Genomic DNA, 57,502 nt, shown 5'->3' on the forward strand with positions numbered 1-57,502 from the left:
GACTTCTATGTGTCTTCGCCAATTACGCAAGAATAGGATAATATTGTGGGTTCATTTTAAGTACTATATAACCAAAGACAACCGAACTATAAAATATTATAAGTTCATTTGGTGACTAAATCCGATGAATATCTAGGCCCACATCTACTTGATTCGTGAGATAACGTGCTTAAACCACACACTCTTTTTGAGGGTATATGTGTGTGTTCCGTTCACAAGTAACTTATGTATAGGAGATGCCTTTTCATTGAATATGGTGGATATCTTGTATATCTGACTCCGTCTTCATTCATTATTAGATAGCTCCAAACTTCTATGTGTATTTATATACAACTTCAATATAAATAAAGTCTTCTCTCTTTTATAATGTGTTGGTCATCTCCTTCATTAACATTTGAAAATATAAGTTGATTACATGCTAATTATGTTTCATTTACCTTTAGTTTTTTTATAGACTCATTGTAATATTCCTCACCTAACCGAGGGTACTATTGATAAATCTTTTAAAAATACGGAAAGGGCATTGAATTATAATATGCCATATACATAAGTGAGGGGGAATATTTTGAAAACAGGGGATGGGGCTTGCATCCATTAACTACCCCATTATTGTTATTGTTCGGATTGATGTTCAACTCTTTCTCGGAACCAAGCATGTGCCTAATGTTATTGGAAGCTCTTTTGTGTTCTATTCTTTGGGCCAGAGACTTATCTTTCCTTTTTTGAAACACACATTGGCTACAATATGCAAGAAGCAAGAAGAGTAAAGAAGTTTCGATCGATCAATCAACGAAGTTTGGATCGCGGCCATTTCGGGGACAAGAGGTGTGATTTCCGACAATTTGTAATATGTTTCTTCACCTACTTAACTCTATCCACTCAAACCAATGCCCAGGTAAAACTAAGGTGTGGTTACTTGTTTCCCAAAAACTAGGACTTCTAAATGACATATTAGATCTTTAGGTCAAGTGAGAACAATTTCATCAAATCACTAATAATTAGACCCGGTATATCCCATATGCATACCATCTAAAACTATTGGGTTTTCAGTTGCAAACAACCCCAATATCCCCTAATTGTATGTATTAGCATAGATGTTCGCTTAACCGAAAACATAGTGAATTATATTAAGCTTCTTCGCTCGAATTGTGTGATCTATATGGTCTACAAAACAAAGTGTGAATATGATTAATTGTGGAATATGTGATCTATACGGTATACCAAAACATGGTGTGAATGTGATTAATTCTGGAATACATAATAAGCAGTGCACGGGATCGTTCTCGGGATCGTGCTCCAATATTCAGCTTCTCAACACCACCATACTCCAAGCATCATGTTCCGTGGACTATGGTAGTGAATTGGACTCGCAACTAAATCTCGACGACCACGTTAGCAACCAGGATGGGATGCTCAATTGTGTGTCCGGAGAGGGCTCCTTCTCGCTTACGTGCACCGATGTGTCACTCCTTGGTATGAGCCAATTGTCGGCACAATGCCGAGACATGGCGTCGTCCGTCCAATCCGCATCCTTAGACTTGAACTTATGTGTGCAGAATACCAATGGGCAACTCTCTTGGGCCTGCATTTGATCACAGGCCCAGAAATCTACATATCTTTAGGTGTGGTGCCATATCATGAAACTATGACCGTCAATAAATGTATGGTGACCTATATAACTACATATATGTATGTAATCATGCAATTTAGATATTGTTTGATAAGTGTATATAAATTGATTGTCTTCGCCAAATTCGTCCTAGAAGACATTAATCCTTCTCTTTTGTTTTTATTATCGTAATTAGCTTACCCAATTGGTAAGTTGTTATATTACAAGCCACTATATCTTGGGTTTGAAACCCAATTTTACTCACCTCTCTATTATATATTTCATACATATCTCTTTTAATTCACTAGATGCCATTGTGGAATGTAGGGGTTAAACCCATGACTTCTTGGTCTCCATTGGGCAACCTTGCTAGCTGGGAACTCTCTCTCTCTTTTCGAATTGTCGAATTGTTTGGAGGTGCATAAGTTTCGACAAATTTGTCGACATGATCACCCGAATTTAATAGTTTTCCCTCGACATGTATAGCCTCTAGAGAAGAGAAGATAATAGGAATTGCCAAATTACCAACTCCCATTTCACACCACTTTTCCTTGTCTCGCTCCACCTCCATTTCCCTCCTTACTTTCACAAAGCTACCACTAGATTACCAACACAATGCCTCGAGTTTAAGGCTTGCCCAACTTCCACCACACATCTTTATTACACCATCTATAACATTGAGAGTTGCTACTCAATTCCACACACACTAACTTAAAAAAGGTTCACTTTTTGGTGCCAAAGCTTGTAATTGAACTTTGTGGACAATAATAAAATCTATCTATGGCTTGCCAATGTAGAATGTAGAGGTTGACCACATGATCATCTAGTCTCGAAAACCTTACCCAACTAAGCTACAAATGTATGTGCACTCCTCTCTCTCTCTCTCTCTCTCTCTCCTCATTTTCTACTTTCAATATTTATTTAGGGTTTGTTAATTTCTTATTTCTTGAACATGCTAGGTAAGATGTATATTGTTTTGGCCTTGCCATAGGGCCATGAAAGACATTGATACTCTTCTCTTACTTGCCGAATTCCAAGTACACACTCCTCCATCTCTTACTTTACCAATCTCTCAAATACCATTTCTCTTACAATTTTTCAGGGTATCCGCGTATAAAAACATATGTACACAAAGGGAAATGTAGTGCGCAAATATTTTGGGATTGGAAAGATAGAAAAAATTCTATACAAAGTTTCCTCCCCTCTCTGCGTTCCTTTTTATGATTCTTAAAAGTTTGTCCTTATCAACTCTCACCAACCTGTCACATCTCTTTTAGGTGTTTCTTTTTTCTTATGATTCTTTTCAACCCTTCCATCTATCCTCTCTCTCCATTGAAAAGGTCTTTGTTGACTTTGGGTTACCTTTAGTGCACTTATCAACTAGGCTTTTATCTTTGAAAGGATAAGATTAGCTTACGGTGGAAAACATTTTATTCTCACCCTTTTCCATGTATCTCTTTTGGTTCTCCTTTTTAGGTGTGTCACCATAAGTAACCTGATAGAGCTCTGATTCTACTTGTGAGGCACATCTTGCCCATGCTTATCCACCCATGTGTTAATAATTTATGCTTCTCTCTCTATGTATGTAGGCCAACAAGAAAATATGCATACTAAACATCTTTTGCATCTCATAGATGTGTTTGGATATATACACGTCCGCATCTACGCTGAATTGTTACTATCATGGTTTTATTTGCTACACATCAATGCTTAGAACAAAATAAATAAATCAACATGAGATCATGGTTTGAGAGCAATGGACTGATTAAATTACATTTAGCCTAATCTCTTGGGAGCTCTATCTTGATTCTAGTTACACACTAGCAATGGAGAGTAATTGTATACAACTTTTTTCATATATATTTCTTTTCCCCGTATTGATTGGCACGAGCTATAACAAAGCATGGGCATCACAAATTGAATTCAACCACTTTCTCTATGATTGTCACAAGTTTCTAATGAATAATACATAATTGAAAGTGACTTCACCAAATATTTGTTTTATGGATGAGATGATCGACACATACATACAAGTAGGAACTTCATTAAAATGAAAGGGATTAAAACAAATAATAGACAAAATTGAAGACGAAGTTTTTTGAAGTTTCAGAGCACAAGCAACAAAGGCCCCACCGCTTCTTCCTTTTGGGATGGGGCCGAGGTTTGAAATGGAACACAACTCTAGTGAATCCATGTTAGGATTGATGGTACCGACAAAAGAAATCATGCCGCTTGTTTTCACAACCCTTGCCTCTGAATAAAGAAGGTCACAGCATTTACCATATCTAATTCTCACTTTGAGTTCAATTTATCGACCAGGATCTTGTTCATTAAAGTCGGATTAATTTTCCCTCCTGATGCCTTCATGAGCTGCAAAAAGAAAAAAAAAAAGCAGCAGACATGAGAGTACAGAATTTGTCTGCCCATATCCATAAAGAGAATGCCACATTAATTATTTTGAACAAATGGAAAACCATACCTGACCACCAAAAAAGCCTTGAAGCTTTGTTTTGCCTCCCCTGTACTGTTCAACCTGCTTTGGATTCTCAGCCAAAATCTTGTCCACCATAGCCTCAATTGTCGCTGGATCAGAGATCTAGCCAAAATATATTATGATTTAATTAACTCTTCCATGCATAGTAATCCAAAACAATATCATCATAACCTCTCTAATCTAACATTCTAATATCCTAACCATGAATATCTTGTTAACCTATTTACTCTATCTTAACTCTCCCCTCGATTAATCTCTTCTTTATTCATTTATCCTACCTTAACCCCTTCATTAATCTCTTCTTATTCTAACTATCCTATCCCAGCCCCTTCATTAATCTCTTCTTAATACAATTAATTAATTATTAATTGTCTTCTACATATTATTTGCAAAGTTCAATATCAATATTACCATACTCTTTGAAAAAGCAATATTGAAAGCGTACTCTGAAAATTTTCGTGTATACTAACTTGGAATTATGAACTATCCTATCCCAGCCCCTTCATTAATCTCTTCTTAATACAATTAATTAATTATTAATTGTCTTCTACATATTATTTGCAAAGTTCAATATCAATATTACCATACTCTTTGAAAAAGCAATATTGAAAGCGTACTCTGAAAATTTTCGTGTATACTAACTTGGAATTATGTGCTCTTGCACATATGTAAGAGTTCATGATGACATTAGAATCCTCACATAGTAACTCATGGTTTCACGTGGACTATGGATCCCAGTACTGGGTTTTTATGGCAACCATGAGTTTTCACTCTTGTGGGGGAATAAATGGCAGATAGTATTGCCATATGCTTAATTATTGTAAGGGTTTTGTTCTCAGATTACCATCATGAAAGAAGAAGAAGAAGCATATCTTAACGTCTTTTAAATGATCAAAATGTTCCATGAACCCAAATAACATATCTTAAAATATTGTCACATCTTTAAGAACAAACCAAAATAGATATAACTAAATTAGTAAACCTACTAATGTACCAGATATTCTCATTAGCTAAAGCATTTAACATCCTGAGTCTAGAGAGAGACAGATTTGTATTGTGCTTTTTATGTCTAATTGATACAACACCCATTAGGACAAAAGAGGGGGGAGGGGATCCACAAACCTGAAGAAGTCCTTTTGCTTCAATTATTGCTTTTGCATTTCCCCCATTCTCAAGCAAATCAATCAGTACCTAGAAGCAAGAGTGCCAGAAAGTTATTTATTTCCACAATGCATAAACGAAATGAAAGGAACAGAATCAGCGTGTCTCCGAGGGCTGTTTTATACCTCTTTGCCTATTTTCCCACTGATTGTTCCATCTTTAATCAGTGAAATCAATTCAGCTAAGGATTTAGGTTGCAGTTTCACATCATTTATGGATAATTTTGAGCTCTTTAGATGGGCTGCAATATCACCCATTATCCAGTTTGCTGTCAACTTTACATCAGCTCCAGTACTCAATACCTCATCAAAAAATCTTGATATCTGAAAGAGATAAAATGAAATTTGTGATTGATGTGATCTCTCTGACAGATAACCCAAATGATAGAACTAGCAATTTGCAGCAACAAGTTCAGTGAGGTACATCATAGTCATTAGCCAAAACAAGCACATCCTGCATGCTCAAACCCATTGCTTCATATCGACGTCTCTTTTTATCTGGAAGTTCTGGTAGCTCAGCACGAACTCGATTTATAAATTCAGTGTCAAGGACTACCTCAGGTAAATCTGGTTCAGGAAAATAGCGATAATCAGCCAGTCCTTCCTTGAGCCTCATTGTACTGGTGCGCTGGCACATCGAAAAGTATCACTCATTCAAATATGTCCAGGTAAACTCAATGAAAAGAGTGGAATTTCCTGACTTCCTACTTGAGATCCTTCCTCCCAAAGACGTGTCTCTTGGACAATCTTCCCGGCTTGCCCCTCTAAATGTAATGAGACTTGCCGTGAAATCTCATATTCTATAGCACGTTGCATTGCAGAAAAAGAGTTCATATTTTTTATTTCCACCTGCCGAAAGACATTTGCAAACACCACAATTAGCAGGAAAAACTGACTGAAGATGTGGAAAAACTATGAAATACCTCAGCATTTTTCTTTATTTTCCCAAATGACCTTAGTCAGCCCTTTCTTGATTAATTATATGTGCACCCTATTTGAACAATTATATGGTCAATCAATCCCCTTTCTTTTAAAAAACAATACTTAAGATGTAATCTCGTTTGGTCTTATGAGCCATTTTGGCCTCTTAAAAGATGTTAATATATCTTTCTTTCTTAATTACATGTGCTATTTAAGCGATTATAAGGTGTCAACTCATTCCCTTTCTATTCAATTCTATGTGGTAATTCAGCACTTACATGCATAATCATCCCCTTTTTCTTTTCAGGGATTGACCAGTGCCATTTCAGGAAATTATGAAAAACCATGGGTATTTGGGGAAATATAGAAAACCTCTAGTATTGACGGGTTTTCCCTTTAAAAGGCTGTTCCATAGCAATTACCTTCAGAATTCATACCATTTGATTACTGTCACTAATCAAGAAACATGCATTACAAATTAGTTTACAGAAACTGACCTTGGTGCCAAACTTTTGTTCTCCCCTCTTTCTGACAGAGATATTTACATCACAGCGCATGGAACCTTCCTGCATATTGCCATTACTAATACCAAGATAACGAACAATTCTTTGAAGCTCTGCAGCATACTCAGCTGCTTCTAAGCCAGTACGCATGTCTGGTTCAGAGACCACCTCAAGCAGTGGAACTCCTGCTCTGTTCAAATCTACCTAGAAAATATCAATTAAAACTTTAACTTATAACTTATACCATAACTCTCTCTCTCTCTCTCTCTCTCTCTCTCTCTCTCTCTGCAAGATAACATGGATCAGCCCCAAATTTTCACTCGGTACAAAGATGGCCCACTACAAGACACTTCTTACACATATCAGAGGATGGATTCATCATCAGGCCATCTTATATGGACATACATCTATCCTATGCACTGCGCAGTGTGATAGGGCAGCTGCGAACCTCATCACATCAACTAGAGATTGAGGTAGGCAAATATACACGAATACCTCTAGAAGAAAGAATTTGCAAATTGTGTCATCAAGGAGTGGAATCCAAAGAACACTATGTTTGTCACTGTAGTGTCTTTTATGAAATCAGGGGGAGATACCCAATCGCTGGTGGAAGGGATGATAATACCTTTGGCGAGCATGTCGGTGACGGCGGCATCAATGTGAGCATGGTTGAGGGGGGGAACGTCGGCAAGTAGCCATGCAGATTGGAGTGGCGTCAACGGAATGAATGGCATGTTGTATCGAGAATGATACAATGGGTGCATGCATGGGTTACAGGGCTAACAGTTGGCAGATGGAGGTCAAATGCTCTCGGGGACTTAGGGCCACCTGTACCTAGTTGAGATGGGGAACTGTGGGGCTACCGTGTAGGCAGGGGATCGAGGGAGCTTGTGGGAGTAATTGTTGGGCGTCAAAATCAAGCGTAGTGCAACGCTGGATGAACCAATCGCATCCTAATGTGAGGGGGAAGAGCTGGTGTGGCAAGACATGAAAGTGGTGTGAGGTCATACTGCCTAAGGTGATGGTGCAATGGGCCTGAGTGCAAAAGTGGTAGAGTTGTTGGTGATCGCCAAAGAGCACCTAGATGGAGGGAGTGGTGGATGTTGGGAGACCTAATTGGTGAACGAAGGTGGCGCTTATGTAAGAGATATTGTTGCTAGAGTCTAACAAGATGGTGTGGGTGGATTGATTGATGGTGGTGAGAGCAGTGCATACCTGCGAAGTGCAGTTGGTCAGTTTCCCGAGAGCTCGGCCAACGATACGGTGTCGGCCACTGTGACCTGGGCGTTTTGCTTTTGAGACTGATTTTGTAATTTCCTGCAATGATGTCATACTTGTCTATAATTGTTGCAGAAGAAGTACTTTAGGCACCCCTATGCATTGTGATTGGGAAGGTTGTGATCAGCCTACAATTGCACGTTTTGAACATCAATTTCCACGGGGGATGCTCCTTGGGGTTAGGATCGCCAATCACTCGTTGGTGGAGGGGGCTAGCGTGGTAGGAAATTGAAGAGCGTGCAAGCTTCAATGCATTGGGTAATTAGGATGGCCTCATTGAACATCTTCGGACCTTGGTCTCGAGCGTAGCGGGTGATTCATGCCGTACACGGGGCCACAAGAAGAAAAGCTTGACGTGCTCAGGCATAGTAGGATCAGTACGAACTAAGATTTGTTTTAATCAGACAGCAAATTGACCCACTCGTTCTTGCACTTGCTGCTACAACGTCTCAAGTTATTGCAACACTGTCTACATTGAATTCTGATGGGCGAAGTTTTGCACAAGGAGATCCCTGAGGATCCCCAGCTCTCTTGACCAAATCAGGTGGCGACAATGTTCTCCAAGTGGGTGCGAACTTCCTTGGCTTCGTGTGCATCTAACCATTGGTAGTAACTGGAGATCATTTCGGAGTGGTCCAACCAAGCTAATACATTTCGAAGTGGCTTCATGTGCGTCTAACCATTGCTAGTAACTGGAGACCATTCTAAGTTGGCGGAGAGGAAGGAGAGCATAGCTTGATTTGTGTAGCTGATTTGAATCATGGCATTGGAGAGGACTTGCAGGAGCTACTCCATTTGGAAGTGTGGTGGGCACTTGTGAGGTTGTGGGAACTTGGGTTGCATAAGGGTATCGCCTTCCAAGGCCATGTGAGGGAGTTGAAAAGCCATGAATGAGGCTGCGAGCTAGTGTAACCCGCTTCGCCACCAATATGTGAAATGCACATAGAGGATCCAAACTCGAATGTCTTGCCACTTCTTTCCAGGTTAATTTATAGTGTATAACCCATTTGGGTGGGTTTGGCTACCAACTAATGCATGGAAGGCCTTTGCTTGCTAAATAGGTGGCACAAAGGTACACCATAGCATGAAGGCCTGCACTTGCTAAAAAGGTGGCACAAAGGTATACCACAAAGTGGCAAGACAAACTAGCTTTGATCCTCTCTATGTGTCCATTTCACATACTGGTGGAGAAGTGGGGCACAATCTCAATTGCTAGCCCTGGCTCGTTCATGGCCTCCCAACTCCCTCACATTGCGTCGGATGGCAATACCCTTATGCAGCCCAAGCTCCCGCAACCTCACAAGTGGCCACCACCCTTCCAAATGAAGCAACTCCTTCAAGTCTCCCTGCACTTGCTAAAAAGGTGGCACAAAGGTATACCACAAAGTGGCAAGACAAACTAGTTTTGATCCTCTCTATGTCCATTTCACATACTGGTGGAGAAACGGGGTACAATCTCAATTGCTAGCCCTGCCTCATTCATGGCCTCCCAACTCCCTCACATAACGTCGGATGGCAATACCCCTATGCAGCCCGAGCTCCCGCAACCTCACAAGTGCCCACCACCCTTCCAAATGAAGCAACTCCTCCAAGTCTCCCCCAACGCCATGATTCAAATCAGCCACATGAATCAAGCTATGCTCTCCTTCCTCTCCACCAACTCTGAATGGTCTCATGATCGGCATGATTCCAAGGTTCGCCCAAAATCCTTCTCCGGCTGGCCCTCCAATTACTACCAATGGTTAGATGTGCGCAAAGCCAAGGAAGTTCACACCCTCCTAGAGAATGTCGCTACCATCTCATTTGTGCAGCAAGCAAGCGAGGTGCAACAGAGTTGGGCGATCCTCAAGGAACTCCTCATGCAAAATTTCGCCCATCAAAATTCAGCACAGACGATGTTGCAACAGCTCGAGATGTTGCAAAAGCAAGTGCATGAACAAGTGAGGCAATTTGCTATCTGATTAAAACAACTCCTAGTTCGCACCGATCATACTATGCCCGAGCACGTCAAGGTTTTTTCCTTTTTCTTTGTGGCCCCGTCTACGTCATGACATCACCCGTCATGCCCGGGACCAAGGTTCCAAGATGTTCAATGAGGCCATCCTTATCGACCAACGCATCGAAGCTTTTATGCTATCCGGCTCCCAAACACGCTAGCCTCCTCCACCAACCAATGACCATCAATCCCAACACCAGTGAGCAGCCCCAATGGAAATTGATGTCCAAAACATGTAGTTGTAGGATCACTACAACCTTCCCAATCGCAATGCAAAGGGGTGCCCAAAGTGCTTCTTCTGCAACAATTACTGACACGTATGACATCACTGCAAGAAATTACAAAATCAATCTCAAAAGCAAAACGCCCAGGTCACAGTGGCCGACGCTGCATCGTTGGCCAAACTCCCTGGACACTAAACAACGGCACTTCACAGGTATGCACCACTCTTGTCACCATCAATCATTCCAACTACACCATCTTGTTAGACTCTAGCAGTAGTATCTCTTCCATAAGTGTGGCCTTTGTTCACTAGTTAGGCCTCCCAACATACATCGCTCCCTCCATTTAGGTCCTATTTGGTGATCACCAACAGCTTTACCACTCTTGCACTCAGGCTCGTTGCACCATCACCGTAGGTAATATGACCTTCTCACACCACTTTTATGTCTTGCCACTTATGAAACTACATAACTCTGATTATGGACAGTGATAGATATTGAAATGTAGTTGGCATTTTAAATTGCCACTTGTAGGGAAAGGTCTTCATTTGGAGAGTTCTAATAGGGGGTTTGCCTTTGAGATTAGCTCTAAAGCAACGTGGAGTAGAAACAAGCAATTGCTTCTTTCACATTGTTCAAGTGGAAGATAATACTCATTGTTCCATACAATGTTCAAATTTGGAGTGGCAATTCTCAAATTTGGCAAGTTTTGTCATAATGGTTTTTGACGCCAAGACAATGGGTGTTTTTCACAATTCACATTGGTTGATCCGAAATAAGAGATGGAAATCATTTTTCTATTTTTGTGATATTGGGGATTGTGTGATCATTCGGATACACGCAATGCTTTTGTTTTTTAATGATAAGCATGGAGACAAAGCATATCTACGAAAGTTGAAGAGAGTACTAAACATGGAATTTTCCTTTATTGGATCAAGTAGATATTCTTTCTTTGGTGAAGAATTCCTCTTGCCTATTGACAATTCAACATGTTCCACCACCCATGTAATGGTGACCATACTCCATTCTGATATCCATTACTAGTAGTGTTTTTCACACATTTATTAATATGATTGTGTTTTCACTAGAAAGAAAGAAAGAAAGATATATTAACGTCTTTTAAGAGGCCAAAATGGCCTATAAGACCAAATAAGAGATTACATCTTAAGTGTTGTCTCGTCTTTGAGAACAAATAAGAGATTACATCTTAGAGAGAGAGAGAGAGAAAGGCAAAGAAAGATATATAACTATTTTTTAAGAGGCCAAAATGGCCTTTAAACCAAACAAGCGATATCAAATAACACCAATCAAGAGAGAGAGTGTGGTTTTGATGTAGTATTTTTTCACATACAATAATACAATTGTACCTTTCCATTAAAAAATGAAGAGTGAACGTGTGAATGAGGAGAAAGACAAAAGGTTAGCAAAGAAATCGTTCAGTTCATATCAAATTCTTGATAGTGGCGGATGCATGTAAGACAAGTGCATAAAGTAAACCACATTGTAAAATGAGAATCCTTGGTCTATAAATAGGTGCCAATGTCAGCCAACCAAGGAAAAACTAGCCTCAATAAAGTTTAAGCTTTAAACTAGATGCAGTAAATACAATGAGCTCGGTAAAGTTTGGGATTCAGCCAAGAGATATTTGGCAAATATTAGGTTCTAGCTTCTATAAACACAAAATTATTATAAGTCAAAACATTGCCTCAGCACAAAACTCGTACAAAGTTTTCTCTGAGCAATTATTCTTCCTTTTGAATGTCACTTCAACTTTGCACCTAAAACCTCACAAAACAACCTTCATGAATTGCTGATCCTTATAATCTATGTTGAGCCTCCTCATGACATATTATGATTTATTGCATATATCTGATTCTAAATATAGCTGCTTGAAGTCAATTTAATTGGCATTGTTACCTTATGAAAAGGGAAAATAATGACAGATGGTGTGCAACGATCTTTACATAACACCACATATTAACCAGCCACATACTTTCATATATGATCCCAAATGTTGAGTTATAATCCTTTATAACGCGTCGGCCGATAATTTATTCACAAACATATGGCCATTATAACATGAGGATTTGTACCTACCTGAGAATAAGGTGAACCTGAAAGACGGTCTCCTCCAGCATGAATAAGTTTTCCAGCATCTTCTTCCATATGGACTCTTGTGATACCAAAAGTGCGACGACCACCACCAAATTCAACAGGTAAATCAACATCTACCACGCCATTTGTTGCGATGGGAATATCAAACTGTGAGATTTGATAGCCCTTTGGAAGATCAGCATAGAAGTATTGTTTCCTATCAAACTTGGACTTTAATGTTATATCTGCACCCAATGCCAATCCAAGCTTCACAGCATATTCTACCACTTTGGCATTGAGCATAGGCAAACAACCTGGAAGACCCATGCAAATAGGACAAATGTTGGTATTCGGCTCAGCTCCATATTGCGATACACAAGAGCAAAATGCTTTTGTAGCAGTTGAGAGTTGTACATGAGTCTCGATACCAATAACGGCTTCAAATTGTTGTAGCTGAGCATCACTAGGTATGATGCTGGAGCTAGTTTCACTTGCAGTAACTCGTGAAATAAACTTAGATTGTCTTCTTCCTGGATGATTAATTTGGACATGGTTGTATTAGAATACAGGTTTGCTTAGGATTCAAAAATCCAGACAATGAAGTAGCACAAAAGTTTTGATTACACATCATATCACAGAATTTAACCTTGAATTACCACTGATACAGCTTCAAAATCCTATGAATAAAATGGACAAAAAACAATATTGTCATGGAAACACGTTCAAAAGCTTCTTGAACAAATGGAAAAGGAACAACTGAAACAACTTTAAAATTCTTTGACTAAAATAGAAATTTAATGTTACCATGAAAATAACTGCAACCGCATTACCATTGAATCAACTTAACATTCTTTGACTAAAATAGAAATTTAATGTTACCATGAAAATAACTGCAAAATCCTTGGAATGAAATGGATGGGAATAACATTATCACTAAAACAAATTCAAAACCCTTCGAATTAAATAGAAAATTGGCATTTAAACACAAGAACAACCCAAAAACATTGGAGCCAAATGGAAAACAACAGTATTATCCCCAAAAGAAGTTAAAATACTTTTAGATAAAATGAGAAAGAAGCAATGCTACCACTGAAACAATAAAATAAACAATGGCTATTAAAGGAACCCCAAATGCCTTGAATTAAATGGATAAGAAGTGCTATTACCACTAAAACATGTGGTATTCTCTCCTAAGAAAAATCAGACACTTTTGAATTGTCCACAGATAACAATGACCAATTAAAGAAAATCCAAATACCTATAGATGGATACAAAGTGGCATTACCACTGAAACAAGTGATATTCTCTCTTAAGAAAAATCTGACAACTTTGACAATTCTGGCCACAGATAACAATGGCCACTAAATGAACTCTAAATACCTTGAATTTAATGGATAAGGAGAGGTATTACAATTGGAAAAGTGATATTCTCTCTTAAGAAAAATCTGACAACTTTGACAATTCTGGCCACAGATAACAATGGCCACTAAATGAACTCCAAATACCTTGAATTTAATGGATAAGGAGAGGTATTACAATTGGAAAAGTGATATTCTCTCTTAAGAAAAATCTGACAGTTTTGACAATTCGGCCCAAAGAAACAATGGCCACTAAATGAACTCCAAATCCCTTGAATTTAATGGAAAGAAGGGGTATTACCACTGAAACAAGTGCAAAGAATGGTGCATTATTTGAGCTGAACTTGAATCAAATGGAAAGAACAGTATTACCACTGAAACACATCCAAAATCCTATGTCTCACATGGAAAAGAAACAGTCACTACCACAGAAGCGACCAAAACAATTTGAATCAGCCAGAAAAATAACAGTATTACTACAAAAAATTCCAATTCCTTCGAATTAAATAGAAAAGAAACAACAGCAGCATTGAATGAAATCCAGATAAAATTGAAGAAAAGTCTTTTAGAGAAACAACTCCAAACCCTTTGAATCAAATGGAAAATAAACAGCATTCCCACTAAAATTGCTTTCAAATTTATTGGAATTGAATGGAAAAGAAACATCATTTCCAGTGAATTCTTCAAAACCCAATGAAAGGATTCAAATTTGCCACTAAAACAACTCAAACACTTAAAAAAATCGAATGGATAAGAAGAAGAAGAAATAGTATTACCACGGGATACAAGACAGAAACTGCGAGAATTGGCTGGGGATGAGGCACAAGATGTAAGGTATATCAGAGATGATTTCTTCTTATTCTGTTGTTTTTGTTGTTGTAGTTGCTGCTGCTGCTGCTGATGATGATGATGATGATGATGATGATGATGATGATGATGATTAATTCCTGGAGCACAGATGGTGTTGGTGAAGAAGAAGAAGAGAGGATAGCAAGAAGGGAGAAAAGAGGTGGAGGGGAACTTGAGGGCTCTTGCAGAAGAAGAAGAGAGGGAGCAGATCATCATAGTCCCTGTGTGGAGCTCAGCGATGGCGGGGCAAAGGATTGAGAGCACAGTCTACAGAGGCCAAATATGGCTGAAGAAAAAAAAAAAAGGAAGAAAGGAGCAGGGGATGAGAGGGGGGACATAAATGCAATTTAAGAGAACCTCAAGCATACTAATACTAATACTTATACTAATACTAATACTAATACTAATACTAATACTAATACTAATACTAATTCTAATACTAATATTTTACATACTAATACTTATACTAATACTAATACTAATACTAATACTAATACTGATACTACTACTAAAATACTAAAATATTAGCATTAGCATTACTATTAGTATTAGTATTAGAACTACTATTAGAATTAGTATTAGTATTTTAGTATCATTGATGCTTGAACTGGTTAAATGTAGATTTCTGCCTGGATTTTGTCCCTCAAGGTCAATGCTCACTCACACATGTTGACATGATCATAGATCGACGTTATCTACTTTGCATTATATATTTGGTATTTGCTTAGATCAGTCGGCTCAACTCTACCACCAACCCGATTCGATGGAATTCTTGAATGTTCTTCATATATAGTCACCCACTTAAGTAACATTGTTTGATCACCGCCACTTCTATATGTTCCTTTAGACCCACACATGCATTTGATATGTTTAACAATCGTTCACAAGTCCGTTCGATATGGATGGGTGAAATTTGATCTATCACTTATTAGGACGATTTGTGTTCACCAACTCATTGATCAAGATTCAAAATTTACTACCATCCCACATCTCAACAACAACCAAATTTACAGTTGTAACTTTTTATTATATTCGCATTTTTCCTTGTATCCATGGTAGCCTACCATAGTAGAATAGTATTACGAGCAAAATAACGTATTGAAAAGATAAAAACGAAGACAGTGTTCGATGTGTATATATATGCATGTATGAGGAAGGCAAATGACTACCCAATAAGAAGGGCTAACATACTTGCATTTACTCAACTTCAAGATTAGGATTCCTAGACCATGTTATATGGGTACTTCTAGGTAGTTTACCAATCTTGGTGCATGGAATGTTACATTTATAAATCTATAAAAGAAAACATATTGGATTGCAATGTAGAGGATTTCCAAAAAGAAAGACTTGGTTCAACATTTTACTTGATGTCATTGTTGTTGCATTAGTCAACACAAAAACAATTCGTTATCTTCACAGTAGATCATCGTATGGGATCAAATGGACATACACCCTTGTCTGCCTAAAGCGGATGAGAGGTGGATGCCTATCAATCTTGAGCGTATCTAACAAGAGATTAGTCCAAAAAGAAAGACCTAGTCCAACAGTTAACTTTGATATCATGGTTGTTGCATTAGTCAACACAAAAAAAAAATGTTATCTTCCCACTAGATCGTCGTATGGGATCAAATGGACATACGCCCTTTTTGTGACTAACACGAACAAGAGGTGGATGTCTATCACTCTTGAGCGTATTGAACAAGAGATCTCTCAAACTTTAACCCACACTCAATCACTAAAACTTAAAGTCAAGAAAGCAATGAGGATCATAAAAACTTCACCAACAACGTGTTTGGATTATTAGCAAACCATATTTACAAGAATAGAGATTAGGTGCTTAAGATAATGACTTACAACTAACCTTGAAAACAAGAAGGTTAAGCTCTATATATTTCTCATTGTCCACTACGTGGCCAACTTTTAGTTAAATGTTGCAAAATTGTAAATCTAAACACGTCATTTAGCAAGATACAAAAGTGACAACTTAATGTCGGCCATAATGTCATGTTTCCATGATAATTTTCCCCCATTATATAGTGGTGTGATAATATCTTAAGAGGCCATGATGAAGGGTTCACGTAGTCCCCTTAATATAGTCCAACACCTAAGACTCCTAGACCACCACGTGTTTCAATTATGGGTTTCTCCTAGTTCCTAGGAATATAATTTATTCCCAACTATCCTACCCTTAACCAATTAAAATTAGGTCAAAATTAGGTCCTTACAATTATGGCCATAACATACATTATGGAACTCAACATGAACACTATTGTGGGATGAATTATGTATGTTTATGTTCCAAATGAGATACTCACGAAGCTCAACCCCATGTTATAGGTTAGGGTTAATGACGATGATTATGATGATGAATGGTAATGGTAGAATAGGGTTATGATGGGGATATAATAAGCATTGTGGGGTTGATGGCTATGGCAATGACATTAAGAAGTATTGCGGGGTGGGGGGTGGTGCCTAGAATGGCTTCAATTTTAAACAGTTCAGTTCATTTCAAGTTTGAATATTTATTAACGGCTAATTGGTTTTATGCCATGACTTAAAGGGCTTAATGGTTGAAACGTTGAAGTGTGAGAATTAAGTACTTATTAATAATAAAAATGTAACGTTGAAAAATTGATTGTACAACTGTGGAGCTGCCAATAATTTGGTCTACACCAAAATAGAAACTGAACTGAAAAACCATGGTTTAACAGTTTGTAAATATCTAGAACCATTTGGTTTGAGCTTGGACATTCCTATAACAGTTCGGTTTAAATGTTGTAGTTCAGTTCGGTTCAATTTAAGTTTGAATTTTTTTAAACAATTTGAGTGAATACAACTACTACATGGTGCAACATTACATCTTTCTGACGAAGATAGTGAATATTGTTCCAAGCCAAAAAGCTTCGTTAAAGTAGCTCATGTTCCTCTTTGGATAAAAGTGATGGATGAAAACATGCAAGTCCTCCACGGCACAAAGACATGGAACCTCATTCTGCTCCACCACATAGGGATGCTATTGGTTGTGAATGTATCTACAAAGCAGAGTGCAACTTTGAACTCTCTTTCTAACAATTGGCAACAGTTCAGTTGGAACCCAACTGAACCACGAAACCGTGGCTTAACGACTTAAATGGTTCAATTCTGGTTCAAGTTTTTTTAATAGTTCCATTTGGTTTGGGGGGAAACAGTTCGGTTCGGTTTGGGTGTAAATTGTTTGAAACTGCGGTTTAAACGGTATGATGGTTTTAGGGTTGCCAATTGATTATTTTTTCAAATATTTATTTGAACTTTTTTATATAAGCCCAATTCTCACATTTTAGGAAAAATCATTACATTTTGAAATTTGAATAATGAAAATAATAATAATTTTGGGTTGGGTTCTACACTAGGGAAGAAGAAAACGATCCATCACACGCTTTTTTCGGAGGTTGATGGCAAATGTGGTTACAACAAAGCAATAAAGTAGAGGTATCGTTATCATGGCATAGCATGTTTAGAGGAGGAATGTGTCAAAAATTCCAGTTTATAGTAGGCTAAAGGGTATGATCGAAGAGGAAACAAATTATATGTATTGAAACCAATAAGCAAAGGAAACTCGGGCAGTTAAACTTATTCACTTGAAACGATAAGGATAAGGGTTTGAGCCTTGTTAGGACTTTAGGACAAAATATGTGACCTATGATGAGCGAGTGATCTTAAAGAAGTAGAGATGGACATGATGATAAACATTACCCTGACATGATACCTCCTTAAGATGAGGATAGGTGCATATAAAAAGAAAAAACAATAGTGCAAGTTAAAAGCAGCACCATAATGTGACGAACCTAAATCATGGGGGTCTTGAAGCGAACCCAAAACACAATGGGGAGAAGAGAGAATAACCAAAGGAGAGATTTCATTAATATAACTTAAGCATGATTAAAAAGAAGATTAGTTAGAAGCTCCTTCGAGCTACTATAATGAAAGAGAGAGGAAGGAGAGAGTTTCTAAATCTGGGAATAATAAAAAATGAGGAGAGACTCCTCCATATATAGTCCAAGGGTGGTTCTTAGGCTCCCTTGGCATTAGGCCAAGAGGTGGCTTTTGGACTCCCCTACGATTGGTCGTTACTACTTTTGTAATAGGGTCTAGGACTGGGTATTTCCCAAGTCCCAACCCAAAAGTGGAACCCCTTCTTTGGGATTGGTATTGGTATTGGCACTGGCACTGCGATTGAGGTTGGATCCCTTCTTGGGTCCCAACGATTTATCCTCTTGCCAACCTCAATCACAATGTTGGCCGGTCAGGACAACCAAGGTGTGAAAGGGCCATATGAACGAATAAGGGGCGAAACAGAGACAAGTGGGACCGAACAAGGAGCCGAAACATAATATAATGCATGCATAATAACTAAAGGAAGTAGTATCAATTCACGTTCTAGACGTAACCGTCCATGTTCCATATAAAAAGGGACATGAAGCCTTGTAAAAAGTTTATCAGTTGTATTGACTCAGTCGCTTAATAGAATATCTGTTTGCTATACTCAGTGTATGTGGCGTAAGAGACTCTATCTTTTTAATGTGTACTGTGAGTACCAGTCAATTGTAGCTGGCTTGGATCGTGTATTCATCAGACATTACAACTTGATCGGGTATTGTTCTATGTGAGCTTATCTTGTTACTTTTGTGTGACCAGTCGATGTTTTCCATCCTCCGACCACAATACCTTGAGTCGAGTACCAAAGGAGTGAGTATCCGAACCCTGCGTTACTAAGGGCAATAACACACGACTCCTCGTCCCAACTCGTTTTGGGGCTGGTTTTGGAGTGGCTCTTTTTATTGACACCACAATTATTTTTATTTGGTAGAGGTGCTCAAGAATGCTATAAAAGAAGCAAGTTTGTGAGATCCAAGGCAAAAGCTCTGTAACCGAGGTTTGGTTGGATATGGGAAGTGAATCATAAGGGTGCAAAAGAAGCCTATGGTGACCGTAGATTCTACACCAAAAGTCAAGGACAACTTAGAAAGAAGTCTAAAAATATTGAACCATCTTCTTTAATTCATGCACCCATTTAATGGGATAGAGGTTTTTGACCTTAACTGTACCTTGCTACAAATTTCGGGAACTCTTAAGAACTAATAAATAAAATCTTATCGACCACTATACAAATTTGGAAGATTTATTGTAACCATGTGATTCACCATTGAACAAAGATCACCATGGATATTTTAGATCAAGATTCCGATACTCGAGCCCAAATTTACATGAAGAATTGTTATTATCATAAGAAATGAAATCCCACTTTGGAATTCCGTTTTAGAATTGTTATTTTTTACTCAAAAATCTCATCACTATACGAACTTTTATGTTGAAGTGTGAAAATTGTGAGCATTGGGAGTTAAACTTGCTACACTATGTTGAAACTCAAGTATCCCACCAATCAAACAACACTCGTGACAACTTATCTTGAAGAGCCTTAGTGGAAATCCACCTTTTCACAAAGGAAAAAGGAAGGACAACAACGCGGTCTCCTCCCCCCTTCTCTATTGTGCGTCAATGAGCAACAAAGCGAAAGAGAGGAAAAAGGATACAAAGGATTAGATGCAGAGAAGAAGGCGGGGTGTTTGATGTTGTTGTCAATGTTACCAACATCGCCACTATCGTTGACACCATGCAATGAACGACATTGCGATCGATGCTAACAATGTGTCATTTACACATCATACCACTTCTTCCCCTGTCCTTTCACACCTAATTTACCAACACATACTTACCAAAATACCCCTCCCCACACACCAACACATACTTACTCATATGCTCATACCTAAACATCACTTATATATAAAAAACTATACACACCTCATTTTGCACCTGCTCAACAACTTAATCATATTCTCACACATAAACACTCAATCCTATATTTGAACATTTATTCAAACACACACACACACACACACACACCTACACACTTCCACATATATGGGAATACACGTGTATGTACACATAAAAACATATAAAATCATATACACAAACAAACAGTCATATTCAAATGCATACACACACATATTCAAGGCAATTACATGAGTGCACTTATACCCAAAGGCACTTGATTTCATGCACTCACACACATACTCGAACACTTATGTTTACACATAACATCACACACACACACATTTAAAAATAATAATCAGAAACTTTCGATACTATTGACAATTACGAAGGTTATGACGTCATCAACTCAACCACAAAAGCCATCTACCTTGGTTCGCGTTCCTAATGGTCCCACTCTAATTTTACACATATGCATGTAATTTTGCAAACAATTGTTTGTTGAACAAAATGTCCGAAGCAGGTGTCATTTGTCTCATTGTATTCCTCTTGAAAAATAATATTTGTCTATCTTGTTTTCATTATATTTTCTTCAGGACTATAGCTTGACACTTCTTGCCTCAAGGTTTTGTTAGTCACTTCTCTAGAAATTACTCTTGCTAATGAGCACCTCTTGAAAGCTAATATTTGTCTATCTTGTGTTCATTAGTATTTTCTTCAGGACTAGAGCTTGACACTTCTCTAGTAATTACTCTTGCTACTGAGCTAAACTTCTTATCATTTAATTTTGGGTGGTGGAGTTCTCAAATAAGTGGAAGGACTATCTTGCCCTTTGCACTCTCATAGAAAGCAAGAAAAAAATATTCAAAAGACTATAAAAGTTAAATTGGTGTGTTCTAGTTAGTTAAATGCAAGATATAAAAATTTGGTTTGAAAGATAAAATGTAACACACTTGCTTTAGGATGTCTAAATAGACTCCTCTCTAAATGAGGCCTTTTTGCAATGCCAATGTGTCATGACATGGGAAAATGTGGAGCGTCACGCATCACACATTATTACAACATGTGTTGCACCTAATTACAAAATCACATTCTTCACTCGCGAATGGGGAAACCACATGCACCAATACATATTAGAGTTCATCCCATTGTCTAGCATCCAAAGCATTGATTCCATACGACTTAGTTCACACTCGCTTCAATGTGAGATGGAACATTTGGACATAAGTGATAAAACTTCTAGTTAAATGCACAACCTTAATATATTATTGAAGGGGAAAATTTCTACTATTTTAAAGGGCGTCTTAAGAACCAAAGTACTTCAAACAAGGCCATTACACATGGCAAGTACATGTGGTAACTAGAGGACCTAGGGTGCCAGATAAAATGAGTACCTAACCTTATTAGGGGAGAAAAATATTTCTATTGAAACATTGTTGAGACGTTGGTGGTGTGGCGATGATCTTGCTAACAATAACACTTTGTATTCTTTGAAACAAAGATAAGTTCTTAAGCAATCTTCAATGGTATGGCCCATGGGACACCGATGGTGTTTGAATATCTACATCAATTCCTTTGCTCGAGGGTGATTTGGAGAAAAGTGTCCATGATCCATGTCTTTCCTTATTCATATATTTATTTGCTAATCATTAGTTATATCTTTAACTCTTGTCAACTATGAACATTTTTCCCTAAACTAGAACAGGAGTTTGAGTACACTTTGGTGCAATGTTATACCTTTTATCACATTTGACCCAGCTTTCCACACATCTTTAACCCAACCCAATCCTTGCACAAATTTCTCTCATAGTCATCGTGTGCAATCTCAATCACATTGTAACCTTTTCATACCTCAATATAATGATAAAAAAGATGAACATTTCATGTCCTTAGTTCAACCTTAAGCTAGACCTATGTGTTTTGACCTCACCGATATCTTGTCTAAATTTCAAGTCCTACCCTCATATTGCCTTTAGGTTAGGGTTGTTAATAGTTCCCACCTATCAACCAACTTCCAAATCCTATTGGACATTCTTTTATAATCTTGATCATGATTGACATATCTTGTTGCTCATTGTTTGCCATTGGAGTATCTAAATGATAGAAAACTAGAGCACACGTTTTTTCCTTTTGAAGTCATTTTTCTTAGTTTATTATGGTTGGGAGGTGAGTTCTCAACTTATGTGTATAGTTTATTGTTTGTAATGTGTGAAATAGATACATACATATTGGTTATATTCTAGCTAAACAAATCATGAAAGGGAAGTTAAGAATGAGTCATCAATATATAGCTAAAGATGATCCGTTGATAAGAGAACTAAAGAAAATTCATAGATAGCAAAACTAAATATGATTCATTGATAGATTCTTAAGGGGAATTTGGCAAAGTTATTGCTAAAGATAAATGATTGATATGTTAGTATCAACTACTAAAAGTTTTACAACTAAACATAGATAGTCCAAATTAGTGACCTCATTAATGAGGATTACAATGGAAGTTATCAAGGAATAGAAAAGATTAACAATGAACCAACAAAAAAATGATTAGTGCCATTAAATGTAATTTACAAAAAATTAAGGAAACAGAGAAAAAACTTGTCTCCTTCTGAGGATAGCTCACAACCCAAAGAGATTACGAAATGTCCAAAGAAACCTGGAATGCTCTTTGACATTTGGCACGGAGGGCGTGAAGACTCTTACATATGAGAGATTCTTAGATGGTGTGAAGAAGACTCTTACATATGAGAGATTCTCAGTCCTAAAACTGGAGGTCACAAGAGACTCAATGCACATATGACATAAGGCACTTGAGCATATGAAAGTGGCACCATGTAACATCTTAGTAACCTTAGTATAATTTATCTTAAGTTTATTGCTCTCCATGTTGGTTAATCTCCATTAGCTATGTGTAGTCTTATCCTCATCATTATGTGTTTCATCGCAATGCAAAACTCAAACGCAAATGCAAATCAAATGGAGAATATCTCCACTAATTCCATCAAAAGGAAACAACATGCTCACAAAAGCAATCTGGCAAGGCTAAACCCCTTGCCATGATGAAAGAATCTCTATGGATCTTCCACATTATATTCTCTAAAGTTGATGTATTCAATCCACTCAACATGGCAATAGCATACTCTTTCTTGTTAAGTACAAGTGTGTTCCATTTCTTTTCCAACACCCTCATTGGCATGACCATCTTCTCCATGTTGCCAAAATAAGTGGCAACATAATAATCACTATTCACCGAGATATAATAATCTAAGGCTGCCTTACTATTGCTACCTAACTTCCTCACGACATTGTCGCCAAGCAGGAAAGACTTGTTATAAATGTTACTGAACACATTTGTGAAACCTTCAGCTTCAAGTAAACCATCACCAGTTGCAAGGTAAATAGGCATATTTCTTGGAAAATTCAAAGCCTGAAGGATAAAAGCCACATCACTAGGGGTCAGGAGGCATTTGCCTCTCTTTCTCCAAGAGAGCTCTATATCACCTATAAAAGCAGGTCTGCCACCTCGAACAGCCTCTACAGCCATTGCTGAGCCTTGTGATAACATGGGGTACTGGCATTGGCTATATGCAATCATATCAGGCTCAAACCGAAGATGTAAAGACATAAATGGTTGTGGAATCTTCGACATTATCTCCTTCGCTTGATCCTCAAGGTTTTGTCGTAGCTTAATGGCATGATAGCAAGCTTGACACCTTGCAGCTTTTGCATAAAATTGATACCTACATCAAACGAAAAGGAAACACCATCTTCAGTGGATTCAACGCGTGGTTTTCTAATTGTGGAGCAATAATATACCAAGATCTGGAAAAACATATTCACTTTCATGAACCAATTCCCTTTTCTTACATGTATGTGGTACTAACAGAATCCATCAATGAGTAAAATAGCTATTAGGAAGCTAACAGAATCCACGGTGTATCCAAGACTTAAAGAGGCAGATATACATATGCACTACTGACGATCTTTCTAGATTGAAAATAAAAATTGTGTAATACAGTAATTCTCCCTCGTATTGAATCAATGGTTTGAATAGCACAATTTGAAGTTAGATTGGTAGATCCTTGATTCATTGAAAACATTGTTTGTCACTAATGGTTTTCCGTAATGAGTGTCACAGATTTTGGTAGCCTGGCTGCCAATAGCTCAAGATTCTACAAGATAATTGCTACTATACCCAACTGTTACTACCACAATAAGGGTAGCCAGTACCCGATTGTTGATTAAGCTCATGACATACTCTACATCGATCACACACAATTTAGCACCATACACTAAATCACACTGTACAAGTAGAATGAACAATAGGCAATATTGCCCGAGGGTATGTAGTGGAAAAACCACCACTATTGACAAGGAAACGAGAAGAATGCTGTCACCGAGCTCTACACTGGTATTATGCCTTGCATACTATGTAATTAGAGCACACACAAGAGATAGCAAGGAGATGAGGAAACAGAGACAATATATAAAATAGTGATTGAATTATATTCACATTCTCTCTTTCCTATAAAGGCGTTTACACATAGTTTATATATAGATTACAAAAGGAGAAGAACAATACAGTAGCGTGTTTTACTTCTCATCTCACCTAATTACTTCTTAGTCATTGGGACTCCTAAATGGGTTCCCTTTCCAACCTTGGGCTATTCTGAATTAAGTTACTTTAATATCCATGTGCTTATGTACAAGAATGTCCTTGGCCTGACAGACAATTTGCCACCAATTAACCAAGACTATGGCATGCCCATGGAACAGCATTTTACATGTAAAAACCCTAGTAAAATGGGCAACTCACAGTTTGGTGGTGACATACATCAGCGCCTCCAGGTTGGCGTTTCTCAGGGAGAGTTCAGTGACTGGGATGCTTCTGCCAGCTTGGTATAGTCAAACTGCCACTATTACAGACCAATTCTATAGCTAATTTTAATGTAGAATAGGCAGGAAACCGTTATTCTAGGAACTGGGACAAACCCATATGGACCTATGACATGTGGAAGCACGTAGTGGTCTGGGAACCTGTAACACTTAGGTGTTCATATATATAAAGGAGACTAGCTAGACCCTTCATTACAACATCTTGAGATGCTGTTGGGACTATTGGTGAGGCTATGCTCTCTTCTTTGGATCTGTTATTCCACATCCAAGGTCAGTGTGGATAAGCACCCTTAATCTATTATTCTCCTTGATCTCTTGTTCTTTTCCTTATCATTACTATAATTCTTAATAGCTACTGTGCAACCAAGCATTCCTCTAGAGTGGCAATCATTAGCATTCCACTTTGCCTTCTTGCCACCATGCTTCCATGTCCACCCTCAGAATGTTCAGATCCACAGCTTCAGGTGCTCAGGAAGACTATATGGCTACAACAGCCACAGACATCTGGCTGGCAGCCTGGAGGCAGAAATCACGGGTGTGCTCCTACACTCAATCCAGATGATTTTGGATCAGACGGCAGGTGATGAAGCAAATCCACTTTGCAGCTGGCTGTGAGGTGCTAGCCACGCAACTGTTCCTCAGCTGCTGCCATGCAGTTAGCAGACCACATGACCATAGCATGCAGTGTTCATGCCATCACTTTAACAGCCTGGGCACTAGGGCAGCCCAGGTGCTCCTGAGGCACAGTTGGCTAGTAGGTCGAATGTTGTGTCAGTTGAAAACTTTAATTGATGTAGCTACATATCAAATACATAAAAAAAATTGTTATGAATTAATACCTCAGAAAAAGACAAGTTGCCTACACAAAATTACGGTTACAAAACACTTGGAAGTTGCTTATGCTTTGGTGACACTCATGTTTCTGTGAAATAGGATTAGAAACACTCAAATGGAGCCTCAAAATCAGCAAATTAGGACTGTAAATAACCCCACGTTAACATTTTGTTGCTATATTCTCATCCACCCAAGTTAGAGCTAATTGTTCATGCATGGGAATTTCTACCTATGGATAAAGCAATGAATGAAATCCTTCGAGTGAAGACTTCTAATGCATGAAGTGAAGTTGCCAGTTACTAAAATATATTAAATGCATATCACACATAGTGACAAGTAATAGCACTTTTTGTACTCTATTAAAAAATATTATTACATTGTAGACTGTAGATTGTGGTAGTTTTTGACATATCACATATCATATATGTATCAATTATATATCATATATGTAGATAGATAGATATAGTGTTATACGTATACAAATTTTTGACAATTTAATATATTATTTACCTATGATTTTGACAAATCTTACAAAAAAAATAAGTAAAATTTCCAAAAACTTGCATGATGGACATCACCGGTCTGTAATTCACGGGCAGGTGATGTGGATACACGTAAATCCACTAGTGGATTTGTCACTACACTGGTCAGTGGTGCATCATGGTGTTCGAATTTTCATAGAAGATTGTTGCATTATCTACGACCAAGGGTGAATATATTTCAGTGGTGGCTTCCAAAGAAGCCATATGGTTGGCATCATGCATGACACAGCAATGAGCTTGGTCTACCTGAGAGGACACCAGTCCTACAATATGATAGCTTTAGTTCCATATGCTTCACTATAAATGCCATGGTTTATGCATGCACTAAGAACATTGATGTGCAGTATCACTTCATCAAGGAGGTGATAGAGGATGAACCCATCTTATAACATAAAACCAGCACTACACAGAATCCTGTAGAAGCTCTCTCTAAGTGCCCCTCAAAGCCCCAACATCAACATTGTCTTCAGCAAGTAGGAGTAACATAGCTTAACACAGCCTCTTTGCATTTTAAGTGGGAGGTTGTTGGGTATAAAGGTTCAAGAATTCTCCACTTATAAAGATGCTTTCATACTAGCTCTCTTCAGAGCTTCTTTAACATATTTGGGTCACTTGGCCAGTGTAAAGTGACTCAACTGCCCTAAAATCACATTCTATTAAGCCAATATCCTTTTGCCCCTACAATGTTTTCTCAACATCTTAGCCATTTTCTCTCTCCTGTCATTCCTACTCTAAGTTCACTAATGCACACGGGTGGTACCAAAACATATGTTTTGGCCTGCAACTGTGACAGTGCATTGCATCTGTTTTCGGACCAATGCTTCCACAGTGTGGTCATCCAATGTGGGACATGTAAAGTAAGCATGTGATTCATTTACATGAGAAGGGGCACTTTTGGAAATAGAAAGAACCAACCTGGTAAAGGAGCATCTTGGAAAAGACATCGGTCTCCTTTTTATCTACCACTCTTAAAGATAGGATAATGATGGAGTTTAAGACCCATCTATTGGACGTTTAGAAGTAAAGAGGAAAAGGCATCCAATGTACCCTTTTCTGTTCTCTCACCAATTGTATAAAAAAACCCTTCTTCATGAACAAGTCGTGGTTGTTAGGAATGCAACCTAAGTTAGTTACTAGTTTAGATCTTGAGAGGTAGTCATTGAGTGTCATTCCCTAATCATTTGGAGTCATTTTCTACTCTCCTCGATTGAAATTTTCTTTTTGATTAAGAGATTTGATAATAGAGTGCTGTTATATGCACTACCACTGTGTCTCTCTTACTTAACTAAGCGTATATTAGTTACTCCTTTCTTAAGTAGTGATTGAGTGTATGGTTTTTAGTCAGGCTGTGATAGCCTTGTATTGTTTATTACCCTACCACCAACTATTCAAATGGCTCTTTAAGTGATTATTGAGTTCATATGTGTTGTTGAGTCACCTTCAACACCCCCTAATCAAGAAGTGTCAGATCCTATACTACACGAGTATGAGTGCAGCAAGTAATTGACAAAGTTACAAACATTGGGAGCTGATCATCTCCCGATTAATCAAATCACTTCCAGCATATAATCAGTGGCAGGGAGGGAACCATGAACGTCAGGGAAACACACCACAACCCACAGTTCAACAAACGGTTTTCCCCAATGAAATGAGGAGGTAACTCCAGATACAATGCTACACAACCAAATTTGGCAGCAAACATCTTTAGAAAATACATGCAAACTGGAATTTGCTATTTCTCTTACTTGCATTCATCTAGTCAGAAGTTAATTCTCAGGTTTCATTACATCAGCTGTATTCTTATTCAAAGAAAACGCACTAGGGCCATAGAAAGAGAGAGAGAGAGAGAGAGAGAAAGAAAGATATATTAACGTCTTTTAAGAGGCCAAAATGGCCTATAAGACCAAATAAGAGATTACATCTTAAGTGTTGTCTCACCATAGAGAGAGAGAGAGAGAGAGAGAGAGAGAGTTAATTAAAACAGCAATCCCAAAGCTAGATACCTGTCAGACCGTTGACTTGCTGCTGGTCTAAGTATCACCACCTTATTTCTTGTAAGCACAGGTAGGACTTCTTCAACATAATCAAAAGGGGCTTTCCTTTTAGGGCAGGTCAGGAGAATAGGTTGCACATGCTGAAAGTCTTCTGGTAGCTCTTTAACTACATGGACATATCCCTTGGTTTGGTTAATGAAGAAGTCCACATCAAAAATATCTGCAAAACCACTTCAATATACAGCACATCCAACATAAGCCAATTTCATATGCATTAGGTTCCAAATACTTAAATACACACAAATTAAGACACAGACTTGACAGTTCTACTATGAGGACTATTAACACACACACACAATACACATCATCATGCGTGCCATATCATTGATACCACTAGCTTATCCATGAATTGTTTTGTTTTCCTTCTAAATACCATATTTCCTATACAAACAAATAGCCTCGTGAATGCTTTGTACCTTGTGTCATTCCAATATAAGGCAGCATCAAATTGAGGGATCAATAAAGTTGCATTTAATAGCCTCGCAATTCCCACGCCATCACAAAGCTGCACATATAGATCATTTCATATGCCAAATCCGATAAACAGGTGTGCAAAAAAAACAAAACTTACATCTCGACGCATTTGATTCAGACCTCCAGTGCATTCCACTTTAATGTAACCAGTTGATTCCCTTGGTAATTCTGCAATAATTTTTCCACAACCAAAATCTCTCAATCTCTATCTCTCTTTTTCTGTGAAAGATGCTGTAGTATATTATGTACAGTATGAGAAATTCGCAAAAGTGCAGAGCAGCAAGTACAAAGACGAAAAAGAAAAAACCCAGAAATAATAAAATACCAGTAGGGGATGACAAATTATGCACTGAAGAGAAAACTACATTAATCAAACGACTTTCTTCTTCAAGTACGCCAAGTGCAAAATTTATGTGGGTCTCACAACCGAAGAGGCAAAGCTATTGGCATAGGACCACAATAACGATAATGACTATAGGCAGAAAATGTCATCGATTGAGCGTATAAGGTTCTTCCACCACGAGTATTTGGATGTCAAACAAAAGTTTGGTGTGAAGCTACATCCTGACCGACGACGTCAATGCTTGCATGAAGTCGGCATTGTGGTAGATGATAATGTTAAGTCCGATGGTCTTCGAAAATATGAGTCTTGGTTTTAACTGGCCTTTAGAGATGGAGAAGTATGGGACCTACAAGATCAAATCTTCTCAATGTGGGAGAATAAGGAGGTCAAGGTGTCGAATCCGAATGTATAATGACCGTATTCACACTGTCCCTTTGGACAGCCCAAGTTTGGGCTATTTCTGTAAATAGCATAAAGGGTAGTTGCCCTAGGATAGTCACTATATAAAGTGACTTTGTAACCTTTAGTAAGAGGTTGGTTGTCATTTGTAACTGTTGCTATTAAGAAATAAAAACGTTTCTTTGTGCCTATCTGTGTGTGTGTGTGTGTGTGTATCTTGTTCATTCTCATACACAGGTCCTTCAACATCACAAATGTTGTTTGTTCTTCCGCACTAACGACCTTGTCCCCAACATTTGGTATTCGTGCATTGGAGGTTCTTCAATCCGCTGCCAGCCGTCATAGTACACCACACAACATTCTGTTTCTGTTTTTCTTGAAGAACAGAGAAGAGAGAAGACAAACAAGAAGTCTGCATCTCATTGTGTTAAATCACTAATTGGAGTAAGCTAGCCGGCTGTACTCTGTTCTTGTGATTGTAACCACTTGAGGTGAGCTCCTTGTGCAACACCCGACCCTATCGTGATTCATTTGGTTAAACAACATCCAAATAGGTCAGCGGACGCTATTCACCCGCGTGTTGTAACCACCCGCTGCAGATTGGTCTCCAGGCAACAAGCAAATTCGTGCTTCATTCGGGAGGATCAATTGGATCCACCCCTCTCATCACTGCAGTCATCCGAAGCAGAATCAGCCTAAACAATCGATTTCTTGTGATCAGTATTCGGCATACAATCGGAAGCTAACTGGAGTCACTCCAAGAAGGTTCAGCAAACAATTATCCGAAACCAAACTGACTCGGGTTCAAGATCATCAACTAAACACAATGGGCCAAGGGGGTTTTATATACAAGTCCTCAAGGAACTGCCACATTAAATGGTTCGTGGAATCTACTCGAGTACGATTCTGTCATAAGAATATCTTATATTCTTTGACCACATTTACACTTGACAACTAACTACATATCAGAATCTAGTTCTCCATGTAACTAGATAGTTCACACAAATTACAATAAAGTGTGCTTACACACTTTTTCACACATTGTGCTTTTCTTCAAAAGCACATGTTCACACAAGTTGAGCTTGATTCTCAACACCACCTTCATATACTCACTGGAAAGTGCTTAGCTGTGAGGCATTGTGCACATTCGTAAAGAAGTCCTGTAAATGTGTTCTCCTAGGATATGGTGACAAGGGTGAAATGGGATATAGATTGTAGGATCCCATGAAAAAGAAAATACTATGCAGCAATGATGTTATCTTCTAGGAAAATTGCATGCATAACACCTCATAAAGATTTAGGAGGTCATAGGGTTGTATTCCTGTCGGCTCCACCCCCCTCCCAAGGGGGTTTGAGCGTGAGAGGAGAGAGGGAGAAAGAAAGAAAGAACGATATATTAACGTCTTTTAAGAGGCCAAAATGGCCTATAAGACCGAATAAGAGATTACATCTTAAATGTTTTCTCGTCTTTGAGAACAAATCAAAATAAAGTAAATATTACACAGTAAATATAAAAGTAAATAAGATGAAAAGAAAAGAGACAAGAGAATCTGGGTTTTGGCACATGCGAGATTCTCAAGTTAGGTATATTGTAGCTTTTGTCTCCAAAAGATCTCTATCATAGGTCGATCCAAAATGGAAATGTCTCCGAAGCGAGGGAAGCACCTACGATGGCGGGAGATAATGGCTTTTATTTGTCGATGACAAGGGTGTCGAGGTCGTGGTCCATGGGGCCGGGGCCTACGTGCACGGCAAATTGCCATTGCCCAATCAATCGTAACCCCTTTGTTATATCCTGGTCTGGATCCCATTTCTGTATCCTGGGGTTGACTTCTAGCATTAGGAGTGATGGAGCTAAAGAAAGTTGTGATTGTTCTTTGTGGATGAGCTTGTGTGGCTGTATTCTTCAACAACTTTTCCCGATGTCTCTTGAGCTCGAGCAAGAAAAGTCCTAGGCATCTTTGGTCCTTATATTCCATTACCTTGCGTAGTGGGCCAAAGCCTTGTTTAAAGAGGCAATGGTATCTCCCTCTGATTTCATAAAAGACACTACAATGACAAACATAGTGTTCTTCAGATTCCACTCCTTGATGACACAATTGGCAAATTCGCTCTTCTAGAGGTAGTCGTGTATATCTGCCCACCTCAATCTGTAGCTGATGTGATGAGGTTCGCAGCTGCCCTATCACACTACGCAGCGCATAGGATAGATGTATGTCCATATAAGGTGGCCTTATGACAAATCCATCCTCCGATGTAAATACAAAATGAGAGGGAAGATGAAAATAAGAGAGAGACACACTGTTGAGGGGTAACTTCACTATTATTCCCTCTTTTCATGCCCCATGGGTAGGGTTTATATAGTACAAAATTTGACCGTTACGAGACAGTACAAAAAGCCAAATGGGGGTAGTTACACCTTCTTACCTCACTCTCTCACATTTGTATACACACTCATCCTCACTCACACATTGCACATTGCACCTTACACATTACACACCTTATACATTACACCTTAGCCCTCCCGTACACCTATACGGGTAACAATTCCGAAAAGAAATAACTTTTGGACAGCAAAGCGTGCCCACTGTACAGCAGCAAAAACCTGTTGTAAATGTATCTGCAAATGCAGAAATGATGCTGGAAATGATCAGACAGCCATTGCCCATAATGACGAGCCACCAAATGTGCAGGAACAGCCAGGACAGCAAACCGTTAATGCTGATTTGAAGGTTGAAATGCCATGACAGCAAGTTGAAAATGATAATTTGCAGATCATTGGGTCAGGAGACCATCTAGGGCTACAAGATAGCCTGACAGATTTGTTCCTGATCTGACTGATTATGTCATGGTGATAGACTGTGGTGAACCGTCTTGCTTCAAGGAAGCAATGGACAGACAGGATAGCAAGAATGGTATAAAGCAATGTTGTCAGAGATGGAATCTCTTGAGAAAAATGGCAATTGGGACTTGATGCATTTGCCTAAAGGCAGGAAACACTTGCATGCAAATGTGTTTACAATATGAATGTTACTTCTGGTTCCTCGTCAAAGTACAAAGCAAGATTGGTTGTGAAGGGATACAAGCAGGATAATATATAGATATAGATATAGATATGTGTGTGTAGCAGCCTGAACGGTTTGTGGCAAAAGGCAAAGAGAAGTTGTTCCATAAGCTCAATAGGAGTTTATATGGTTTGAAACAAGCACCAAGAGAATGGTATCATAAATTTGATGCATTTTTGCAGTCTCAAGGTTTTCACAGAAGTCAAGTAGATCACTGGTTTATATGGTTTGAAACAAGCACCAAGAGAATGGTATCATAAATTTGATGCATTTTTGCAGTCTCAAGGTTTTCACAGAAGTCAAGTAGATCACTGCTTGTACACTAAGAAGGCAGCAGATGGCAGCCTGATTATCTTGGTTTTGATCTTGGTCTTGTATGTTGATGACATGCTGATTGCGGGCAGGGATATTCATGCCTTGAATTCATTGAAGCAAAGTCTTCATCACATCTTTGATACGAAGGATCTTGTTGATGCAAATCACATTCTTGGCATGCAAATACTCAGAAATCAGTGGCAGGATTACTCTTTCTATCTCAACAGGAGTATGTAGTGTTTCAATATGGAGGGGGGAACAACTTGGGTTCCATTGCCTCCATTGCAAAACTCAGTGCAGAAGACAGCCCTACATCTCACGATGCCAAGGTTGAAATGGCCAAGATTCCATATGCTTCAATTATTAGTAGTTTGATGTATGCTATATGGTTGCTACACATCCTGTCATTGCTTTTGCAGTGGAAGTGGTTAGCAGGTACATAGCAAACCCTGGCAAAAAGCATTGGGAAGCAGTGAAAGGTATTATGTGATACCTCAAAAGGCACAAAGGATTTGTGCATCTATTATGGAAAGCAAACGGCATCTGTCATTGGTTTTATGGATGTAGACTATGCTGCTCATGCAGAATGCAGAAAGTCCATTTCTGGGTATGTGTTTAGCTTCAAGGATTTCATGTATGGTGAGATCTTGGCATTACAGAGTTACCTATTCTTCATTGTGATAGTTAAGAGTGCTATCATGATAGCACAGAGATGTACTTGACAGCCAGAGCATTGAGATGGTCAAAGTGAATACTGATGATAATCCTGCAGATCTTCTCAGGAAGAGTCTTCCAGCAAAGCGTTTTGCTTATTGCCAACAAATGGAGTTGGATAGATATATGTATTTCAGCAATGTACAAGCATAGCAGTTTGCTTATCTTTGGGTCTGAGTACTAACCTCCGACTACAATTTTTAACTAGTCTCTCAGAGAAGACAGACAAAAATTTATCCTACCTATGATCGCAATATCTGGGATCAAAAGGTTGTCTTATGATTTTTTGTTTAGTTAAACAGGTCAATTGTACCCTCAATCAAATTCAGCAAATGATGGCATAAGTCAGGATGATGAACCTCCAAAAGCTGGAGATAAGATATAATTAAACTATTACTGACCATAATTGCATTGTGCTATAGGATACATCAGTGATGATCACAATTAGATCATGAACTGGAGATCAAACTATCATGTTTAATTATGAAGACCGACAATGCTTTGGGACCATGAATCTTAAGAGGAACTCTACGCTATTAAGTTGAGCAACGTGATCAAAAGCTGACTTTCTTGTAAAATACCTGGTAGCTGATGGGCATCATGAATCCACCAAGGGCAAGCTTTCCATTTCACTTTGATGGTCTCACTCCACAGAGCTCCCTTCTTGTTACCTCCATCGGATATCCTGATGCATTATGGCAGACAAAAACCGGACATTTCAAAAAACAAACACCTTTCCTTGCTTCTCATATACCTTGAATGAATAAATAGAGATCTCACAGTGAAGAAAACATGAGATGTGTCATCGAAGATTTCCGAGGGTCTTGGAGCACAAGAAAGGCAGAGAAGAGCGCTATTACAGCAAGGGCAGAGGCTATGGCGGAAGGCCATCGCTTCTTCAGCATGGCTAGATGATCTAAGCTTCTTCTGCTCTGGAGAATTGATCCATCCATGCCATTGGGGTGTTGTCAATCAAGCAACAATTTGAGCTTGATGGGCGGTGATGCATCTGGGTTCAGGATCCGAAAACACTACCTCGGGTTCACTAATGGGTCACATAGGGGATGGATTGCATCCGCGGCTGCATCCAAGAGAGCTTCTGCAGATATTCCCCTCGTTAAGTAGGAGTGCCTTCCTTTGGTGGGCGAATTGGCGATCCCTTTAGTTTAATCCATGGCTGCTGCATCCATCAGAGCTTCTGCAGATGGTTCCCCTTGTTAAGTAGGAGTGCCTTTCTTTGGTGGGCGAATTGGCTATCCCTTTAGCTCAATCCATGGCTGCATCCAAGAGAGCTTCTGCAGATGATTCCCTTAGTTAAGTAGGAGTGCCTTCCTTTTGGTGGGCAAATTTGGCTATCCCTTCAGTTTAATCCATGGCTACATCCATCAGAGTTTCTGCAGATGGTTCCCCTTGTTAAGTAGGAGTGCCTTTTCCTTTGGTGGGCAAATTGTCTATCCCTTTCAAACTAAGCAATGGAATCTCGCCCATGCGGATCGATCTCTTCCCTCGCAACAATTGTCCGGTGTGGTGCCTTCTGAACTCCGCCTCGACCTCTCATGAAAGCCTTTTTTTAAGCTTGATTGAGAAGAAAGCCTTTTGGTGGGCAAATTGTCTATCCCTTTCAAACTAAGCAATGGAATCTCACACCTCGCCCCGATAGATCGATCAGTTCCCTCGGAACAATTGTCCAATTTGGTGCCTTTTGAACTCGGCCTCGGCCCCTCATGAAAGCCTTTTGAACCTCACAGTCGGAAAACGTAACCCGAAACTGAGCGTCTCGATGAGTATGTCCAAGAGTCAATCGTGGACACAAAAGAACAAGCCAGCTTTTTAAACGGATTGTTGGACGATGTCAAGATGAACTCCTTGCCTAATGGTCATGCATATCTATGTTGAATGCGTATTCTTTTGTAGGGAACATGTTTTGGTATGTGCATACTTATGCCTTCATATGCATGCATACATGTTGTATTTGTGATTTGCTCATAGAAGTGGTCTTTGGAACTTTGGACATAGCACGTTGTATTTGTGCATAATGTATTTCTCATTGATGTTTATATGTTTGTGTTTCATTAGCTTATTGGTCATTTGACCATGTTTTCTCATTTATGTTTATCTTTATGTTTCATTATGTTATAGGTCAAGCAACCATCTCTCATTTATCGTGGTTTGAACCACAATTTATGACAAGGTTTTCTCCAAATTTGTATGGCAACCATGTCAATGAGGTTGTTCTTATTTACAAATAACAATTGTGTCATTGCCTATCATTGACAAAGTTCCTAGTTTCCTCTTACCTCAAAAGCCTTAGTGTCTCTTTTTATGTATACATTTGCATATTATATCGATACTTTTATTCCCTAATCTCTCATGGCATTTATATTGTGCACTCATTTTTGTTTGTGTGTAAGTGGTGTGAGTGAATACATAGGCGCGAGTTTCTTCAAATGAAAAAGTGATGATGAATTTGGATTAACGCTTGACCTATAAATGTGAAGATATATATGGGTTGATTATGTATTCAACTTTTGCACTTTCTAAATGATCAATGATACCCTTGCAATGTTTTTAGATCTCGATGATTGGTAGTCACCACAATGGTGAAATGAATGTTAATTATAGCCTTACAATGTTTTAAGATCCCAAAATATGGTAGTGTCACATTAGGTGAACTGAATATTGATGTACCTAAGACAATCCTATTGGGATACAACTGACAAACACACTAATCTTCTATGGTGTCACAAGCTTTTGTTTGGGAGGTAGGTAGTCATTTAGGGCCATATCATGCTTCCTTTGTGATATTGCCCTTCCCCTTGTTCAGTTTAAGTTCACACTTGTTGAGATTCAATTTACTTTTTATAAACCATGCTAGAGTTCAAGGGAAAGGGCCACCCATTGTTTACAAAATTATGTTTCTCCAATATTGAATGTGTGTTCCTAGTTTTGAAGTTCATTTCCATTTCAACGTTGTTAATGTTTCATTGGTCACAAACTTGGCTCTCTTTAGAGCTATGCTTGAGTGATGCCTCACTTAGACAATCTCTTTTATATTAAGTTGAATACTTCATCTTGTTAAACATTATGTTAAGCACATTGTTTTATATGAAATTCTTTATTCAAGTCGAACATTTTCTATTGCTTATCTTATGTCATATTATTTTCTTACTATTTCTTTCTAATGGCCAATGCTACCACTCTCACTCCATGTTGTAGAAAGAGGATGATGACAATGCGTAAACATCTCATGAAAACCTTGTGAGCTTGACTGATGAGAAAGAAAATATGCAATCCCATCCATATGTGGGGCAAACCTCATGATGCTCACCTCTTTGTTATGATAAATCACAGCATGAACCATGCCATCGAAATGTAACCCAAAATTAAGCTCTTAACAAGGGGATTCATGAGTCAATTGTGAACACAAAAGAACAAGCCAACTTTTAAAATGATGCCTTGGATTATGTGAGGATGAAATCCTTGCCTTATTGGACATGTATTTTTTTAATTGAATGTGTTATATGCATATAGTTTGCCTTGAGTGCATGCATGCATGTTTTAATTGTGATTTGCTCAAAAAAACTATGTTGGAACTTTAGACATAGTGTGTATGATATATTTCTCTTTAATGATTATCTTTATGTTTCAAAGTTAAGGAACATGTTGCTAGGGTCTAAACACAATATACCGAAAGCTTTTCTCCTTTAAATTTGTATGGCGATCATGGCCTCTCCAAATTTGTATGATGATCATGTCAATGAGGTCATGCCTATTCAAGAACTGGAATTGTATCACTACCCATCATTGACAAAGTTCCTAGTTTCCTCTAGCCTCGAATGCCCTAGTGACTCTCTCTATGAATACATTTTCATACTATATTGACATTTTATTTGCATGGCTTTTCTCCTTAAAATCTGTATGGCGATCATGGCCTTCTCCACATTTGTATGATGATCATGTCAATGAGGTCATGCCTATTCAAGAATTGGAATTGTATCACTACCCATCGTTGACAAAGTTCCTAGTTTCCTCTAGCCTCGAATGCCCTAGTGCCTCTCTCTATGAATACATTTTCATACTATATTGACATTTTATTTGCTAATCTCTCATGACATTTATACCACACTTATGTATGTCTACGCATAATTGGTGCAAGCACATGCAAATGCACAAATTTCTTCAAGTGAAAAAGTGATGATGACACTAGATTAACGCTTGACTACTAAAATATGAAGAATAAGTATGGGTCGATTATGGATTCAACGTTTGCACTTTCTAAACTATCAAAGATAGCTTTGCAATGTTTTCAAATCCCAAAAATTGATAGAGTCACATAAGGTAAACTGAAAATTGATCCACTTGACACGAGCCTATTGGGATATCCCTAACATGCATGATAATTCTCTTTTACAGTGTCATGAGCTTATGTTTAGGAGATAGTAGTTGTTGAGGAGTACATCATGCTTAGTTTAATGGGACTGGCACCTCTTCATTCGCGCTCTCAATATAGCTCCAATAGCCCTGCTTGAGCAGGTAACATGCTGCATAATTACCGTGCTCCAACTCTTATGTAGGAAGCGAGCTCCCCATTTGCTTGTTCATCTCCCCTTGATCAACTTTCTCCCTTGTTTCTCCTGACTAGTGCACATCTTTCCTTGCAGCACTTGTTGATGGCGATTGCTGAGGTTGTCTTCAACCCTCTTGCTCTGATACCATGTAAAGAAGCAAGTGTGTTTTTGTTGCGGAAGCTTTGCGTAGTGTGCACTGTTTGTGTGGTAGAGATTGAGAGCTGGGATGGGGGGAGAGAGAGAGTGTGTGGTAGTTAGGTGTAGAAACAGAAAGTAGATTACCTCGCTCAACTCATCCAACCCTACAAGCCCTTGGATTCCTCTCATTAAGGAGATGGTGGGCTGACACAAGTACAACATGTACATTGGGATTGGGGGGACGACCCATAAAGGCATCGACTACTTTGTACACAGAAATCTAGATAACTAGATTTCTAACCAATCATTTGGCCGTACCATAAAGTTGAGTTTGATAACTCAATCGTTTCCCACTCAATTTCTCAGCATTCAACCCTTTTCAGGTACTTTCCTCCCCCTAATTAACAATCGGCAACGGTTCAGTTTGGTTTGAGAGGGTCAAAACCGAACCGTTTAAAAATTTTGATACCTAAACTGAACCGAACCACAAAACCGTTAAAATTTTCAAACCATTAAAACCGCGGTTTCGGTTTTCAACGTAGGTCAAATTTTAATTTTTAAAATTTTAAATTTTTAAAGATATTCCTAAAATGTGATAATAAGTTCTAAAAATAAAAAGATTGTTTAAAAACAATCTTTTTAAATTTATTTATTTTTTTAAAAGTTAAAAATAAAAATAAATACCCTTTAAACCGCGGTTTTTGACTGTTGAAACTGAACCGAACCGTTTAAAAAAAACTTGAACCTGAACCAAACCGTTTAAACCGTTAAGCCGCGGTTTCACGGTTCGGTTCAAACCGAACCGTTGCCGATTGTTACCCCTAATGCCGGGAAATCTTCTTTATTAAATATATTGTCATCATAGCGAGTCGTATGAAGGTCGCCTATCAATGGTTCTAAATAGTTAATTATAGATGGAGATTCAAAACCTACATAGATTCCCAATTTTCTATGAAGCCCCATTGACATACACTTAGGTGATGGTATTGGGACGTATATAGCACATCCGAATTTTTGAAGATGGGAAATATTCGGTTCTTGTCCATGTAAATGTTGTATAGGGGATACAACATTGTATGCAGTAGGTTTGAATTGAATTAATGTTGGAACATGCAAGACAACATGTCCCCGACATGTAGTTGGTAAATTGCTCTTTATTAGCAATGGCCTAGCTATAAGCTTTATTCTCTTAATTAATGATTCAACGAAACCATTTTGAGTGTGGACATGTGGTACTGAATGTCCTAGTTTAATTCCCAATGCCATACAATAATCATTGAATACCTTTGAGGTAAAATCCTTGGTATTATCCATTCTTATGGATTGAATGTGGTTATCCGAGAAGTTGGCCCTTAATTGGATTATTTGGGAAATAAGCCACGCAAAAGTGTGGTTTCTAGTAGATAGTAAGCAAATAATGCTCCATCTAGATGATGCATCCATTAACACCATGAAGTACCGAAATGGTCCAGATATAGGATTAACATGACCACATATGTCTCCTTGTATTCTTTCTAGGAATATTGGTGATTTTGCTTGCACCTTCAAATAAGAGGGTCTAAGGATTAATTTCCCTTTGGCTCAGTTGGCACAAACAAAATTTTAGTGATTTGAAAATCCTTCGTTTTCAAATTATGGCCATTTGAACGTGAGATGATTCTTCTCACTGTCCCTAGACCTAAACGTCCTAACCTATCATGCCTTATTCTATAAAGCTTGGGATTCTTAAAGATTGTTTTCATAGCAACATTTTGGGGATTTATATTAGTGTAGTACAAGCCAGATTACATAGAAGGGAACTTTTCAACAACAGTCTTTTTATTTACGTCTAATTTCGTTATGAGAAGCCATTTTAGGCCATCCTCATTTTTTAGTCTCTATATGATAGCCATCAGTACATATATCTTTAAAGCTTAATAGAGTGTGACTGGACTCAGGGGTATAGCATCTTCTATGATGATCTTAGTACCAAGTGGGAGAGCTACAATTGCTCTCCCTATTCCGACAATATTTGCTTTGCTTCTCGCAATGGTCGTAATATTCACAATCCTTTTCTTTAGAGTCTGGAAGTATTTGGTGTCTCTAAAGATAGTATAATTTGTGGTATAACTGTTTACTAGTCTGGAATTTATGTTGAAGTGTGAGGATCGAGTGTCTTCTAAATGGATCAACACCTCTTCTTGAAAATGTTGAAGTTGGGATAAGATAGTCTTTTGCAATTGGATTAGTAGGAACTTCAAAAAGCTCCAACAAATTCCATCGTGGGTGATGGCCTTTATAGGCAAAAAAATGTAGTGACCTTACTTGAAGAGTGGACTGAGTTATTGTACGAGGTAGATGCAAAAACAATTCTTATTTTAGCCTAAACTTAGACGTGAGATGCATGATTAAACACACATTTGGATGGGCTATTCAATGTGATGTTTACAACAAGTTTGATAAGAAGTAGATGTGCAGAAAGCCAGATTTTGGTGCAACGTAAACACAAATTAGACGCTAGTCATCCACACTATAGATGCACTGCATTGTACTGGTTTGACACATAAACCAATTGTTATAATAATGGGTGGAGAAATTTGGTAAATATGTTATAAATTCATCTATATATTAAATCATATCAAGAGTGTTGGTTTACAAATGCACCAATTACAAAGAAACCTTGTCATTAGACACATATTCATCGATATCATTGTATCAATGTCCCATATCCTAACTCAATGCACAAGTCCAAGGGAAGATGATCATTAACGTTATCTTCATTAGATATTGCATCTTAGACTAGATCGTCCTGATTCAGGTGTTTGGCACTATCTATTCTACATGTGTGTCAATCACCACCAATATCACACACATCATAATCAATACCTTCATCAAGTGCATACGATTGTGCAACTCTCAGTTGTTATGACTTGTTGAGGTACCGACCATATGAATGTCATGTAAGGATGCGTTGAAGAACTAATTTCGTACGTGGGCACCATCTATTCATTAGATATTGCATCTTGGACTAGATCATCCTGATTCCGTTGTTCGGCACCATCTATTGTACATGTGTCAATCACCACCAATATCACACATATCATAAGTAATACCTTGATTAGATTTCGTATGTGGGCTCATTGGAATCATGTACTACCACTTGTCATTATGAAACATAGGATGAAAAATTGCTTGCAATTATAATAATATATCGTTGACATATAAGCATTGTACATAAATATGATATTTGTTATATGTGTTGATAGATAATTGAATATTTAGATCAATTATATATGTACAATAGATACATGTTCACATTGGGATGGCAAGATGAATATCCCCTCTTTGTAGTGCTTTGTTGAGCTGATTGTCGTACATCCACTAGCGTGTAAACTGATGGAGGATCTAGGAATGTTACCCATTACATCTATAAACCAAGTGATAGTAGACATAAAATCTCCAAGCTTGATGATTTTTTGGATTATTCCACAATATTCCTCTATTTGTCCATGTCCCCCCTCATACATGCCAATCACTCCACAATCCCTCATGTACCAATTATTGTCAATGCTATCCATGCGGTAATGTGTGCCCTCGAACCAAATCACATCATATTATGTGCATCGGACACTACTTGCAAGTCTCTACTTTACACCCCTTGATTACCTTGTGAACCATCAAATTCTCATGATATCTCTCTTTGAAATCTAATACATAACCAACAAATCCAATCCACCACAAATGCTTGTGAATTGTGAAGCAAGCAAGCATCAAATAACACACCAATAAGTCTCATTGGAATCTAACAAAATACTAGTTATAAAAAATCCAACCAACTATAACTGTATACACAATGCTTGGATGAGTGTTAACGATTTCTAATGCAAGTCCATATATTAGATTTCACAAACCATGAAGACACGGAGAGTTTTTTTCTCCACAAGCAAAGACAAGATCTTGGAGATCAACTCATTCCAAAATGAGACAAAATGAATGATCATATACGACCAATTCCAAAATAAGAAGAAACAACTTAACTTGAAAAAGCTAATTAAGTGCAGTTCTTGATATCTTGATCTGTATCTTGCATCTTCATGTTCACAAGCATTTCAACTTTGAGATGTACCCTTTTTACATCTAAAGGGTTGAACTAACAAAGTTCAGTTGACATGATGGATACTGAGCCAATGCTGGAAAAGGAAAGAAAAGAATTCTTCCATTATTCTTCCATTAAATTGAGAATAATGGGGAATTAACGGGGAGGTGAATCCACAACTCATGCATCTGAAATCTTAAAAGCATATATCACCATTTCCAGGATTCGATGAAATCATCAACTCTACATTGACAAACCATTTCGAGGATTTGATGGAATCATCAACTCTGTGTTGATGATTGAGACCATCTCTTGCATTTACAACATTGGGCTATATATTTTCTTGCATGATTATTCTTCGTAAACTGGATAAACCGACTGAGATCTACTGCTATTCATGCTTCTTGACAGAAGTCCGGATTTACTCAGTTGCATCAAAGGTGGTGGTTTCTTGTTACGGATGTTGTCACGTTCCAACTCATAATCGAAATAGATAAAATCTGACAAGGCTTGTATGTTGTGATTGGCATGGGTAGGGGAGCATGCAGTTCTCTTTGAGCTCGGTGATGGCATACGAGAGACACTTGGTGTCTCAAAGGGTGTCCCATACAAAGTCAGATTGAGAGAATATTTGAATGAGAGCTCTTGTTGCCGAGATGGACTGTGTATTCTCATCGAATGTGGCAGCTGTGGCATCACACGCCTGTTCATCTCATCAGCATATAGTACATCATCCACACGAGCAATGATGTTGGATGCTAGGCTTTCTAGTACTCTTGAGTAGCTCTCTAAGATTGATTGACCAACATCCTAGAATATCAATAAACAAAGTCAAAAACCTCATATACACAATGAGTTATAGCTATCCAAATGAAGCATAACCTACATAAACATGCAAAGCTATGGAACTATTTCAGTAATATTGTTTTTAAAAGCGGCAACGATAGCAGGTTGTATGGCAAAAAAATGGTACACGTGTCAACGACAGATTAGTACCTTGTTATATTGGATCTTTGTCACATCTAAACAGGACTGTCGGAGATGAGGAAATCTCTGCCTTAAGCAGACCAAAGTACTCTGGGCTCTGTGTGCAAGCAGATCCCGCCTCACGCCATCAGATACAAAATCTTTCACTTTTACCCAAGGTTGTTTTGTGCTCTGATGTATCTTATGGGCAGGTTTTGAAGGGTTTCTACGTCTCCACACATGAATTGCAGCTTCCAGGCGATTCGCCAGATCTATAACTTTGTGCTCACTTGAAACATCAGAAGTGGAAAGAAATGTCTCTGGAGAAAAGCACTCTGATGTGATGTCTTTGTACAAGGATTCTCCAAGGCTTGCCCTCCCCGTCTTTGAAAAAGAAGAAAAAAATTAAGGATTGGCTCATCTTTCATTTAAAAGCAGAAAAACTGTAGGAATGCAGGTTAGATTTATAAATCATTAAGGTTGCATTAAAACGCAATCAACACATTAAGCTCATTCCAGTTAGAATACCTTTGGAAGTGCATCCCAATAAACATTTGGGATTTCCATTTCGGACAAGACTTGGGAATTTATTGCCAAAGCAGCCTTGAGAATCTGATTTACACAATCCTTTTGATGCTGAAGTCTTTTCCTCTCCCCTTCTGACAATCCATCTCCAGGGACCTTAGCCGTAGGCAGCCACCACTTCTCTTCATCCCTGTGCCTCTGGGAACCATCCTCATCCTCATCAGTGGTCCCTTGTTCAACGTACCAGAACTCAGTCTGAGAGAAACAGTCTAGTGATTCCTGAAAGGAAATGAAAACCCATATAAAAAAGAAGTAGAAGTGATGAAAAACCATAATTCAATGCAGTCTAGTTAGAAAAGAAGCAACAAAGAAGTTCTTTGAACAGTCTAGTGGTTCCTGATACCAAAGATAGCTCAGAATTTTAAAAGAAACTACTGCAAAAGGAACTTCCAAAGTATGATGATAAACCACCCTTTAAAGAACCTTCTAGAAATAAAATGAAGAAAAATATGATTTACAACAGTTTAGTGAGACAGCAGGCACAAAAATAAATTATTCAAACAGAAGGCTCAGACAGAAAAATGAATTGCAGAATTCGTTTTCTAAAGATGGAAACTTTCTAGTTATTCTTGAAACCAAATAAAGGTTTACATAAGACAACTACAAAAGAGATGGACAAATATTATTCAGATGCTGCAAAATATTTACCAAAAGCATAGCATCCAACTTCTTCAGAGCTGGTATGTTAACTTGGAGATCAGCACGTGGCCTGTTAACCATGACCTGAAAGGAAGGACGACTGTTTCTTAGCTACAGTTACATGAGTGATTTTGCATAGTTCTCCATTGTCATCGTCTTTTTCTTCATCTTAACCCTTGAGTAATCTATCTAATAGTTTAACCTTCTAGGCCATTCCAAGAATTAGGGACATTTTTATTGCTTTCTATCTCAAGATGACCAAAGTTTGACATTACATCCAAATTCATTTATGAATCGAAACATTCTTACTGATGCATAGTATTTGTTTGGAGAGAAATGGTAGAGATGTTTGTGTATGTAGATTTTACCTCAAATGTGCTACCATCTTGAAAGGTTTGCAATGATGGTACAAACTCGACAATATGATCCGCAATGGAGAGCAACCACTCCATCTCTCGTTTCCATAGAGCCTTGCGCTCCACACTTAGAGGTTCAAGCCTCCATATTTCTCCAAACACTGATACTGCAGAACATGGTATAACTCCATCTTTAACTAACCAGTTTGGATGTCCAGTGCTTTGTTTTTATGAAACAACCATATAATACCAGAAAGATTAGTAATGGCATTCGAGATCGCAAGAGCAGAGCAGACTCCCTTTCCACCACCAGACATGTCTTCACCCAGAAGTAGCTTTGCAAATTTTTCCTTCATTAATTCAATCTCTGCAAAATAATCAGCTTGAATCAAGAAAGCATATAGAAACCAGGCTAGGTTGTTGCATATCTAGACATTATATGTGAACTGTAAAATGCACAACTTCTGCAAATTTTTCCTTCATTCATTACAATCTCTGCAAAATAAAGAAAGGTTGGCTTGAATCAAGAAAGTAGGGAACCAGACTAGGTTAGCCACATATGTAGAAATTATATGTGAGCCATAAAAAGCACAGATTGCAAAAAAACTAAATGAAATTTACATTTTCATTCCAAAAAAAATACAGATTTCAAAGAATCTAAAGAAAATGCAAACAACAATCAACATACACACAGCATCTACACGGCAATGCAAACTTCACCTAAATACTTTCTGTACGGTGTAAATGTAAAGTTTAAATCCACCAATTATATGAGCTTCACAATGAATAATAAGTGCTTTGAAATATGTAGAATTATATAATCCAAAACTAAATGTGTCACGGACATATCTAATGTAAGCATGATAATAGGGAAATAGATAAGAAGATAAAGAGACAAAGAGATACAGAAGGGCACTAATTCGCCTGGACCACTCCCAAGTGAAGGGGTTAAGACAGACCCTAGCCCTGAATGGTGTCCCATACCACCGTGTATGGACAATGAGTTGTACCTAGCACTGGATCACACTCAACACAAGAGTGTGTTCACCACAAGTTCACGGCGGTCTCAAGGTACTCTACTCACATGATCCCCCTTATGAGGTTAGCTAGGCCTCATATTTATATCCAGACCCAAGGCCTCCCAGCAAGTTCAGACTTGGCCCTTAATTGTTGACTCAATCCCTAGAATTAAAAGAAGCAATCCTCTCTTTTTTTTAAGATTCTAAGACGTCTATAATGACGCGAAGCTATGGATTCCAAATCAATTATCACAATACTTGAGGTTTAATCTACCAAATATATACAGATTCCAAATCATTTAATAGTAAATGAGAAGTTTCCAAAGTGTAGAATAAGAAATTAACAATGGAAGGTGAAGTTTGTTCCAAAAATGTACAGAGCTCAGATTATGTAAAAGATGGTAATCCAATTCCAATTCAGAAAGATGCAGATTTAATGCATCCAAACGTGAATTGTGAAGATAAATAGAAGTTTCCAATGCATCTAGAAGTTAATTGTGAAATTAAATTCACTGTTTCTTAAGACTTCATTAATATGTCAGTAACCTTACCAGAATCCTTTTCATTTCCACGGATGACAGAAGAATGTTTCTTAGTCTGATCCCGCTTCTTCTTCTGCTGCTGCTCCTGCAGGGGAGGAGTGTCAGTACTGCAGCTGCTGCTGATGCTACTGCTCGAAAAGGAATATCCTTCACCATTCCTATTCTCGTCGGTCCCAAAGCTCAGACTTGAAGTCTCAGAAGTAGCACAATCTAAACTTTCTGTAAAGTTTGACAGGTTACATTGAGCACGAGGAAGGTGTTCCATGTTTTACTGAGTATCTGATCAGAGGTTTCTTTTCATAATTCAGCTGCTAATTGTTATTTCACATGAGGAGGTTGAGAGTTGCAGACAAACATGGATGAATGGCTTGTCTGGAGAGAAAAGATCGGATGGATATGAGCTCGAAGAAAATGAACGAATTGATTGAAGAATGTTAAGAAGCAAGATACATGAAGAAGTAAGAAGATACAAGAAGAATTAGCAAGAAAAAGAGAAGCAAGAAAGCCAATTGCAAAATCTTTTTCTGTTCTCAGAGACAAACACACACACACACACAGACACACAGAATCACAGAAGGAAAAAGAAGAGTGTTTCTAGAAAGAAGAAGGAATTAGCCAGAAATCTCTTACGGAGAAAGAAGGAAGAAGCAATGAAGGAGACAGAAGTTACGGAGATGGCGAAATCTCTTTTCTGTTCTCTCAGAGACACGGAGAGAAGAGACGCAGAAAGAAATAAACAGAATCAAGAAGCAAAGAAAGAATGAGAGAACAGGAGAAGCTCCAGCGATGGCGAGCTCTCTTTTCTCGTGTTCCAGTCAGAGAAGAGGTAAAAAAAAAAAAACAGATGAACCGAAGAGAAAGAGGAAAGAATGGTCAAGAAACAAAGAAAGAAAAAAGAAGCTCGGGGCGATGGCGAATTCTCTTCTTCTTCTTTTCCTTCTTCTTCTTCTTCTTGTTCTTCTTTTCCTTCTTTTCCTTCTTCTTCTCCCGAACAAAGAACTAAACAGAAAAGGAAGTAAGGAATTAGCAAAGAGAGAAGTAGAAAGGCTTGCGAAAGGAAGGAGAAGCTCCGGCGATGGCGATGGCGATGGCGAACTCGACTCCTGCGTTAAATTTGCTTCATTTTTCACTCAGAAGAAGAAGAAGGAAGAAGAAGAAGAAGAAGAAGAAGACGATCGATTTATTTGAAAAACAGAAATCATATTTATTTATTTATCGATCTTCTTTTTATTTTTATATTTTATAATTTTTATTTTTATTTGATTTGATTTTATATTTTATATTTTATATTTTATATTTTATATTTTATATTTTATATTTTATATTTTATATTTTATATTTTATATTTTATATTTTATATTTTATATTTTATATTTTATATTTTATATTTTATCTTTTATATTTTATCTTTTATATTTTATATTTTATTTGTTTATTTTATATCTATTTATTGATTCGCTTTTCTATTTTTTTATTCCTTTATTTATCGATTTTTTATTTTTTATCGTTTATTTTTTATTTTTTATTTTTTTTATATTTTTATTTCTTTATTTTATATATATATATATATATATAATCTCGTTTATTTACTTCTCTATTTATTGATTCGCTTTTCTATTTTTTTTATTCCTTTATTTGATTTTGATGCCCTTTTATTTATGCTTGCATTTGGTTCCTTTGTTCAAACTGTTTTTATTTTTTGGGGGGGGGCTATTATTTTTCAAATATTGTTAAATAAATCTAGAAAAAAGGTAAATTCTCTTTTTTGCTTTCATTTTTATTTTTTATTTTTTAAATTGTGTTGTAGGAGCGGTGTTTCACATGCTTGCAAAAACCTGCTCAAATTTTAGCTTCAAATATGTATGTAATCAATTGAAGACATAAATGTATGTATGCATGTATTTTATGTATGTATGTACGTATGCATGTATTTTATGTATCTATGTATGTATGCATGTATTGTATCTATGTATGTATGCATGTATTGTATCTATGTATGTATGCATGTATTGTACCTATGTATGTATGCATGTATTGTATATATGTATGTATGCATGCATTTAAAATGTATTTTATGTATGTATGTATATATTCATGTATTATGTATGTATGCATGCATGTATCTATGTGTGATGTATAATTGTATTGTATATACATATGTATTTTATGTATGTATGTATATATTCATGTATTATGTATGTATGCATGCATGTATCTATGTGTGTGTATTTATTACTATGTATGTATTGTATGGTAGGTATGTATGTATGTATGTATGTATGTATGTATGTACCCATGTACCCATGTACCCATGTATGTATGTATGTATGTACCCATGTATGTATGTACCCATGTATGTATGTATGTATGTATGTATGTATGTATGTATGTACCCATGTACCCATGTACCCATGTATGTATGTATGTATGTACCCATGTATGTATGTACCCATGTATGTATGTATGTATGTATGTATGTATGTATGTATGTAAATGATGAAGACAAACATAACGTGCATTGTATGTGTGGCCCTCGTTGAGACTCAAGCTCGAGGGTCCAAAAGTTTGTTTGTTTTTTTCACCTTAAGGCTATAGTGATATTGCCCCACAAAACTTGACCACTTTCATGCGACGCTTTTGGAGATTGTCCAACAATATGCGTATGATGGAGATAAAAGTGGGTGCCCAGGAATCGGTGTTGCATTCTTACGATGGAAGGATCAGAAACTCTTAAAGACTCAATGTGCCATGAACACCATTTGGTTGTGTCACTCTCTTATTCCATCACACCTCCGAAAGCTCAAGTTGAACCGTACTTTCTTCAAATGGTAAGTGTTTTATTTTCTAACTTGTTATGAACACATACTTCAAATTGTCTACAACTCCTCTTATGCAATTGCAAAATGTCAATGGCACTTCCTTTTCATTGGACCAAGTAAGGTTGTTATGCCTTCCTAACTTTCATTCTGAACCCGACTAATCTAGAGCCTCACACTTCAATAACTTATGTTCACATAATGGAGAAGCAAAATGATATTCCTATCTTTACGTTCGTCCCCATCATTTTATGATGATGGAAGAAACATCATACACATAGAGATAGATAGGTTCATGTCAAAGTCCACAAGAGAATGGACACAATCATTGAGATAGGTGCAAGCCCATGGGGAGGATCAAACTTTGATTCTCTACATATTGTGTATTGAGGGACAAAAGATAAGGTATTGAGGAGAAAGAGATACCATAGATATATGTATGAAATGTTATAGTGACTTGATACAACTTTCCACCCAACAAAGTAGTGCATATTCAAACTCAAATGTAGATGCAACTCCACTTTGCGAGTCCTCTATAATTACAATCCTCATAAGATGCATGCTAATGTTATGATCACGACTGTAAAGTGTTCAGATATGTCCCGAGATGAGATGTTGGCCCTAGGCAAGCGGTCAGGGCATTCGAGTTTGTGGAGATTTCGCATAGTCCAAGTCATGAAACCTTCTTCAATGAAACCTTTTTCCATTCATGCGTCATTTCAACTAAATATAACAAGTTTGGTCCAAGTAGATCGCCATTAGATGCACTTGAACTTGGAATGCTCCATTGACATGTAAACTTTTCTAATGAATTGCTACAAGCAACCTCAATTGCTCCTTCTGATAGAATGCAAGTTCTATGTCGTAACAAAATGTTATGGATCCGAATATAATGACATAATCTTCCAACACTATCTAATGTCATGGAGATGACATACCATAACCACGAGATACATAAGGGTTCAGTCACATGCATAACAACTTTTCTCACAATGTAGTATATTTTACATTTTCTTTTGAAACATAGATCTACATTAACATGCCTAGGGTTAGGACACAAGTTTTTGCCACTATTACTAGATTACAATAAACAATAGCCATTGATATGAAATCGAACCTTGTAATGCATTTGTTCGTTTATTTACATGATCAATTAGCCCTATCCTATGTTATCGCATTACTCATCATTTGACACGTACAACCATTGTTTTAAGCTCGTATGTTATCACATTGCTCATAAGGCAAGTTCTTGTCTAGGATAAATATACTCCAACTTAATGAGTTTTTAATATTTTTAGAATTTTATTTAGTTATTTGATCAAACTTAAACTATTTCTGAGAGTAGTGATTGATGACGATGTTAAAATTTAAGTTGAATATAAAATTCCATTTAAAAGTTGAATGAGATGTTGGTTACGGATACCTGAAAAAGCTAATAACAACAATTTATTGATATGATACTGTCGTATAGTGCCGAGTTTCCTGATATGAATTAGTTTATAGTTAAAAGTCTTATGGGGTCGAGTGCCATGATATGAACTAATTACAATAAAAAACCGGGGATGGTTGAGTGTCATGATTACGACCTACTTTGTGATGCAATTGATCACGTCATGATATTTAGTTAGGTTTAAACCACGAAACACATAGCCAAGAAGGATACAATTATCCTAGGAGTAAAATGAACAAGTAGTGATGCGGAAAAAGAGTGTGCGAAAAATGAGAGTTTTACGCATGTCGAAATTGGTAGGTAATGTTGGAAGAAACATTTTGTTCACAAACATGCACAACTTATTTATATAATCATATAACCAACTTCAGAACACAATAGTTTCAATTATAGTTGTATACCATCCAAATCTTGTGTGATCCAATTTACCTTGAAAATTGTTATTAATATCTGCCTTCGTATATTGGAGGATACTAACAAACTTAGCTATTGTAAGAATCACAAGCTAGTAGAATAGACAATAATGTACATGCAGTCATACAATTTAAATTACATGGGAAACTAGCATGATTAGGTGAATTTGCAATTCACGACGTATGGGTTGATTGCAATCTTGGAACAAACATGAACTCCAACACTTAAAGCGAGCCACATAGGTTTGAGTTGGCTAGGATACTAAGCTCCTAATGAGAGGTCGTTCCTTGGTTAAATGCGCACAAAACTCTAAATAAGATAATCAAATGGTTTGCAAGGTTTGTAGGCAAACAAAAAGGTGACAAAGAGTTGTTTGAATAACACTAGCAATTATGTAAAGGACATGAACTTGGCCAAATCAAAAGTCGAGATTGAATTAGAAGCGTGATTGAAAAACACGTGGATGCAAAGTATGAAAGTTACAAGAAACTCATATATCAAGTATTCAACATTCATATATAATATTACGAGGAGGGTACTTTTGCATATTGCATGTGATTCTTATACATGTCAGTATAATATATAATATACAATGGGGAAAGTATGCACGTCACACCACTGAAAGGCTATATGTTATGTCATAGGGTTTTATCCAATAAACTTGGCTATGAAATAAATTGATATCGTTCTCCAATTGATAACCCAACTTCTGGGACCACAATCCTCACTAACTTAAACTCTATAGGACATTGTGCAATTATCTTTATCTTGCACACATTGAGACACTCCAAATAAAACAAAAACTCTACCAAGTGTGATGTGACAAAGATTTTCCCCACGAACGAATATCACCAAGTGCATCTCGGATAGGAATCATATATTCCAAGGTCACATGTTATGTAACAAGTGTTGTGAGGAGGAAGAAAGGAAAAAAAACCCGTATATATCGAGTATGCCAACTCTTGAATAGATAAGATGAAGGCCAAAAAGTAACTAATGAATCGTAAGTAAAAAGAGTGAAAACTCATGACCAAATGGCCAATATATGTGTTCTAAATTAAAGCCCCAAAACAAGTTATAACTTTTGTGGGCCCAATACAAATAGTCAATCAATCATCCATCGATCTTGATTATTATTCAATCTCTCCTAACGGTAACGATAAATTCAAAATCGATACGAAGGCGGGCATTTGTATGTACATATGTGTGTGTGTGTTTGTCTTTTTCTTTTCTTTTCTTTTGCAAGGCGACCGTTTTTTACTTAGCATTTTTTCATCATTAGTTCTCATTTGAGGGAGCGGATCTATAACACACACAACCCCATTTTGTTCTTTTTCTTGGGAACCACTATAATATGTGTTATCCATGTGTTGTGTAACTTTGAGAAGCTATTCCAAGCTTTTGGCTTCTTGTAATCAACATTGAGGATAATATATAATTTTCGAAGCATAAAGATTCCACATGACACTTGCTTTCAATCACGAGGTTTCAATTCTCGGGTGTATCATCGATATTTTATTGATCTATTTTTCAATATATCTTATGCCTAACTAGTTTTTCCAGCCTTGGGCATTTCTTTGAGTTGCACTTTTTGCAAAGTTCGCAAGCTTCATTTGTTGAGCACGGGCTCACACCAAGCTTTTCATATTTCTTATTGGCTATAACTTTAAAAGGAAAAACTCCCAAATAGCCCAACGTGGTAGCAAGTAGGTAGAATCTCATAGAGACCTTTATGACCCTTGCTAGGGAAGGGACACTTGCGAGCCTCTCAAACCTCTTTTATGATATGCTTGATATCCCATGTGGATCTATGCATATGACTAGATTTGAGGAAAAGAACAATGATGGCCATGTGGCGATGTGTGGCATCAATAAACCATAATCCTGGTGTTACCGAATTTAACCCTTGGCAAAAACATTTATGGTCTCCTACAACTTCTGAGTCTTCTTTATTGTTAACAATTGTCTTTGGGGAACCCCCTCCTCTTGAATTGATCATATAATCAATCAAGTAGAATATGAAATTGCTAAGAAACGAAGATGGTTTGTTTCGACATGAGAGACAATAGGTGTGGGCTAATCAAGGCGGCCTACTGTGTTTTATTACAAGGTGGAGAATAGGTTAAAGGAAAACAAAGGAAAAATGTTCTCATTAGGGAACTAGAGGACATGCTCACATTCGAACGAAGGATAAACTACTATGTTCATTACATGAATTTGAAGGTAATGGCGAGATGGACGATGTGGAAAGATGAAGCATACTTCTTGAGTTTTTGATAACGGTGAGTGTTGCCTACTCAAAGATGGGTAATTGGGACAAGGAGATTGCTAAAGATGGATACGAAAGAGATCGATCTCTTGGTAATGCTTTGATAGACATGTACGCAAAATGTGCCTCGCTTATGCTATCACAACTTGTATTGAGGATCTACAAAATCAAGATGGGATATTGATGTATGTGCCCTTCAAAAGTGAGATGTAGTGGCATGCAATATACTTATAATAGGGTATGTGGAAAATGGACCTACTTTGTGGATATCCTGAGTATGGTATGTTGGTATGGTTATGTTGAACATCTTTAGTACATGCTGAACGATTGAAACAGAGGGTTGGAATTGTTTTGTATGTTGTAGCTAATATGCCTTTTAAAAAACTAATGTGAAGTATATTATTATTATTATTATCATTTTGTAAGCTTCTAGGCAAACAAGCTGAAGTTGTAGCCTTCAGGTGTTTTTCCTTAATACTACTAAAGAAAATCTTTGAAGAAAAAAAATAAAATTGCTAAAGAAGGGCATGTGGACAAATTACAAAAATGTAGGGGCATAAGGGAAATAAACATGAACTCATGCCATTTCAATCATATTTTCCAAATTATATGGCATGTAAAGGATCCTTTGAATCCAAATCGTTCAAAGAACATCAAATGTGAAAGTTTTTGCCTTGGTTTCACCAAACACAATGTAGTATTTCAATGTTGCTAAAACTATAAACTATTTGCTGTATAACCAAACATTCCAAAGAAATTGTGTTTTACTTGGGTTATTGTCATTCAAACTCGAAGTATATACTTGCAAGTATTCAGCTCCAACATTTGAGATTCATTAATTTTGTGAATTAACCTTATTTTTTTTGAGAAATACAACAAAATTTTATGCAAATATTATTTCAAGCCCTCTAAGTTCAAAACCTTTTAGTCACCTCAAGGGCACAAAAAGCATTTTATTGACCAGAGGCACTTTCTCTCCGAATATTTCATAGCACCCTCCAAGCACAATCAAACATAGGGCTAGTGATCATCGTAAAACTTATGCTAGAACTAACACTCATGACAGGGCTAATTATTGTTTGTTTAGAGATGTAGAAGAGCATACACAAAATTGATGTGCCACTAGATCAAAAATCTTGCTAGAATCATCCCTGACCGTAGACAACAAGTGCACAAACGCCAACCATCTAGGGCGATGGGTGGCAACTTAGAGATGACAACACATTTTTTGGTCGATCTTGGTCTAGTGGGAATGTGTAGAGTAATGTAGGTCATATTTTAGTTTGCTTCCTGGAAACTATCAAATTTTGGGATGGTGCATGTTAGTTATAGTTGTCTCATGGGCCAAATTTGGACTTAGATGACGTTAATATATCTTTCTTTTCTCTCAGACTTTAGAAAATCACAGCCTATGCCAATTCATGTAGCCAAACTTTTCGACTCATTCCATGTCGTTACATACTCACAAAATTCGGATATCGCATACTTCACTCTTAGAATATAGTGATTCTAAGGCCCCATCTCTCCATTCGTGTGAGCACCGATTGTGTCATGCACGGTCATGCATCTTAATGTTAAAATTTTTCGGTTGGATCTTCTTTTGCTTCATGTTCACGAAATGCCTCTGGTCCTCGAGCATTGAATCAAATACTGCCAGCAAACCATCAAGGCCTTCAGTAATATCTGGTTCCAATACCTTCAAGGCATACACAATGCTCTCTAGTGTGGATATATACTCAGGTTTTGGTTCTTTCCTAACAGACCCATATAGACTAGGGGTGGAAACCAACAGCTTATAATGTGGTAGGTCATGAAGCCAAGGGTTCTCCATATACATCCGCTTTGCCTTGGACCATGTACCGTCCAACACAATGAGGTGACGGCATAAAGGACGATGGCTCTGGTCTTTTCCATGCACAAGAGCAGTGGATAGTTCCATAGCTTTCTCACTAGGGTAAAGGAGAGAGACCCCATGGGGAATCAAACCTTTCAATTCCTCGAGCGTAGGGACATGCGATTTGCTCTCTCCATGACCATCGGCAACATTGGTGCCATGCTTTATACACATAGAACAATTCATGTTCTTATGATTGGTATGGATGGAAGGATCCACATCAAAGAGAGCTGCTCCATTGATGCACATGGAAGGTTCTCTATTGGAACCATAAGTTGCATACATGCGGCGCATCTCATCATCGGAACCTTCCATGAATTCGATACCATATTGCATACATGAATTTGACACCATATTGCAAAGCATGCCATTGGGAGCTTCCTCTGATACCATATTACAAAGCATACCATGGGATTTGCCTTCACATAATACATCTGTTACATCTTTGCAATACATGCTATCCTTAAATACATTGGATATGATCTTGCCAAGCCTTACAATTTCTATCTCTGGCAACACTGAGGACTCTTTGGAGTCCAATTCACACTTTTTCTGGCGAGATCGGCATCTTTGCTGGATTCTTATTGATTCATCAGCCTCCGGAGCGGCCAAGAGATCTATGTTATCAAGCCCAAGCATTGCGATTCTCGATGATCCGAGTGCGTGATCCTTCTCCTTAGGGTTTTGCAGGATGGTGATCTTTGTCCTGTTGGGAACAATTTCTGGGAAACGCTTGCAAATGCATACCTTCATGGCTTTCATGCATCTCTTGCAGAACGGCCGCTTCTTATAACAAGAACGCTCATCATGATTTGAAGGAGAGCTCCCATTAATCTGCTGCTCTTCGTTAGATCCATGGGAGGAGAAGCTTCGAGAAGTGGACTTTGCAACGATACAAACATGGTTTCTCACTGATTTAGGGTTATCTGAGGAGAAAGGTCTGTGCACCCTTATGAAGCTGAAAGAGCATATATCTCTGAGCGAAAAGAGCTTCGTCATGTATATACCTGCGGGGCTAAGAGATGAGGTTAAAGCAATCAGACGCAGGCCATGGAAGCTGGCTGTAGTGTTATGTCGGCAGAGGGATTTTAGGGTTCCATCACAAGAGCTCAGTCTATGGATATGGGTGGTGATTGCTCTGTGTTCTCTGACCTGTGTTTGAACAAGAACATTAGTGTCAAGTGAGCAGAGGGATTTTAGGGTTTCATCACAAGAGCTCAGTATATGGATATGGGTGGTGATGCTCTGTGTTCTCTGACCTGCATTAAGGCTAAGAGAGCAGAGGGATTTAGGGTTTCATCCCAAGAGCTCTGTTTCCATAGCTATGGATGGATGGATGGATGATGCTCTGTTTCTTCTCACTTGTATTTTAACAAGAGCACTAGTATTATTTTAACAAACTGGCCGGGCCCGAGAGGCAGCGCAGTACCCCGAAATTCGATTGACTCCTCAAATCCAGTCTTGAATCTTGATAAGGTATGAGTCAAAGATCTTGTCCGAGGTGTCAAATTCAGTCTTGAATCTCGACAAGGTACGAATCAAAGATCTTGTCCGAGGTGTCAAACTCAATCTTGAATCTCGACAAGGTACAAGCTAAAGATCATGTCTGAGGTGTCAAATTCAGTCTTGAATCTCAACAAGGTACTAGTCAAAGATCCTATTCCCTGAGGAGAGAAAAGAGGCACGGTCAAGAAAGCCGAATGGATTGAAAGATCCATGATGATAAGTGTTGGTCAATCAATATAGTACCCGTGAATAGCACCAAAGATGATGTTGTTTCCGCATATAGCACGGAACCAGAGTCTGGTTCGCATTCTTCCCAGAGGGGGTCATTTCCTGAGAGGCAT

At 37.8% G+C, this 57,502-nt stretch overlaps 4 protein-coding genes and 1 pseudogene across 5 annotated transcripts; all 5 read right to left on the bottom strand.

The window, feature by feature from the left end:
- Nucleotides 1–3,633: 3,633 nt before the first annotated feature.
- On the bottom strand, nt 3,634–14,755 carry GATB (GLU-ADT subunit B). The gene is made up of 9 exons (XM_087328419.1): nt 14,411–14,755; nt 12,276–12,806; nt 6,682–6,887; nt 5,972–6,112; nt 5,688–5,891; nt 5,390–5,587; nt 5,226–5,294; nt 4,089–4,205; nt 3,634–3,979 (listed from the first exon to the last, which is right to left on the bottom strand). Exons 1-9 carry the CDS (start codon nt 14,697–14,699, stop codon nt 3,902–3,904), a joined length of 1,833 nt encoding a protein of 610 aa, XP_087184545.1. The 5' UTR covers nt 14,700–14,755; the 3' UTR covers nt 3,634–3,901.
- Nucleotides 14,756–23,254: 8,499 nt separating this feature from the next.
- LOC147857291 (O-fucosyltransferase family protein) lies at nt 23,255–35,250 on the bottom strand. 2 transcript variants are annotated; one of them, XM_087328838.1, is made up of 6 exons: nt 34,705–35,250; nt 34,506–34,609; nt 29,186–29,256; nt 29,031–29,119; nt 28,564–28,785; nt 23,255–24,028 (listed from the first exon to the last, which is right to left on the bottom strand). In XM_087328838.1, the coding sequence occupies exons 1-6, from the start codon at nt 34,875–34,877 to the stop codon at nt 23,290–23,292; spliced, it is 1,398 nt and encodes a 465-aa protein (XP_087184964.1). In that variant the 5' UTR covers nt 34,878–35,250; the 3' UTR covers nt 23,255–23,289. The 2 variants fall into 2 exon arrangements, with proteins under 2 accessions (XP_087184964.1, XP_087184965.1); XM_087328839.1 differs by having other exon boundaries at nt 29,209–29,256; nt 34,705–34,835.
- Nucleotides 35,251–41,684: 6,434 nt separating this feature from the next.
- LOC147857292 (uncharacterized) lies at nt 41,685–42,380 on the bottom strand (annotated as a pseudogene).
- A 174-nt stretch (nt 42,381–42,554) lies between these two features.
- Nucleotides 42,555–47,715, bottom strand: LOC147857293 (rop guanine nucleotide exchange factor 3-like). Its single transcript, XM_087328321.1, has 7 exons — nt 46,822–47,715; nt 45,502–45,618; nt 45,264–45,418; nt 44,905–44,979; nt 44,200–44,475; nt 43,702–44,055; nt 42,555–43,515 (listed from the first exon to the last, which is right to left on the bottom strand). Exons 1-7 carry the CDS (start codon nt 47,075–47,077, stop codon nt 43,057–43,059), a joined length of 1,692 nt encoding a protein of 563 aa, XP_087184447.1. The 5' UTR covers nt 47,078–47,715; the 3' UTR covers nt 42,555–43,056.
- Nucleotides 47,716–54,887: 7,172 nt separating this feature from the next.
- On the bottom strand, nt 54,888–56,949 carry LOC147857294 (uncharacterized). Its single transcript, XM_087328097.1, has one exon. It carries the CDS (start codon nt 56,652–56,654, stop codon nt 55,311–55,313), a length of 1,344 nt encoding a protein of 447 aa, XP_087184223.1. The 5' UTR covers nt 56,655–56,949; the 3' UTR covers nt 54,888–55,310.
- Between the last annotated feature and the right edge of the window lie 553 nt (nt 56,950–57,502).

Source organism: Azolla caroliniana, unplaced genomic scaffold (assembly GCF_043228905.1).
Source record: "Azolla caroliniana isolate FFs.n. ecotype wild unplaced genomic scaffold, voAzoCaro1.0.p SCAF_12, whole genome shotgun sequence".
NCBI classification, from domain to species: Eukaryota; Viridiplantae; Streptophyta; class Polypodiopsida; order Salviniales; family Salviniaceae; genus Azolla; species Azolla caroliniana.

What these genes read in the sequence shown, in the direction of transcription:
- GATB (XM_087328419.1), bottom strand. Translation starts at nt 14,699, where the DNA reads ATGATGATCTGCTCCCTCTCTTCTTCTTCTGCAAGAGCCCTCAAGTTC. An exon ending in TTCACCTTATTCTCAGGTAG is followed by an intron (nt 6,888 to 12,275) that starts GTACAAATCCTC and finishes TTTTCTAGGTAG; the next exon opens with ATTTGAACAGAGCAGGAGTT. An exon ending in TTTGGGAGGAAGGATCTCAA is followed by an intron (nt 5,892 to 5,971) that starts GTAGGAAGTCAG and finishes TCGATGTGCCAG; the next exon opens with CGCACCAGTACAATGAGGCT.
- LOC147857291 (XM_087328838.1), bottom strand. Translation starts at nt 34,877, where the DNA reads ATGGATGGATCAATTCTCCAGAGCAGAAGAAGCTTAGATCATCTAGCC. An exon ending in TGATGCCCATCAGCTACCAG is followed by an intron (nt 29,257 to 34,505) that starts GTATTTTACAAG and finishes AAATTATTGCAG; the next exon opens with AATTACCAAGGGAATCAACT. An exon ending in TGAATCAAATGCGTCGAGAT is followed by an intron (nt 29,120 to 29,185) that starts GTAAGTTTTGTT and finishes CTATATGTGCAG; the next exon opens with CTTTGTGATGGCGTGGGAAT.
- LOC147857293 (XM_087328321.1), bottom strand. Translation starts at nt 47,077, where the DNA reads ATGGAACACCTTCCTCGTGCTCAATGTAACCTGTCAAACTTTACAGAA. An exon ending in TGGAAATGAAAAGGATTCTG is followed by an intron (nt 45,619 to 46,821) that starts GTAAGGTTACTG and finishes ATTATTTTGCAG; the next exon opens with AGATTGAATTAATGAAGGAA. An exon ending in ATTGGGATGCACTTCCAAAG is followed by an intron (nt 44,056 to 44,199) that starts GTATTCTAACTG and finishes TCTTTTTCAAAG; the next exon opens with ACGGGGAGGGCAAGCCTTGG.
- LOC147857294 (XM_087328097.1), bottom strand. Translation starts at nt 56,654, where the DNA reads ATGACGAAGCTCTTTTCGCTCAGAGATATATGCTCTTTCAGCTTCATA.